The sequence below is a fragment of the Saccoglossus kowalevskii genome, chromosome 19 (assembly GCF_978046115.1).
Source record: "Saccoglossus kowalevskii chromosome 19, keSacKowa6.1, whole genome shotgun sequence".
NCBI lineage: Eukaryota > Metazoa > Hemichordata > Enteropneusta > Harrimaniidae > Saccoglossus > Saccoglossus kowalevskii.
This window is the reverse complement of record NC_140659.1, coordinates 28,916,743-28,988,831: the sequence shown is the minus strand read 5'-3', so window position 1 is coordinate 28,988,831 and position 72,089 is coordinate 28,916,743. Positions and strand designations below refer to the sequence as shown.

At 35.3% G+C, this 72,089-nt stretch overlaps 1 protein-coding gene across 1 annotated transcript; it reads right to left on the bottom strand.

Annotated features, from left to right (window-relative positions):
- Positions 1-26,978: 26,978 nt before the first annotated feature.
- Positions 26,979-49,509, bottom strand: LOC102803345 (prolactin-releasing peptide receptor-like). Its single transcript, XM_085493786.1, has 4 exons — positions 49,072-49,509; positions 32,315-32,719; positions 29,191-29,406; positions 26,979-27,170 (listed from the first exon to the last, which is right to left on the bottom strand). Exons 1-4 carry the CDS (start codon positions 49,507-49,509, stop codon positions 26,979-26,981), a joined length of 1,251 nt encoding a protein of 416 aa, XP_085349912.1.
- Between the last annotated feature and the right edge of the window lie 22,580 nt (positions 49,510-72,089).

Sequence of the window (72,089 nt, the reverse complement as noted above, 5' to 3'; positions counted from 1 at the left end):
GGCACAGTTACATTTTCGAGAGTATAGTTACACACTACAGGACACAGTTACACATCCAAAAGTCCAATTACACATTACAGGGCACAGTTACACATTCAAGAGTATAGTTACACATCCAGAGGCACAGTTACACATTCAAGGATATAGTTACGCATTATAGGGCATGGTTAGACAACATGGCACAGTTACACATTTAAGGGTATAGTTGCACATTACAGGGTATTGTTACACATTACAGGATACAGTTACACATTCAAGAGTTCAGTTACACATTACACGGCACAGTTACACATTCAAGAGTATAGTTACACATTACAGGGCATAATTACACATTCAAGGGTATAGTTACACATTGCAGGGCACAGTTACACATTAAAAAGTACAGCTACACATTACAGGGCACAGTTACACATTCAAGAGTATAGTTACACATTACAGGGCACAGTTCCATTTTCGAGCGTATAGTTACACACTACAGGACACAGTTACACATTCAAGAGTCCAGTTACACATTACTGGGCACAGTTACACATTCAAGAGTATAGTTACACATTACAAGACACAGTTACACATTCAAGAGTATAGTTACACATTCAGGGACACAGTTACACATTCAAGAGTCCAGTTACACATTACTGGGCACAGTTACACATTCAATAGTATAGTTACACATTACAGGGCACAGTTACACATTCAAGAGTATAGTTGCACATTACAGGACACAGTTACACATTCAAGAGTATATTTACACATTCAGGGGCACAGTTACACATTCAAGGGTATAGTTACACATTACAGGGCACAGTTACGCATTCAAGAGTATATAGTTACACATTCAGGGGCACAGTTACACATTATAGGGCATAGTTACACATTACATGGCACAGTTACACATTCAAAGATATAGTTACACATTACAGGGCACAGTTACACATTCAAAGATATAGTTACACATTACAGGGTATAGTTACATATTCAAGAGTATAGTTACACATTACAGGGCACAGTTACATTATCAAGAGTATATTTACACATTACATTGCACAGTTACACACTACAGGGTATAGTTACACATTACAGGGTATAGATACACATTGCAGGACATAGTTACACATTACAGGGTATAGTTACACATTCAATGGCACAGTTACATATTACAGGACATAGTTACACATTACAGGACATAGTTACACATTACAGGGTATAGTTACACATTACAGGGCATAATAGCACATTACAGGGCATAGTTACACATTACAGGGCATAATTGCACATTACAGGGCATAGTTACACATTACAGGGTATAGTTACACATTAAAGGGCACAGTTACACATTCAAGGGCACAGTTACACATTACAGGGTATAGTTACACATTACAGGGCATAGTTACACATTCAAGGGCACAGTTACACATTCAAGATTATAGTTACACATTAGAGGGCACAGTTACATTTTCAAGAGTATATTTACACATTCAATGGTATATTTACACATTACATGGCACAGTTACACATTACAGGGCATAGTTACACATTACAGGGTATAGTTACACATTGCAGGATATAGTTACACATTGCAGTGCACTGTTACACAGTTACACATTCAAGAGTATAGTTACACATTACAGGGCACAGTTACAAATTCAAGAGTATAGTTACACATTTAAGGGTATAGTTACACATTACAAGGTATAGTTGCACATTACAGGGTATTGTTACACATTACAGGGTACAGTTACACATTCATGAGTACAGTTACACATTACAGGGCACAGTTACACATTCAAGAGTATAGTTACACATTTAAGGGTATAGTTGCACATTACAGGGTATAGTTGCACATTACAGGGTATTGTTACACATTGCAGGGTACAGTTACACATTCAAGAGTACAGTTACACATTACAGGGCACAGTTACATTTTCGAGAGTATAGTTACACACTACAGGACACAGTTACACATTCAAGAGTCCAGTTACACATTACAGGACACAGTTACACATTAAAGAGTATAGTTACACATTCAGAGGCACAGTTAAACATTCAAGGATATAGTTACGCATTATAGGGCATGGTTAGACAACATGGCACAGTTACACATTTAAGGGTATAGTTACACATTGCAGGGTATAGTTGCACATTACAGGGTATTGTTACACATTACAGGGTACAGTTACACATTCAATAGTATAGTTACACATTACAAGACACAGTTACACATTCAAGAGTATAGTTACACATTACAGGGCACAGTTACACATTAAAGAGTATAGTTACACATTTAAGGGTATAGTTACACATTACAAGGTATAGTTGCACATTACAGGGTATTGTTACACATTACAGGGTACAGTTACACATTCATGAGTACAGTTACACATTACAGGGCACAGTTACACATTCAAGAGTATAGTTACACATTTAAGGGTATAGTTACACATTACAGGGTATAGTTGCACATTACAGGGTATTGTTACACATTGCAGGGTACAGTTACACATTCAAGAGTACAGTTACACATTACAGGGCACAGTTACATTTTCGAGAGTATAGTTACACACTACAGGACACAGTTACACATTCAAGAGTCCAGTTACACATTACAGGACACAGTTGCACATTCAAGAGTATAGTTACACATTCAGAGGCACAGTTAAACATTCAAGGATATAGTTACGCATTATAGGGCATGGTTAGACAACATGGCACAGTTACACATTTAAGGGTATAGTTACACATTACAGGGTATAGTTGCACATTACAGGGTATTGTTACACATTACATGGTACAGTTACACATTCAATAGTATAGTTACACATTACAGGGCACAGTTACACATTCAAGAGTATAGTTACACATTTAAGGGTATAGTTACACATTACAAGGTATAGTTGCACATTACAGGGTATTGTTACACATTACAGGGTACAGTTACACATTCATGAGTACAGTTACACATTACAGGGCACAGTTACACATTCAAGAGTATAGTTACACATTTAAGGGTATAGTTACACATTACAGGGTATAGTTGCACATTACAGGGTATTGTTACACATTGCAGGGTACAGTTACACATTCAAGAGTACAGTTACACATTACAGGGCACAGTTACATTTTCGAGAGTATAGTTACACACTACAGGACACAGTTACACATTCAAGAGTCCAGTTACACATTACAGGACACAGTTACACATTCAAGAGTATAGTTACACATTCAGAGGCACAGTTAAACATTCAAGGATATAGTTACGCATTATAGGGCATGGTTAGACAACATGGCACAGTTACACATTTAAGGGTATAGTTACACATTACAGGGTATAGTTGCACATTACAGGGTATTGTTACACATTACATGGTACAGTTACACATTCAATAGTATAGTTACACATTACAGGGCACAGTTACACATTCAAGAGTATAGTTACACATTACAGGGCACAATTACACATTCAAGAGTATAGTTACACATTTAAGGGTATTGTTACACATTACAAGGTATAGTTGCACATTACAATGTATTGTTACACATTACAGGGTACAGTTACACATTCAAGAGTACAATTACACATTACAGGGCACAGTTACACATTACAAAACACAGTTACACATTGCAAAGCACAGTTACACATTCCAGGGCATAGTTACACATTACAGGGCACAATTACATATTCCGGGGTATAGTTACATATTCAAGGGTATAGTTACATATTTCAAAACACAGTTACACATTGAAGAGCACAGTTACACATTCCAGGGCATAGTTACACATTACAGGGCACAATTACATATTCCGGGGTATAGTTACATATTCAAGGGCATAGTTACATATTTCAAAACACAGTTACACATTGAAGAACACAGTTACACATTACAGGGCATAGTTACACATTACAGGGTATAGTTACACATTACAGGGCATAGTTACACATTCAAGGGCACAGTTACACATTCAAGATTATAGTTACACATTAGAGGGCACAGTTACATTTTCAAGAGTATATTTACACATTCAATGGTATATTTACACATTACATGGCACAGTTACACATTACAGGGCATAGTAACACATTACAGGGTATAGTTACACATTACAGGGTATAGTTGCACATTACAGGGTATAGTTGCACATTACAGGGTATAGTTACACATTGCAGGGCACAGTTACACATTAAAAAGTACAGCTACACATTACAGGGCACAGTTACACATTCAAGAGTATAGTTACACATTACAGGGCACAGTTCCATTTTCGAGCGTATAGTTACACACTACAGGACACAGTTACACATTCAAGAGTCCAGTTACACATTACAGGGCACAGTTACACATTCAATAGTATAGTTACACATTACAGGGCACAGTTACACATTCAAGAGTATAGTTGCACATTACAGGACACAGTTACACATTCAAGAGTATATTTACACATTCAGGGGCACAGTTACACATTCAAGGGTATAGTTACACATTACAGGGCACAGTTACGCATTCAAAAGTATATAGTTACACATTCAGGGGCACAGTTACACATTATAGGGCATAGTTACACATTACATGGCACAGTTACACATTCAAAGATATAGTTACACATTACAGGGCACAGTTACACATTCAAAGATATAGTTACACATTACAGGGTATAGTTACATATTCAAGAGTATAGTTACACATTACAGGGCACAGTTACATTATCAAGAGTATATTTACACATTACATTGCACAGTTACACATTACAGGGTATAGTTACACATTACAGGGTATAGCTACACATTGCAGGACATAGTTACACATTACAGGGTATAGTTACACATTCAATGGCACAGTTACATATTACAGGACATAGTTACACATTACAGGACATAGTTACACATTACAGGGTATAGTTACACATTACAGGGCATAATAGCACATTACAGGGCATAGTTACATATTACAGGGCATAATTGCACATTACAGGGCATAGTTACACATTACAGGGTATAGTTACACATTAAAGGGCACAGTTACACATTCAAGGGCACAGTTACACATTACAGGGTATAGTTACACATTACAGGGCATAGTTACACATTCAAGGGCACAGTTACACATTCAAGATTATAGTTACACATTAGAGGGCACAGTTACATTTTCAAGAGTATATTTACACATTCAATGGTATATTTACACATTACATGGCACAGTTACACATTACAGGGCATAGTTACACATTACAGGGTATAGTTACACATTGCAGGATATAGTTACACATTGCAGTGCACAGTTACACAGTTACACATTGCAGAGTATAGTTACACATTACAGGGCACAGTTACAAATTCAAGAGTATAGTTACACATTTAAGGGTATAGTTACACATTACAAGGTATAGTTGCACATTACAGGGTATTGTTACACATTACAGGGTACAGTTACACATTCATGAGTACAGTTACACATTACAGGGCACAGTTACACATTCAAGAGTATAGTTACACATTTAAGGGTATAGTTACACATTACAGGGTATAGTTGCGCATTACAGGGTATTGTTACACATTGCAGGGTACAGTTACACATTCAAGAGTACAGTTACACATTACAGGGCACAGTTACATTTTCGAGAGTATAGTTACACACTACAGGACACAGTTACACATTCAAGAGTCCAGTTACACATTACAGGACACAGTTACACATTCAAGAGTATAGTTACACATTCAGAGGCACAGTTAAACATTCAAGGATATAGTTACGCATTATAGGGCATGGTTAGACAACATGGCACAGTTACACATTTAAGGGTATAGTTACACATTGCAGGGTATAGTTGCACATTACAGGGTATTGTTACACATTACAGGGTACAGTTACACATTCAATAGTATAGTTACACATTACAGGACACAGTTACACATTCAAGAGTATAGTTACACATTACAGGGCACAGTTACACATCAAAGAGTATAGTTACACATTTAAGGGTATAGTTACACATTACAAGGTATAGTTGCACATTACAGGGTATTGTTACACATTACAGGGTACAGTTACACATTCATGAGTACAGTTACACATTACAGGGCACAGTTACACATTCAAGAGTATAGTTACACATTTAAGGGTATAGTTACACATTACAGGGTATAGTTGCACATTACAGGGTATTGTTACACATTGCAGGGTACAGTTACACATTCAAGAGTACAGTTACACATTACAGGGCACAGTTACATTTTCGAGAGTATAGTTACACACTACAGGACACAGTTACACATTCAAGAGTCCAGTTACACATTACAGGACACAGTTACACATTCAAGAGTATAGTTACACATTCAGAGGCACAGTTAAACATTCAAGGATATAGTTACGCATTATAGGGCATGGTTAGACAACATGGCACAGTTACACATTTAAGGGTATAGTTACACATTACAGGGTATAGTTGCACATTACAGGGTATTGTTACACATTACATGGTACAGTTACACATTCAATAGTATAGTTACACATTACAGGGCACAGTTACACATTCAAGAGTATAGTTACACATTACAGGGCACAATTACACATTCAAGAGTATAGTTACACATTTAAGGGTATAGTTACACATTACAAGGTATAGTTGCACATTACAATGTATTGTTACACATTACAGGGTACAGTTACACATTCAAGAGTACAATTACACATTACAGGGCACAGTTACACATTACAAAACACAGTTACACATTGCAAAGCACAGTTACACATTCCAGGGCATAGTTACACATTACAGGGCACAATTACATATTCCGGGGTATAGTTACATATTCAAGGGTATAGTTACATATTTCAAAACACAGTTACACATTGAAGAGCACAGTTACACATTCCAGGGCATAGTTACACATTACAGGGCACAATTACATATTCCGGGGTCTAGTTACATATTCAAGGGTATAGTTACATATTTCAAAACACAGTTACACATTGAAGAACACAGTTACACATTACAGGGCATAGTTACACATTACAGGGCACAGTTACACATTACAGGACATAGTTACACATTACAGGGCATAGTTACACATTACAGGGTATAGTTACACATTACAGGGCATAGTTACACATTACAGGGCATAGTAACACATTACAGGGTATAGTTACACATTACAGGGTATAGTTACACATTACAGGGCATAGTAACACATTACAGGGTATAGTTACACATTACAGGGTATAGTTGCACATGACCAAGACAACAAGAAAGGCGCAGAGAATACATGGTATTGTCGATATATCAATGAATAGACTGATCACAACATAAATTACGATATGACGGGGTGTCACTTCCGCGTAGTAGTTTTCTAATATTCTCTAATATCGATCCCTCTCAGTTGCAGCAATTAAAATAACTGATTGATCCCATTATACCAGATGTATTAACGATTACATCACCTTCTAATTGCTTCACATGGGGTTTTGGTTGGCTGATTTTAAACAGCCAAAACTAAATGGATTAACAATTTCAACGGAGATATCATTTGTATACGTGTTCGCAGCTACCACGTCATATGCGCATGCGTATGAGGTTACATGCACTTAATGACGAATTGTGGCTATCATAGTATATATTCGAATATTATTCATCTGTTGATATCGAGCAACCCAGTAACTCGTGTTATCATCGATACGAGTTGGAAAACATCCGTTTGTTATGTATATGTTGCAAGCCATACGTCAACAGCATGGTATTAGCCAATTCGTAAAGTAACGGATCTAAGAACATCGTGACTACAACCACTTTTGTATTTAGTTAGTTTCATTTGTTCAGAAAAAAACAGCAATGTTTGAGACCGATTTAATGCAAGCATAGATAATCACGAACGTAAGTGGCAGGATTCTCTGTTCATAAACCTCACAGCGGGTGCTGATTTTACATCAAAACATATTAAGGTCGTAGTAATTAGATATTACGTGAATTTACTTAAATTGTGCTAATTAAATTTACTTATAAAGTTCCCAACTGATTCTAAAAACAACAACATTTTCTAATTAAAGAACAAAAAATCATATTAACCGTTATTACAAACACGATAGCAACTGTTATCGAAATTAGTATGAATAAACGTTTCAAAATGAACTTTATCTGTATAAGTACTGCAGGACACGCTAACGACCTATTTTCGTAATAATCCATGTACGAACCTGAACGTCACTCAAAATATCGCCATCACAGGGGCGGATACGGATATTATGGGGGGGGGGGGACTTTCAAGTCGCCAGACTAAGTTAATGATTTTTTTTCATATTATACAAAATCAAATTGAATACATTTTTCAACGGGGGGGGGGGGTCCGGATCCAAAGAACCCCCCCCCCCCCATCATATCATCATATCTCCTACAGCCAATTTGATTTATTTAATTCGGAAATGGTTCTGGATCCACATGAAAATAACGTTGTCTTCCAAAGTAAAGAATGTACAGCGTGGTCACTGAACTAATCCGTGCCATTCTCGATGTGAGTCGATAAACCGGTGTATTTGATGTTATTCTCCTTATTTTAGACTTTTACCATTAAGGTGTCGAGTAACTGAGCAAGAGTGGCCATTGAGTATCGTATCGAATGATAGGGTGATAGATGAATGGTTTGCGTGTAAGTATGTTGGCCATCAGTCGGTTAAATTCAAATCCTGTTTTCACGTTGAAGCGGGGGTGCCGTCACCTGCGCGTGCGTCAGATGTCATAGCGTGTCATTGTTTACAAAGAACCGTCCACCCAAGAGCCTCTGCGTTTTAGCTTGTGTTGTTATCGTACCTTGGGACTCAATTCACGCGCGTGCGCAGGTGACGACCCTCCCGCTTTATTGTTTAACGTTGTATATCTCGGACAATTTATCTAACAAATGCGAAAATTAGAACACCTATCATGATGCGATGGATTTCAGTCCAAACTTGGTAATTGATGTCTAGTAATTTACATGTTATATATATTAACAATATAATAACAATTTAAAAGTAATTTATTCAGTTTTCCTCCACCTTTTTACCTATTATTTTCGATTTTTATACCTGGAATAACAGCATATTGTCAGTAATGTGTACTATAAAACCACAGTTATATGACTATTTACTGATTTTGCATTTTTGCGTCAGTAACCCGCAGACTCACTGAACGTGTGTTATAACGCGTACACCGTGACTTCACCGGTTCACGAGTCAGACCAGCATTTACAATATAATATTCGATAGGTCTAAATACATTCCAGTTGCCGAACTCTGATCTTACTTTTAAATCTATGATGTCACTATGTTACCCTAATATGACTGCCATAATCTATTAATAATATATTAGTGGTATTCGCTCCAGAGGACGACCGTTCAACAGTTTGTGATGTTGTCAGACTTGTTTATATGTTATTTGTATTGCAAATTAAAGATATTGAGTCTAACTAAACTCCCATATGTTAACTCAAGTTATCAAGATGATTCTGCAATTATTATACATGTGACTACTATGTGACTGATACATGGTCAATGGTCAACTGATAACATAATTATCACCAGTGTGACATACGACAGGGAAGATCAAAAATCCAATATCACCACGGTATGACGTCACATAGTATAACACTGTTGTCACTGTACGCGCTACCCGACCAGTGCCCAAAGATTCAAGGTCAGATAACTACGGATTATGGTAACAATAATTCAGTTTGGAAAGCTAACGTGTGTATTTTCGGAATTATTATTCATTCCCACAAAAAATATGGTTGCCATTTTAAAATATTTGAAAGTATTTGAGCAAATATCACGAACAGAATCGCCACACAGCGTACACAAGGCGTGCAATTGTATATGTTTATTCAGTGTTATTTCAACAATAACTCCACTGTCAGAAATTCGCCATTTAACTACGTCGTACTGTGGAAATAGACATATGATAAGTATAAAATCCAATAATATTTTTTCTCAGGTTGACGTCAGCATACACTTGTGATATTCAATTATTGTATGTCAAGTAAACGTGTTACTGCAGAACAGTGGCGATTTGACCCATTTATTTGGAACAATAACATTACTCATTCAGTATATTTTTTATGAATAAATAATATTTTAGTTACAATATTTTAGTTCACACTTCGTTATCATCTTTGTCATATTTATTACCTCATCACGAATACTTTTTTCATGGGTTCATAAAATAATGTTCATACAATACTTTGGATAAAAGCTTTAATTGTAATTACAGGGCACAATAATATTCAGTGAGACAAACATTATTACATTGGAAACTCAATTATTAAAACAAATAGAATAAAGTACAATTCTACGAAAAAATCTGTCTGTGTTATGAATTGTTGTGTTGTGTCTTATAACACATTTTTAGTGATTATAATGTATTACTCTCATTCTCACTTGACTAGTTGTTTATTTGGTTAAATTGTTTATTGTGAATGACAAATCAGAGAAAACAGTGTGTCACAGTTGACCTTATTAGCTTTTGTTGTTCATCAGCCAATATGGTTATTACTGATATTCATATGAACTGCGGCGGTAACTAATCTGCATATAACAACAACCGAGACTGATTACAAAACTACATAGAGACAAACGATCAAATGTAGAGTTAAAGAAATACACATAGAAACAATTGTGGGCTACAAGACCCGGAGTGGAATAAAATCGAAAAATACATTCATTTCTATGAGATACGAGTATACTTGAATTGTTGGTTGTTGCTTAGGGGTATTTCAACCAAAATATTAACCATATGTTGCGCCACGTGTAGTTTTTAAAATAAAAAAATGAGAAATTTCCATTACTATCAACACTTTTTAAAAAAGCATTGTAAGCGTTAAAGTAAAAATTGGTGTTCAAAACATAAGCCAGTCTTAGTATTGACTTTGATGTGATATATTTGAATGTCATGAATGGATCTTGTAGACCTGTGAAGTGTACACGCGTTGCAGTACGGGATGAATCGTGCCCAATAAAGTAAATGTTTCTTGCAGTTAGTTCAGCTTTATTTGTAACGAACAGCAGTGTAGCTGCTAACTGACTTACTGACAAAATTGTCTGTCATTTGTCTTGGCGTAGTGAGATATGTTTTGGGTTAATTGTTGCCAGCCTTTGACATGATTAGGTGATTACCAAATCTCAAACTGCTTTGAAACAGCCTCGCGAAGTTGCACTACAAAATACAGGCAGTAGATTCACAAACACGAGACGTGTTTTGACACGTTCCAAATATACGAGCGCCTGTCATGTGAATTGACAAATGTGAGCTCCTGTCGCAATTAGTAAACCAATCCGAATACTGTAATCTTTTGGACATACATCTAAAGTGAAATCAGCAGCACTTTACTAATGGGTTATCCTGTTACAAGGATACAATTAAGCCATATTCTCAATCCACATAAACATAATTGCATATGCTCTATGTATAAGTTATACCTTACAGTCCATGTGGTGAAATTATATGAAATAGATAATGAAACGTCTTTTCAAAAGGACGTGTGTGGTTGATGTTATATTGGTCTTATTTCAACCCATATATATTTTTTTAGAAATAAAATAGAATGAAATCTCATGAAAATACATTTAATACCATATTTTGTAACTAATTTTCATTATAACTCTGCATAATTCCAATGACAAAATATGCCTTTTTGAGCTAAATGAATAAACACAGAGCGCGAATTCAGTCCGGTAAACGGACGTTATGATCATCGATTTAGCTTTAATGGTAGGCATTAACTATTATAATAGCACAAGTCATGTATCAAGATTATTCTGAGAGTTTTCTCTTTCCGTACTTGATCTTATATGCTGTACGGTATATCTACAGATCTATTGATATGATTTATAAAGCACAATATTGCGACTCGAAATGTTTCCCGTTGTACGACTCGTTGTAGCCGTTGTACCACTTATTGTACGATCCATATGCGACAAAATGGTCGCATCTCGGTCGGGAAAAAAACGTGCTGCTCCGATATTTTGAGCGACTGACGCGATGAAAAATAATTGCACGACAGGCAGTACGAGTGTTGTGCGACTTTGCTCGCACTCGTATGACCCCGAACGAGTGTTGCACGAGTATTTTCATGTCGTACGGTGATGCGTCCTGTCGTACGAGTCCGTTGTACCACCCTAAGACTATTGGAAGACCTGTCTTGCCCCCTTTGCAACGTTGTACGATTTTTTTCACCCCCAATATAAGCTCGAGAACTCCTGAGCTTTCATCCCAAATGTCTGGACCATCCATACTGTAAACATGGTTGCTGCTCGACCAATAGCTCCTGGGAGGCTCTTGCATTTGCTAAGTCTGAGAAGGCAAATCCAAAACGTTCAAGACAGACATGTCATATTGATGGCCTTACTCATCCGTTGTAATGAAGAAAGTCGCATCGCGTGTCGTATTTATAGGCCAACACCTCGCGCGACAGGTGGTGCGGTGTGTCGCACAATGGGTCGTAGCCTTGTACGATCGGTTGTAGTAGTCGTACAACGGGTCGCTAGGTCGCGCGACATATGGCGCTACAAAACGCATATATTGTGCGACTTGGTCGCATCATCGTTCAACCGTTGCAGCCGTTGTACGACTGTTGCACCCGGAAACATGAAAATAATCGCACGATTACGTCTCACGACTGTTGTATCCTGGTGCAGTGGTCGTTCACCTCTCGTACGATTTTATATATTGCTTGCGACCCAAAGATAACACTTCTACAACAGGACAGACAAATATTTTCGAAAAAAAATATCTAACGAGTGAGGCGCCAATCGTGAAAGGGGCTTTAGACACAGACAGACGCCTAGATCTCGATAGGAGAGCCGAAGGTTTGTTTTTTCCACTCAAATTCTCTTGAACTATCATGCCCATTACAATTACATTGGTTACATAAGTCTGAGGAACGGTGAATATAACACTATAGGAAGGGTCAAAAGGAAACCCGAGACCCTTTCGCTTTTATATTACGACATTGTACATGCGCACACGAGTGGAAAAACTCAACACGTGTCTCAATCTTACAATACAACCTTTAGTGTGAAAGAAAATATATTGGATTCTATGAAAGTTGTAGGTCCAATTACAAGTAACTGCGTCACTGATGTTAGAACTTCGACCCCTGCCGTAATTGTCGATTGCATTATCGACTTATTGAGACAGCTGTGGCTGAGGCAACCCTCATTCAATAAAGCATAACGAAAGACATGTAACATGCTTCGAGGATGCTTGTTCGTTATATCCTTTATATATATATATTATATCTTTTATATATATTTTTTTTTCAATCTCCGTTTTTGCTGGAATAGTTTGTATAAAAGAGGCGTTTGTTTAATTATCCTTGAAACGTATGATCAGATTTGCTTCACACAAATATCCTGTGGAACACCTTTCACGACGGCAATGTGTCTAATACTATTAAACGAGCGTGTCGTTTGGTTAATTTATTTCATCAAATATCGAAATTCAGTCAGATACTTCGAAAAATTCGTACATAGTTTTGATAACAATTAATTTGGAACTAAGAAATTGTTAAAACCACCCTCGTGTGAAACATTTCACATAATCATTATCCGATGGATTTTTTGTGATTGGATTTGATGATGATGTACACTAATAGTTAACTGACTGGATAATGTTGTGACACAAAAATGACGTGTATGGATGAAGGCATGATAGCACGGTCTTTCTAATCGACAACTGTGTTTGATGATGTGAGACAATAATAATTCCTGCACATTGACATTCAATGAATTAATTACACATTTGCACATCACTGTTTTACAAGAAAACACACACATATAATAACACGTATACGTTTATCGTAAGTTTAGTTACATCTTGCTTATATATATGGAGCAGCATACTCTCACTATTGCGCAATACCTCGTCTAATCACTATTCATCTGTTTCTGCTCTTGGACATGTTACTCGCAAACTACGACTTTATACTTCGATTGAAGTAATTAGTTCTCTTCTTCAAATGCGAATGAGTGTGAAACTTTTGTATTTCAGGGGGGGGGGTAATATTCTTAAGCATTGCATTCGTTATTGTTAAGACATTGTTACTGCGTTCTGTGAACAACAAGACAATTAATATGCAACACGATACATATAAAATAGGTAATTTACTTCAGACTGTCGGGTCAGACATGTATTTATCTCATGCTCAGTTGCAAAAATGTACCAGTTATGGAGTCGTTATGAATATCTATTACACATTCTGGAGCATGCCTTTGGTTTGATTTGTAGCAGACACGTGACTTGTGTCGTTTGCAATTCATAGAATTCCCAGAGTTCCCTGAAACACCTTTTACGTCAGCTATTTAGCTTTTTGTAAGTATAACTTCATGGGATGCAAAAATCTGCTAATATATTTCTATTTTTGATAAAATATATATAATCCATTGAAATTACACAATGTATTGTCCGTCCGATAGTTATTGTTAATCTACGCCATTAAATTATGCAATATTTGTTTTTCTTGCAAAGAATCGTATCGTCTTTATTATTTGGCTAGGTCTGGCAGTCATTGGCGAAAGGACAGCAGTGCTTATTACCTTATAACGCCGTTGCAGCTAGTATTATTGAAGCGGAACTACGGTGACCTTGGGGTTAATTGTCAGCTTGGCAAAGCTGCTGCAGATTGTTCATGTTGTTTATTAAAATAAGGTTCCTCAAAAACTGTTTTATCCATGCAAAATGTATGCAACTACAACTATATGCTGTTGATTTAATGTCATCTAACTAAAAATTAGTAAAATATTGTAGAACGTGTCAATCATATTTGTTGACGGAAAATTGCGCCATATTATATGGCACATATAGATATGTATTGTATTATTTTAAAAATCCCATAGCCGATGCAATCTACCCCAAATATTTCGTTTAGACACAATCCAAAAATATTTACAAAAAATTGAATATATAAATTACATTTTCAAATCAATTGTTGTTAGTTAATATTATAGACAGAAACATTAAGATTACGTAATTTAACATTCAAAACTACGTGAACAAAGGCAGATCAATTATAATAAAGTATTACGTATTTATTACACATATGTAATCATATGGCGTAATCCTAGATTACAAATTGTGTAATCATATGACGTCATACTTTATTGTACATTGAGTAATACGAATTTCTATTTGGAACACTATATAATGATATGACATCATCATATATTGCACAGTATGTAATAATGTTAAATGTTATATTGCACTATAAAACACATAAGAATATACGTGCCATTGTACATTGATATCATATACTATATCATGAATGTAGTTCTTGTTCTTTTCTACCGCTATGAGACGCACTTGCCAAAATGAGTTCAAGTGTTATCCTGTGCAAGGCAGGATTCTGTTTGTTTTTGGAAACCGGAGGACATCGTGAATCTGGCTGTCACTGCACTTCTCAACGAGCGACTGGTTCCATTCGAAGATATAGATAAACGGATCCGCCTTCTGTGGCTCTTCATTGCTTCACCATTTCTGATTCGTTTGGTCAATCGTTTTAGGTCTTCCTAAATCAAAAACAACAAATGAAATAAAGAACCATAAACTTGCATATTCCCCTTGTTAAATTGTTCAGAACGTTTAATGTAGAGCTAGCATGGTTTGGACAGTATATCGCTCCATCCACTATATCTGTTATCACGCACAGCCTTGCTGAACATTTTATTGCTCATTTTTATTGTAATGTGATATACTGGTATGATACCGGTAAGTAAAACTACACTAATCTAAACTTTGGTGCTTATCAATACACCATTAACAGATAGCGACTGAAAACATAGAACTATACTGAATCTCCTTTTATCTGGATATTTCTATATTTCCAGGCTATGCCTTCCAGCTATTTTAAACTAATAGACGTGTAGCACATATCGCTCATGACTTTTCGTCATTCTCAATATGCTGAACAACCTTTATTACTTTGATGCATGCTTAATGGAAATACCACTCCGGGGAAATCCCACGCATGACCTAGTTTGGTCTTTAGGCAAATAATAATGACTGAAAGACACGGAAGCATGACTGGCAAAAGTATAGTTTAGTTGCTCATTAGTTTCGCTGTGGTGTTACATCGTACTATGATATGTTTGTTTTAGACATTGCAGTAAATGCTTTGTAAAATACATACATAAACTGAAAAATACTTGAAACAAAAAGTAAAATTTGAAGTTAATGTTTAGACGATAAGCGTGAAGGTTTTTTTTAACAATTAGGAATAATTTTGTAAGCTCACTTAATCCTTTGGTTTGAAGCTGGCACGCGTTTCTACTGAAGCAATAACGCTAAACAGGGTGCGTTTAAGTTTAAGTGATCGTGAAAGCAAAACACACAAACTATTTCTGTGTGGATTACACATGCAAGACTGTATTTCAGAAAGTCCATAAATTATACACATAACTGATACTTAGTACACATGTGTTGACTCATAACATGACGGCAGGTTGAATCTTGATAGGGTGCGTACCTAACATAGCGATTATTAATACATTGTATTTGGATACTGTTTTTGTTTCAGCATACACGATTAATTTCTTGAGATCAGTGTATTACTCGATGATGATTATTGACATAAGGACACCACAGTTGTATTTGTTTTGTCAATAAAACGCGACAATATGCGATTATCGAGCTTCCATGGGACACCAGGAACATGCCAATGTACGCATCTGGGTCTTTGTAGCAAAGCGTTGTTTGTATGTAACTTATACTGTGATTCCATTTTGTGGGTGAGCGGTCTATTGATCTGCTATAAAATTGACGTTACATTTATAACACATATTATTCTTCAGCATAAATTAAACAATTTTATTTCAAAAAAAAATCGACATTATTATATGACAAATACATCACTCTAGGCCACTACGTTCTTTAATGACGACACCCACCAACGATTGTATGATTAATTACGTATTCTGTACTCATTATACCACTTTGTGTAGTCTCCGTGGTCCCATGAACGTATATCGCTTTGAATGTGCGTTATTAATTTTGTAGACGCACATTTATGTTTTCAAATAATTTTGTAATGTGATATTCTAGTCGAATTTACACCACGTCAGAGTTTTACTACATGATTCGAGCAATATTTCGATAATAATGATATCTTCCGGTTCTATTTCCTTGGCAACGTGTTCAAATTTAACTAGCAATTGTCGTTTTTTTAAGTTAAATTAAATTCCGTTCTGAACAGTCGACGCGATGACAGTAGTATGACAATAGGTCGGATCACGTCACCAATGTTGTTGTATTTTTACCCATCTAAAATAGTGCTAGCTGTGTTTTCAATGGCGTTGAAATATACAAAACCTCAAACAAAATGTTCCAAATACTGTGGCTACCTTGGTCAGAGGAACAATGTACGAGATAACAGGGAAGAATGGGTCACTGTTTGAAGTATCTTGGTTTTCCCGCTCTCAACGAGATCTCGTGGCCATTTGGTTTATTGAAATAATATCGAAGATATCACGGAGAAAAGAAAGCTTACCCTGAACGCGTCATTCAAAAATGAATATATTATGGGATTCATAAAACTGTTTGCCATTGCCATCCAATGACATGTTAGGTAGACGCTGATGATCATCTTGTAGTATTTAGACCGTTTCAGATATCGTTGGTCGATAGTTATGATGATGTTAAATATATTCAACGGTAGCCAGCAGACAGCGAATGCAAAGACAAGTATGACGAGCATCTTTAATATCTGTAGTCATAGAAACATAGAAGTGTTAGAATTTACTCTGATATCAAACAGATATTGTTCTTTTGTTGAGACGTCGATAATTCTTCAAATTGTTATTTAAGAGTGAATTTTTTTAGGAAATAGCCTGTAATAGAGCAAAGCCTTGAAATTGTTTATGTCTTGTTCAAGAGAATGACCAGAACATTCATCTTCTATGCCTTACGTACAAGAATCACTCGTTTTACACTGTGTGTAACAAAACTTGATAAAATGATTAGAAATGGTACTGCTATTTATTTCTTGTTGGTAAATTATATTGAATAATAAGCAGACCGATTATTGGCAAAATAAATCCTGTGTACAAACACCTTTTCAGAAAAATATAAGGAATGTTAGCACGCAATCAATTCATCAATCCTACTAATCAAATGAATGATAGCGTTCTACCTTATGTCGGAGATGAACATATAACAGTGGAATTTCCTCAAAAATAATTTAAATTGAAATGTTGTGGGCTAACAACCACCCCGTGTCGACGTACTCGATGTCAAACATATTTTTTTTTGTATTTGTCTGGGAGATGTACATCTGCATTTCAAAACCAATTAACTTCTCAACAATTCGGAAACAGTTACTCAAACTAACGATGCCTCTGACGAACGAGCACAGAATCGTTATGAATACCCATAAGAAGGCAGCCTGTTTTATGTTGGTATTCGATGCGAAGATAGAACGTAGGCAATAACGTCATAGGTTTTTCATATACAAATATTAGTTTACAAATATTGTAGGAAGGTGTACAACATAAATGTACGTGTATTATAAGATGGCTCCTAGGTTACTGAACAAGAAATACACCAGTGCAAATTTCCGCGAGGATAAAATGACAATTACTAAAATATATTACTAAATATCAATAATAAATAATAATAATAAATAATGATATTAATAAGTATCAGTATTTTAAAATTTAAAGCAGGAATATGACATTTTGTAAATTTAGCTTCATCTTTATAATACAATCTCATACGGAATGGACATTTCCCTATTCATCACATTTTTATGTCACAGAATAAAGAGAGATACGAAGAAATGTAATCTTTAATAATTTTTGTTATGTATTAATACTATGAAGTTTGAGGTCGTATATTGTAAATAATGAATAAGGCATATTTTATTATCGTAAATTATCTCAATATATCTGGCATAATACAAACAGATATGTAATCAATTCAAGATATTTTAACGCACGACAACGACAAAGCGCCTTGTCCCTCTAAGTAGACGAAATAGCGTGTGGTGAACGTGAACTTACAGTAAAAGAGTAATTAGAATATTATCATGTCATGTGCATAATAATAATGTGTAATATTAACGAAGCGTAACATCAATCGTCATTTACCCTGTGTTTTTAAATTAAACTTTTTGTGCGTTTTTATACAACATTAGAAATATCATTTCATTGAATATTTTTAAAAAAAGTATGGCAAACGAAAATGTCCTAAGCAGGTACTTTATTTCCTAAATCAAATTCGTACAACTAAAGACATGACTAGAAGGTCGTGGAACTGCAAAGAGAGAAATATTAAACATAAATTTTGGAACCACTTGTTTCATTACGTGAGCAATGACGCGTTTTTTGCCATGTTGTGTGTTTTACCTTAGGCTAGTCATGAGATAAGTGAGACGTTCTGTCATGTTATGATTTAACTCAGTTGACATATTTCGCGTTGTTATTGCTTTTTTGTCTATATATATATATATATATATATATATATATATATATATATAAACAGTACTGTAGAGTGAACTTTACTCATGTAGTCGTGTCTTAATTTCTCTGACCACGTATGTAAATCTGCTCTACAAACTCATCGTTTAGTATCGAGCACTCTCACCTGGAATAATCGACTACCTTCCTAAGTACGCTCCTTGTATATACTCGTCGAGCACTCTACGATTATCCGACATGGAGGAAATAAATCTTGGCTACTCCACGAAGAACATACCAATACCTACCCAGAAAGATTATCTACACCGCCTTATAGAGAAAACGGCACACTTCATACGAAGAATGCGATGGAAAGCTTACTTCTTCCTACACCCGAACGAGGCCTCAACCACCAAGCAGAACTACGGCTTCAATTCAACAAAAAACCCTCCACCCATAGACGAACTAAAAGAATTCGAGGATGGCATGATTAACATTATCGGATCCACCAAGTTTAAACCAGTGAGTAGTAATTTTCTCAATGATCTCAACAGCGACGTCAAACGCATGAAAAACAGCAGCACATTGACTGTACCGGCCGACAAAACAACAAACTTCTACAAGATGGACCCAACAACGTACAGCAAACTACTGGAGAAAAACATAACTAAGTCTTACAAAAAAACCACAGAAGATACGGCTAGAAAAATTAGACAAGAAGACAAGAATATTGCAGTGAAATTAGACATCGATGACCGCGTCGACGTCACCGCAAATAGAGAGGCCTTCATCACCCTGAAAGACCACAAACCAAACTTTGCAAATAATCCTGCGTGCAGATTGATCAACCCTACCAAACCAGAAATTGGCAAAGTAAGTAAACAAATTTTAGACAGGATTAATAAGAAAATTATTACAGAAACAAGAGCAAACCAATGGAAAAACACCGCATCTGTAATAGAATGGTTCAACAAAATCGAACACAAAGAAACACATCGTTTTATTTGCTTTGATATAGTAGAATTCTACCCATCCATTAACCAAGATCTTCTTCTCAAAGCGTTACACTTCGCCTCTTCATACGACCATATTTCGGAAGAAGAAATAAATATTATTCTACATTCAAAAAAGTCTCTGTTATCACATAATGGCCACTACTGGCAGAAGAAGAGCACCAGCTCATTCGACGTAACTATGGGCAGTTTCGACGGCGCAGAGACGTGTGAATTAGTTGGATGCTTTTTATTGTCACAGCTACATGATATTTGCGGAAAAATGATCGGCCTGTACAGAGATGATGGCTTAGCCGCTGTAGACAACACACCCAAAGAAACTGAAAGAATGAAAAAAACATCTGTCGTATTTTCAAACTACACGGTCTGAAAGTCGCAATCGAAGCTAATAAAAATATTGTCAACTTCCTGGACGTCACATTCAACCTCACTGACAGCTCTTACAATCCATATATTAAACCCAACAGCCACCCACTATACGTACATAGAAAGAGCAACCACCCACCCTCCATCACAAAGAATATACCGGCAGGAATCAACAAACGATTGTCATATCTTTCATCAGACGAAAAACACTTTGATCTAGCCGCGCCACCTTACCAGACAGCTCTAAATCAAAGTGGATATGATTATCACCTCAAATTCGAACCCCCCACGGAAAGAAGAAGAACAAACAGACCTCGTAACAACATCCTCTGGTTTAACCCTCCCTTCAGTAAAAATGTCACTAACAGCGTCGGGAGAAGATTCCTCACCCTGGTTGATAAGTGTTTCCAACAGGGAAACAAACTCAGGAAAATGTTCAGCCGTAACACCATCAAATTGAGCTACAGTTGTACGAATAACGTGAAGCAAATAATCTGCAATCAAAACAAACGACAGCTTACAGCGGCCAACACCAATACACCCAGTACCGAGATCAACAGATTATGTAACTGCCGTAAGAAATCTGAATGCCCCTTAGACGGAAATTGTTTACAATCGGCCCTGGTTTACCAAGCTAATATCAGACGGCAAGACAACAACAAGTGTGAAACATATGTGGACTAACAGGAAATGAACTTAAAACCCGGTACAGAAACCACACAGCATCGCTACGCAACCAATCATTGAGAAACGCAACAGAGCTCAGTAAATACGCTTGGTCATTAAAAGACAATAACATCGATTACGACATCAAATGGAGAGTGTTATCGCGTGCTGCACCATACAATACTTCAAGCAAACGTTGCAACTTATGTATTAGAGAGAAATATATTATAATTTTCCAACCACATTACTGTAGTTTAAATAAAAGAAATGAGCTTTTTTCTTCCTGTAGACACAGAGCCAAATCGTTGCTATGCAACAACTAGTTTTAATATCGTAAACACACTCCATTGTTATGCAAATCTGTAGCGCTTATAACGTAGTCTGTTTCGGTGGTTTATTTAATAAAGTCTTAACTCCTGATGAGTGAGGTACTCCATGTACCTTACGAAACAGTACTGTAGAGTGAACTTTACTCATGTAGTCGTGTCTTAATTTCTCTGTCCACGTATGTAAATCTGCTCTACAAACTCATCGTTTAGTATCGAGCACTCTCACCTGGAATAATCGACTACCTTCATATATATATATATACATTCAACAACGGCTGTCGGATCCACTTATGTTATATTATGTTATGTTATATCAAAGTGTTGTCCATACGTATAAATATGGGTGTGGAACCCCAGCAGAGTGGCTGTTAACTCAAGTTATCAAGATTATTTTGCAATTATTAGATATGTGAATACTATGTGACTAATACATGGTCAATGGTCAACTGATAACATAATTGTCACCAGTGTGACATAAGACAGGGAAGATCGAAAACCAATATCGCCACAGTATGACGTCACATAATGTCAAACTGTTAGCGCTACCTGAATTTTGTTCAAAGCTTCAAGGTCAGATAACTACGGATTCAATTTGGAAAGCTAACGTGTGTATTTTCAGAATTATTATTCATTCCCACAAAAAATGTGGTTGACATTTTAAAATATCTGAAAGTATTTGAGCAAATTTCACGAACAGAATCGTCACACAGCGTACACAAAGCGTGCAATGGTATATGTTTATTCAGTGTTATTTCAGCAATAACTCCACTGTCAGAAATCCGCCATTTTACTATATGTCGTACTGTAGAAATAGACATATGATAAATATATAATCCCATAATATTTTCACTTAGGTTGACGTCCGCATTACAACGTGATATTCAATTATTGTATGCCAAGTAAACATGTTACTGCAGAATAGTGGCGATTTGACCCGTTTATTTGGAACAATAACATTACTCATTCAGTATAATTTTTATGCATAAATGAAGTATCTTAAGAAAATAAATGAATAAACAATTTAAAAATAAATTTAGAATGTATTCGCGAGAGTGATGTGGTCATTTCCTATCAACTTTACAATATTTTAGTTCACACTTCGTTATCATCTTTGTCATATTTATTACCTCATCACGAATACTTTTTTCATGGATTCATAAAATAATGTTCATACAATACTTCGGATAAAAGCTTTAATTGTAATTACAGGTCACAATATTATTCAGTGAGACAAACATTATTACATTGGAAACTCAATTATTAAAACAAATAGAATAAAGTACAATTCAACAAAAAAATCTGTCTGTGTTATGAATTGTTGTGTTGTGTCTTATAACACATTTTTACTCCCCTTCTCACTTGACTAGTTGTTTATTTGGTTAAATTGTTTATTGTGAATGACAAATCAGAGAAAACAGTGTGTCACAGTTGACCTTATTAGCTTTTGTTGTTCATCAGCCAATATGGTTATTACTGATATTCATATGAACTGCGGCGGTAACTAATCTGCATATAACAACAACCGAGACTGATTACAAAACTACATAGAGACAAACGATCAAATGTAAAGTTAAAGAAATACACATAGAAACAATTGTGGGCTACAAGACCCGGAGTGGAATAAAATCGAAAAATACATTCATTTGTATGAGATATGAGTATACTTGAATTGTTGGATGTTGCTTAGGGGTATTTCAACCAAAATATTAACCATATGTTGCGCCACATGTAGCTTTTGAAATAAAAAATGAGAAATTTCCATTACTATCAACACTGTTTAAAACAGCATTGTAAGGGTTAAAGTAAAAATTGTTGGTCCAAAACATAAGTCTTAGTATTGACTTTGATGTTATATATATGAATGTCATGAATGGATCTTGTAGACCTGTGAACTGTACACTCGTTGCAGGTTAGAGGTACGAGATGAATCGTGCCCAATACAGTAAAAGTTTCTTGCAGTTTGTTCAGCTTTATTTGTAACGAACATCAGTGTAGCTGCTAACTGTCTTACTGACAAAATTGTCTGTCATTTGTCTTGGCGTAGTGAGATATGTTTTGGGTAAATAGTTGCCAGCCTTTGACATGATTACGTGATTACCAAATCTCAAACTGCTTTGAAACAGCCTCGCGAAGTTGCACTACAAAATACAGGCAGTAGATTCATAAACACGAGACGTGTTTTGACACGTCCCAAATATACGAGCGCCTGTCATGTGAATTGACAAATGTGAGCTCCTGTCGCAATTAGTAAACCAATCCGAATACTGTGATCTGTTGGACATACATCTAAAACGAAATCAGCAGTTATTCTGTTACAAGGATACAATTAAGACATATTCTCAATCCACATAAACATAATTGCATATGCTCTATGTATAAGTTATACCCTACAGTCCATGTGGTGAAATTATATGAAATACATAATGAAACGTCTTTAGCAAAGGACGTGTGTGGTGATGTTATATTGGTCTTATTTCAACCCCAAATATTTTTTATGTAAATAAAATGAAATGAAATCTCATGAAAATACATTTAATATCATATTTTGTAACTAATTTTCATTATAACTCTGCATAATTCCAATTACGAAATATGCCTTCTTGAGATAAATGAATAAACACAGAGCGCGAATTCAGACCGGTAAACGGACGTTATGATCATCGATTTAGCTTTAATGGTAGGCATTAACTATTATAATAGCACAAGTCATGTATCAAGATTATTCTGAGAGTTTCCTCTTTCTGTACTTGATCTTATATGCTGTACGGTATATCTACAGATCTATTGATATGGTATATAAAGCACAATATTGTATACATTATATGCGGAGTAGCCTTATAGTACTTTATCCCATGTGTCGATTTCCATGTTACAGTTTATATTACGACATTGTACATGCGCACACGAGTGGAAAAACTCAACACGTGTCTCAATCATACAATACAATCGTTAGTGCAAAAGAAAATATATTGGATTCTATGAAAGTTGTAGGTCCAGTTACAAGTAACTGCGTCACTGATGTTAGAACTTCGACCCCTGTCGTAATTATCGATTGCATTATCGACTTATTGAGACAGCTGTGACTGGGGCAACCCTCATTTAATAAAGCACAACGAAAGACATATCCTTTATATATTTTGTTCAATCTTCGTTTTTGCTGGAATAGTTTGTATAAAAGAGGCGTTTGTTAAATTATCCTTGAAACGTATGATCAGATTTGCTTCACACAGATATCCTGTGGACCACCTTTCATGACGGCAATGTGTCTAATACTAATAAACGAGCGTGTCGAGTATTGGAGTATTCCCGTTTGGTTAATTTATCTCATCAAATATCAAAATTCAGTCAGATGCTTCGAAAAATTCATACATAGTTTTGATAACAATTAATTTGGAACTAAGAAATTGTTAAAACCACCCTCGTGTGAAACATTTCACATAATCATTACCCGATGGATTCTTTGTGATTGGATTTGATGATGATGTACACTAATAGTTAACTGACTGGATAATGGTGTGACACAAAAATGACGTGAATGAATGAAGGCATGATAGCACGCTCGTTCTAATCGACAACTGTGTTTGATGATACGAGACAATAGTAAATCTTTCACATTGACATTCAATGAATTAATTACACATTTGCACATCACTGTTTTACATGAAAACACACACATATATCAACACGTATACGTTTATCGTAAGTTTAGTTACATCTTGCTTATATATATGGAGCAGCATACACTCAATATTGCGCAATACCTCGTCTAATCACTATTCATCTGTTTCTGCTCTTGGACATGTTACTCGCAAACTACGACTTTAGACTTCGATTTAAGTAATTAGTTCTCTTCTTCAAATGCGAATGAGTGTGAAACTTTTGTACTTCAGGGGGGGGGATAATATTCTGAAGCATTGCATTCGTTATTGTTAAGACATTGTTACTGCGTTCTGTGAACAACAAGACAATTAATATGCAACACGATACATATAAAATAAATAATTTACTTCAGACCGTCGGGTCAGACACGTATTTATCTCATGCTCAGTTGCAAAAATGTACCAGTTATGGAGTCGTTATGAATATCTATTACACATTCTGGAGCATGTCTTTGGTTTGATTTGTAGCAGACACGTGACTTGTGTCGTTTGCAATTCATAGAATTCCCAGAGTTCCCTGAAACACCTTTTACGTCAGCTATTTAGCTTTTTGTAAGTATAACTTCATGGGATGCAAAAATCTGCTAATATATTTCTATTTTTGATAAAATATATATAATCCATTGAAATTACACAATGTATTGTCCGTCCGATAGTTATTGTTAATCTACGCCATTAAATTATGCAATATTTGTTTTTCTTGCAAAGAATCGTATCGTCTTTATTATTTGGCTAGGTCTGGCAGTCATTGGCGAAAGGACAGCAGTGCTTATTACCTTATAACGCCGTTGCAGCTAGTATTATTGAAGCGGAACTACGGTGACGTTGGGGTTAATTGTCAGCTTGGCAAAGCTGCTGCAGATTGTTCATGTTGTTTATTAAAATAAGGTTCCTCAAAAACTGTTTTATCCATGCAAAACGTATGTAACTACAACTATATGCTGTTGATTTAAAGTCATCTAACTAAAAATTAGTACAATATTGTAGAACGTGTCAATCATATTTGTTGACGGAAAATTGTGCCATATTATATGGCACTTGTAGATATGTATTGTATTATTTTAAAATCCCATAGCCGATGCAATCTACCCCAAATATTTCGTTTGGACACAATCCCAAAATATTTACAAAAAAATGAATATATAAATTACATTTTCAAATCAATTGTTGTTAATATTATAGACAGAAACATTAAGATTACGTAATTTAACATTAAAAACTACGTTAACAAAGGCAGATCAATTATAATAAAGTATTACGTATTTATTACACATATGTAATCATATGGCGTAATCCTAGATTACAAATTGTGTAATAATATGACGTCATACTTTATTGTACATTGAGTAATACGAATTTCTATTTGGAACACTATATAATGATATGACATCATCATATATTGCACAGTATGTAATAATGTTAAATGTTATATTGCACATTAAAACACATACGAATATACATTCCATTGTACATTGATATCATATACTATATCATGAATGTAGTTCTTGTTCTTTTCTACTGCTACAAGACGCACTTGCCAAAATGAGTTCAAGTGTTATCCTGTGCAAGGCAGGATTCCGTTTGTTTTTGGAAACCGGAGGACATCGTGAATCTGGCTGTCACTGCACTTCTCAACGAGCGACTGGTTCCATTCGAAGATATAGATAAACGGATCCGCCTTCTGTGGCTCTTCATTGCTTCACCATTTCTGATTCGTTTGGTCAATCGTTTTAGGTCTTCCTAAATCAAAAACAACAAATGAAATAAATAACCATAAACTTGCATATTCCCCTTGTTAAATTGTTCAGAACGTTTAATGTAGAGCTAGCATGGTTTGGACAGTATATTGCTCCATCCACTATATCTGTTATCACGCACAGCCTTGCTGAAAATTGTATTGCTCATTTTTATTGTAATGTGATATACTGGTATGATACCGGTAAGTAAAACTACACTAATCTAAACTTTGGTGCTTATCAATACACCATTAACAGATAGCGACTGAAAACATAGAACTATACTGAATTCTCCTTTTATCTGGATATTTCTATATTTCCAGGCTATGCCTTCCAGCTATTTTAAACTAATAGACGTGTAGCACATATCGCTCATGACTTTTCGTCATTCTCAATATGCTGAACAACCTTTATTACTTTGATGCATGCTTAATGGAAATACCACTCCGGGGAAATCCCACGCATGACCTAGTTTGGTCTTTAGGCAAATAATAATGACTGAAAGACACGGCAGCATGACTGGCAAAAGTAGACGTGTAGTTGCTTATTAGTTTCGCTGTGGTGTTACATCGTACTATGATATGTTTGTTTTAAACATTACAGTACATTCTTTGTAAAATCACACATACATAAACAGAAAAATACTTGAAACAAAAATTAAAATTTGAAGTTTAGACGATAAGCGTGAAGGTTTTTTTAACAATTAGGAATAATTTTGTAAGCTCACTTAATCCTTTGGTTTGAAGCTGGCACGCGTTTCTACTGAAGCAATAACGCTAAACAGGGTGCGTTTAAGTTTAAGTGATCGTGAAATCAAAACACAAAAACTATTTCTGTGTGGATTACACATGCAAGACTGTATTTCAGAAACTTAGTACACATGTGTTGACTCATAACATGACGGAAGGTTGAATCTTGATAGGGTGCGTACCTAACATAGCGACTTCGAATACATAATTGTAATTGGATACTGTTTTTGTTTCAGTATTAACACGTATCAGCATACACGATTAATTTCTTGAGATCAGTGTATTACTCGATGATGATAGTTGACATAAGGACACCACAGTTTTAATTGTTTGTCAATAAAACGCGACAATATGCAATTATCGAGCTTCCATGGGACACCAGGAACATGCCAAGGTACGCATCCGGGTCTTTGTAGCAAGGCGTTGTTTGTATGTAACTTATACTCTGATTCCATTTTGTGGGTGAGCGGTCTATTGATCTGCTATAAAATTGACGTCACATTTATAACACATATTATTCTTCAGCATAAATTAAACAATTTTATTTAAAAAAAATCGACATTATTATATGACAAATACATCACTCTAGGCCACTACGTTCTTTAATGACGACACCCACCAACGATTGTATGATTAATTACGTATTCTGTACTCATTATACCACTTTGTGTAATCTAGGTGGTCCCATGAGCGTATATCGCTTTGAATATGCGTTATTAATTTTGTAGACGCCCATTTATGTTTTCAAATAATTTTGTGATGTGATATTCTAGTCGAATTTACACCGCGTCAGAATTGTACTACATGATTCGAGCAATAATTCGATAATAATGATTCCGGTTCTATTTCCTTGGCAACGTGTTCAAATTTAACTAGGAATTGTCATTTTTTTAAGTTAAATTAAATTTGTTCTGAACAATCGACACGATGACAGTAGTATGACAATAAGTCGGATCACGTCACCAATGTTGTTGTATTTTTACCCATCTAAAATAGTGCTAGTTGTGTTTTCAATGGCGTTGAAATATACATAACATCAAACAAAATACCTCAATTGCAAATGACCGCCGAAATCTCGTTGAGTTGAGAGCACCACGCGACTTATATTTGTTCCAAATACTGTGGTTACCTTGGTCAGAGGAACAATGTCCGAGATAACAGGAAAGAATGAGTCACTGTTTGAAGTATTTTGGTTTTCCCGCTCTCAACGAGATCTCGTGGCCATTTGGTTTTTTGAAATAATATCGAAGATATCACGGAGAAAAGAAAGCTTACCCTGAACGCGTCATTCAAAAATGAATATATTATGGGATTCATAAAACTGTTTGCCATTGCCATCCAATGACATGTTAGGTAGACGCTGATGATCATCTTGTAGTATTTAGACTCTTTCAGATATCGTTGGTCGATAGTTATGATGATGTTAAATATATTCAACGGTAGCCAGCAGACAGCGAATGCAAAGACAAGTATGACGAGCATCTTTAATATCTGTAGTCATATAAACATAGAAGTATTAGAATTTACTCTGATATCAAACAGATATTGTTCTTTTGTTGAGACGTCGATAATTCTTCAAATTGGTATTTAAGAGTGAATTTTTTTAGAAAATAGCCTGTAATAGAGCAAAGCCTTGAAATTGTTCATGTCTTGTTCAAGCGAATGACCAGCACATTCATCTTCTATGCCTTACGTACAGGAATCACTCGTTTTACACTGTGTGTAACAAAACTTGATAAAATGATTAGAAATGGTACTGCTATTTATTTCTTGTTGGTAAATTGTATTGAACAATAAGCAGACCGATTTTTGGCAAAATAAATCCTGTGTACAAACACCTTTTCAGAAAAATATAAGGAATGTTAGCACGCAATCAATTCATCAATCCTACTAATCAAATGAATGATAGCGTTCTAACTTATGTCGGAGATGAACATATAACAGTGGAATTTCATCAAAAATAATTTAAATTGAAATGTTGTGGGCTAACAACCACCCCGTGTCGACGTACTCGATGTCAAACATAAATTCTTTGTTGTATTTGTCTGGGAGATGTACATCTGCATTTCAAAACCAATTAACTTCTCAACAATTCGGAAACAGTTACTCAAACTAACGATGTCTCTGATGAACGAGCACAGAATCGTTATGAATACCCATAAGAAGGCAGCATGTTTTATGTTGGTATTCGATGCGAAGATAGAACGTAGGCAATAACGTCATAGGTTTTTCATATACAAATATTAATTTACAAATCTTGTAGGAAGGTGTACAACATAAATGTACGTGTATTATAAGATGGCTCCTAGGTTACTGAACAAGAAATACAACAGTGCAAATTTCCATGAGGATAAAATGACAATTAATAAAATATATTACTAAATATCAATAATAATAATAATAATAAATAATGATATTAATAATTATCAGTATCTTAAAATTTAAAGCAGGGATATGAAATTTTGTAAAATTAGCTTCATCTATATAATAAATCTCATACGGAATGGACATTTCCCTATTCATCACATTTTTATGTCACAGAATAAAGAGAGATACGAAGAAATGTAATCTTGTAATAATTCTAGTTCTGTATTAATACTATGAAGTTTGGGCTCGTATATTGTAAATAATGAATAAGGCATATTTTATTATCGTAAATTATCTCAATATATCTGGCATAATACAAACAGATATGTAATCAATTCAAGATATTTTAACGCACGACAACGACAAAGCGCCTTGTCCCTCTATGTAGACAAAATAGCGTGTGGTGAACGTGAACTTACAGTAAAAGAGTAATTAGAATATTATCATGTCATGTGCATAATAATAATGTGTAATATTAACGAAGCATAACATCAATCGTCATTTACCCTGTGTTTTTAAATTAAACTTTTTGTGCGTTTTTATACAACATTAGAAATATCATTTCATTGACGATTGAATATTTTTAAAACAAGTATGGCAAACGAGAATGTCCTAAGCAGGTACTTTATTTCCTAAATCAAATTCGTACAACTAAAGACATGACTAGAAGGTCGTGGAACTTCAAAGAGAGAAATATTAAACATAAATTTTGGAACTACATGTTCTATTACGTGAGCAATGACGCGTTTTTTTTGCAATGTTGTGTGTTTTACCTTAGGCTAGTCATGAGATAAGTGAGACGTTCTGTCATGTCATGATTTAACTCAGCTGACATATTTCGCGTTGTTATTCTTTTGTTATCTATACATATATATCTATATATATATATATATATATATTCAACAACGGCTGTCGGATCCACTTATGTTATATTATGTTATATCAAAGTGTTGTCCAGACGTATATATCTGCGTGTGGAACCCCATCAGAGTGGCTGTTATGGTTCGCCAACAACATATATCCGAGATCTAGCACCTTTCTCTTAGTTTTAGTTTTGTTTATTTCTCAATGTCAGTTAGACCCTTTCCTTTTTATACCGATTTTTTTTTATTTTTTCAGAAACACTATTGCAGTTAGCATTTTTAAAGATGTGTCAAGTTATAATTTTCTTTTCATGAATTCTCACAGTTTGATAAACTCTTCATTCTACGGAGCTGTACAATCATTTCCATACGGAACAACCTTTCTAATCTATTATGTTCATATAGGCAGACAAACCATACAGGTATACAATATTATTGAATATATATTGTCGTATGAGCCTTTATACGAAAGATGATAATATCTTTCATATTATTTGACTCCTTTTTTATAGCTTTGCGCATTTATTTGTCATTTCTTCCACGTGGCATTATATGAATGTTTTTTAGTGTAATTTGTATCCGTCTGCATAGAACCATTATGGTGACTCTTGGGAGCCTGCTAACAATATCATCAGCGTTTATTATGAGTTAGAAATGCAGATATCGTCGACTAATTACACAGAAAGAATATTAATGTAGACAAGAGGGCAAATGCGAACAATATAGATAATAACGGTATATGCAACTGATTTTCTCAATATATGGGCTTATTGACTTGATGTTGTTCAAAACTTCGAATGGTACGACGAAAATGTATATTTTTCTAGTCTCAAACACATGACCCATTTGTACTTCCCAGAGATGTGAAGATAACATTATATATATAAAATTACAATTGTCGGTACAAATTACGAAGTAAAATGTCATTACATGTCAATTCCAACAAAATACAAAAAAATATAAACCTAATATAACGGTTGCCAAGGCTGCAAATATGGGTAAACAATCTGCAAATTAAGGATAAGTATTGATAAAGAAATGTATAGAGGCCAATATTTGATCAAACTTTAGAGAGTGAGAGTACCTAATATTTCTCAGCCTACGGGAGTTTGAATACTTATTATATGTTTTCCCATCGCGATTACATTTATACAGTGTGACAAGGTTACCTTTTTCTTCGCGGCAAGATGAGCAGCATCCCTGTCATTATGGGCGTTGCCTGGCAACGACCTTCTCCAGATACGTATCGCCGTTGTACTGTACGCCCAACAAAGTATTCCAAGTGGTACAACGAATACGAATATAAACATGAGTATTTCGTAAACGATGGCGGTGCTCTGATGTGACCAATGTTCATCGCATTGGTAGTACCAGTCACCGCTACGGGATTCCTTCAGCACAGCCCTCGCGTTGATCAGTGGTTCTATTGATATGATAAGTGATAATAACCAGATGCCGAGTATGATAAACTTGGTTCTTGACGTTGACACTTTCGCTTTGATTGGGTTAGTGACTGCCTGATAACGGTCGACTCCAATAGCTGTCAGTGTGAATATACTCACTCCAACAGAGATCTGCAAATGCAAAAGAAGTAATGTAATGACTGAAAATAATGTTGTATCGTTTTGCTAAAGGACAAGTACAATAATAAATTTTGAATTTATGTGATTTTCTTATTTCAGTTGTTCAAGAAATTTATACAGAATATTTACCTGGAATAACTGACTGATTGATTGATTGTGGATGTGTGTGTTGTTGGTTAGTTATTTGTAATTAATTGTTTCCATTTGCGTATTCCTATTTGCTTGATTAGTTGGCTGATTGTTAGGTTGGTTGTTTAGTTGGTTGGGTTAGTGTCCTTTTATTTAATTATTAATTTTAAATAATGGGTTAATTGAAAGTGGCAAGAGAAATGTACATTCTGCTGTTATATGCCTTAGGATTATTTTATTGGACTATGTTGGATTTCTTCATATATTTCACATAGAGTAATGTACGTTTCACTTCACTGTCTTGGGTATGGTGACATTTTCTACTTATAATAGATTTTATAGTACATGTTGTGTTACAGCTTCATACACATCTAACTTCTTAATTTCCCTATAGAGGTAGCAAATATACTCGCCAAAATAGGCTTCCGTATCAGTACAAATGTCTTACTATCTGTTGTATCTCAAACACTGGATATGCCCGAGTGCTTTTTGTAAATTGAGATTTGCATTGATGTTATACAGTCAATGCATACTGACAGAAAACCAAACACTGTTCCTTTCTTACTGCACAGAGCTTCTCCAGATACCTTTATTCAGCGAATTTGCACACGCAATTTCCTTATACTGAACACTGATTTTTACATTATTTCCAACAGTGGGTTTAACTAGAAATCACAAACGTCTGCATGAAGTATGGTTTTATACGCTATAGGGGCAACGACCAAAATGTGTCCGCACACATAAATATCAATATGTTTGGTTCTACATGCTGACATGCTACCAAACAAGGGATGAATGTCGTATTACATGATTAATTTATGAAGAAAGTTATTGAGTGACAAAAAAAGAAGAACAAAACACTGTGTTAAATATTATTCTGTATTTGAGTGTGTTGTTGGTTAAGTTGGCTTAGTACAGGATTATGAGAGAGATGCGCGACGAATTATATTACCTCAAATAATTGACTGGACTGACTGGAGGTATTCATGACGCAGAATCGAAACTTTTAATTGAAAATCAACAAACTTACAGATAACTTTTAATAGGCCTAGGCGAAGATATATTTACCTTTTGAAATTCAAATCTTAGCTTTCAAAACAGTGTATTAGGGTGTATTGTCTGGAGTGTACACAGTGTGTGAGCGAAAATGGTAGGCGTTAACCCCCCCCCCCCCCGGGTGGTCATGTAGGTGTGTTCGGAATACACTGAAAAAACATGGTGCCCACACGAGTGTAAGGGCAATGCAGTTCAAATATTTTTGGAAGCAACGCCACCTCAACGAGCATATAGTAAAAATTTTGAGTTTGATTAAAGGTTACGTATATTAATTTTAACAAATATCAGCACAATTTATCAACAAAAACAAGCAACATGTATGTCCTTCTGTCACATATTTTTCTATGATGCGATTAAAAGAATTTATTTTGTTATGGTAACGTACCGTGCTATTTTGAGTGTTCATTTAGCAACAACGCCCATTTATCCCTTTGATCGTCAGCGCAAATTTTTGTTACTATTAACTTAATTAAAACGTATATATTTTTGCAAACTTTTTAATATTTTTCAACCAATGGGAAATTATACCCAATTGGTTCAAATGCGTCAAAAAATACATGAAATATAACAATATCCACCGACATTTTGACGGGAATTATGAATGCGCTAAAGAGTAGATAAGCTACTTATAGAATCGGTTTAGCGACATGCTTCTCCCGATGTTGTTAAAACCTATAATTCTTAGCGGGCTCGAGAAATATATCAATTATGAAATATCTATGTATCGAAAATACCTATTAGTAAATGTTAACGCATAAGCTGAGATGGGTACTACGTTTTAATATATCATATTACTGTAGATGTTAGTTAAGTCTTATCAAAGATACGTCGGTGGGAATTTGAATAGTCATTGATTATTTCAATTAAGTTTCGTTAAGAGCGAGAGCAGAACGAGACTTGTTTTCCACCTAAAATAGTGTAAGTTCTAATCTCTGTCGCCATCGCGTCTATTTCCCTGATCTACGCAACTATGGTATACGTAAGAATGGACTCGATAACAGAAGAGAATTCTATTGGTGTTGATCAAGTTTTTCAGCACGCGTGAACGCGTTGACCTCAAATCCACCAAGACTGAGTGCGGTGTCATATTAATGTTTACAGTGTACAGCTCACACCCAGGCTACCAAAATATGACAAATTATTAACCGTTGAAATGAACAACAAAGCCTTAAAATCTTCCTAAACAGATTAAATGTCAACTTCTATATTTACCACTTTAGTTCGAAGATCTGCGTATGACATGACATAGTTCCAACCATATTATTTCAGTTCTCTCTCTCTGAACTATTTATTGCATTCAGAGCTACGTAATTGCTTGAATGGTTTAGTTAGGAATTGTGGGAAGATTTATCAATTATTGTTGTGTTATAATGTCAGGTTTCTCAAAATTAAGTATGTCAATAAATAATCATTATTTTTCATCTTTTTCATTTGCAGTGCTCAGTCTGTAACCCGCATTCTTCCATACCCCATCGAAGTACAAGGAATAAATCGATCGTATCCGTGTGCAATAAAGGCCATTCGTCCAAAACCTCTGAAAAATTATGATACAAACTCTACCATTTTATGTTTGTGTAAACAAACTGACAGTAGCGTTTAATAATTGTATGCCATTGTGGAACATTACAATAAATATCCATTATCTACTTAATGTTGGCTAATTGGGAAGCATAAAATAGTTGTCGAATATTGTTTTCATCATTACATATTGCAGATTATGAACTATATCAATTATACGTTGTCACGTGATGTGATCATTTTGTGTGTTATGCCAATGTTGTTATGCTATATTGTTGGTTCTTGTTCGTGCTCAATTATAATGTCTAATGAAATCGAAAACGGCGAATACTCATTTTGGAGTACGTTAACTACACAATCATTAAACATTGTGCCTAAAGCAAATCACAATATAAATAAAACGCAGACGACAAGCGTGATCCAGCCTTTCATGCGATTGAGGTGAAGTATGACGTGAAGTATACTGTCGAAACCATAACTTGAGTCGTGCATCAATAGAGAACCGCCAAAGTCTGTATTTTACAAACACTCGATTCCCTGATATGATCATCGTCACGTGGTAGTTATTATGCTGTTGTCCCCGTGGGTAAAGCTTTCAACATATAGTGTGTTTTTTTCTTGTAAGTCATATTATTATGAGTGTATTATTAAAGACCTCGGGCTTACTGGATTCAATAATTGTACTTACAAACAAATAACCTTTATCAAACAATAATTCTTACTAAAAACAGGTCATTTATGAAAAAGTCAAACAATTCTATCAAAAAGTGAAAATAGATAAATTGTTTTTGTTAGTAGATACACACTGTTGGTGACGATCTTAGTTCAACATTATATCGGTATTGATGTCAAAGGAGTTATTAAATTGTTCATATGCAGTTCAGGAAAATGCCATTCTATCGTTACCCTGCATTATCTGTGTTGTAAAATTATATAACAGTATCATATATCAGTGCTGCTACGAGACGAATTGAAGTGTGTTTAAATTCCCGTGTTTTTTACCCGACAAGTTCGGAACCCATACATCTACGAAAGTATATGCCAACACTATTACTATTTCTAAGTGTAAGTATGCTGACTTGGTTAACAAACATCACAAACTATCTGTTGACAGATCGTTCAGTCATAATTACATGTTAGTTAGTCCGTCAGAACATGGCTAATTTGATTGTTTACTTTATTAACAAAGAGCAGATCGATATATGTCTGATCACCGAGACATGGTTGAAATCTGATGAAGATGCTAGCACGGGGATATCACACCTGCAGTGTTTAATTTGAATACCTAATTTGAATATCTCTTTATTGAGCAAAATTGGGGTGTACCTTAATTTTAACTTAGGAACGTAGTCATATGAATTTATGGAGGCGGTTGTACCACGTGGTTTTAGTTCTCAAAGCATGCAGTTCACCTCGTGCATGTTTTGCTAAAATCTGGTCACGTATTCATTGTCGGTGATATGAATGTTCATGTAGATTATCATAGTGATAGAAATAATAAACTATTTGTAGATCTACCCAACAGTTTAAAGCAACACATTCAGGACCCCACACACTATCTTAGCCATACACTTGATTCCCATTATTGGAAAGTTATTTCATTCAGACTATGCGTATGTAGTGCGTTGTAGGAAATTGAAACAAATAAATGTTGAAGTATTTAAAGAAGGATACCAAAAGTAATAAATGACAATAAAGGTTATCAGAAAGTTGTATTCGATGTTATTTATATATTATTTTATTGACATTATATTAGCCTGTTATGAGTATTTAGCATTGAGGAAAGCTTACATAGCTGCACTTTTATTAATACGAACGAGCTAAAATTTAACAGCTAGGTTATTGTTCTGGGTGGATCACATTAGAGCATTCGTCGCCAAGTATATTTTTATTAAAAGTGGTTCTAGTCTCTACAAATCCATAGTGGTCGGACACGATTCAACTTACATTCTTGAGAAATAAGAATTGCGCGAAACGTCTACAATGAAGGTTTTCAGTATACTGAGATTTGGTAATGACAACATGTTGAGATTGGAGGACATATTTTTCAACAAAGTATCGACCTTCCTATGGAAATATATTGTGATTCCATATGACTATGAATGCATAGAGAAGTTAGTTAAAAACATGCGATACAAAAAAAAATGCCAAGTAGTTTAATTTTACATTCAGATATATTGACGATGTACTATTAATAGACAATACTAAATTGAGCGTTTATATTCCAATTTATTCTGAAATTGAGGAAAATGCAAACTCTGTTTATACTGTGTTTTACTTAGATTTGTGTCTTGGATTTGACTCTAAGCACCAGCTTTCTTTAACAAGAGAGGTGATTTTTTTATTTTAACTAACGTCAATTTTCCACATCTTTGCAGCAATACTAGTATTCGACTCTCTTCTACCTAAAGGGTATCTATTTCCCAGCTCATCTGGTATGTCCGGCCTGTAGTATATATTCAGACTTTTTCAATATCAGTTTTCTGATGTAGATCACAGGTGATGATGATCTCAGATGGCATCAATATCAGTTTTCTGATGTAGATCACAGGTGATGATGATCTCAGATGGCATCAATATCAGTTTTCTGATGTAGATCACAGGTGATGATGATCTCAGATGTAGATCACAGGTTTCAAACAGAAACCATATGTCGAGCATGATGTGCTTACATCTGACATCACTTCACGTATACCATCAAGTCCATATATCTGTCTCTTACTGATTTGACTACGTTGTCCAACGTACAAAAACAGTTAGTCTGTTTAAATAAATAACAATGCGGCCTTGCATGTAAATATAATTTGTATAAAAATGGGCGTATGCCTTATCGTATACAGGTTCCCTGCCACAATTAAACTAATATGTACAACCATGTAAGCTTCAAAGCAGAGCTATTAAAGTACCACATATTTAAAAAAAATAATGCATGTTTTTTGCAGTCTCGGGATTGTGTAATATTTGTTTCACTATTTACCACCGAGCAAAATTATACATTTCTCCATAAAGCATGACAGATTAGTGTAATAAACAACTATAATATTGTTTAGTGGATCAATATATTAATTTACACCATATCTGATAAACTGTTTGACAATTGTTATGATGATATTAACATATTATTTCTATTGTCGGTAATATGTGCTTGTATTTTAAGGCCGAATGTATGTAAGGCACTATTTCTAATTCTCCCAAAGGCAAATTGTCGGCGAATAAAAAAGTGTTCATTTGGGTACAGGAAACATTACACTTGAAATGTGTAAAAGTTACGTATAAAATGCATTCCCAAATTAGTAATCATATTGCCAATGCATCCGACTGTCCGTAAGTACATTGACAGCCCAAAAATATTCTCTAAATATTCGTACTATAGGAAACAAAATACAGAAAAAAAACCATAACACCATTTTGTGAATCAATATTCCATACAATTGTTATTATGCCATGTATTATTATTAATATTTTTTCTTATTCTGTAAAATCAAATTTAGCTTTCAGTTTGTGTTTTCCATACCAATAACTGTGGCGTTTTCAACTTTGCGTTTTAATATCGGATAGTCCGACCCTCTGTGCTAACATCAACATTTTGTCATTAAAAGACGAAATATAACAAGTCGAAAGTGAGAGATTAAATGTCGAAATATCGAGATTCATTTTTCGTCGTGTTTCTTTTTTTTAAATGTCATAATTCCGAAGTTTTTGAATATATCACACATTGACTACATAAAGATGGAACATAAAGATAATATAATTGCATTCAGGTTCTGCATGTTTATAGTGAAATCAACAACTCAATCAAACTCAAATTACGTTAGCTTTACGAGGTTATCATAAAACAGGATATAACATTGTTTGTTATAGTGGATGTTATACTATGCAGTGTCTCATTGAGTTCCTTTTTAAGTGCGAATTGCTTACGAACTTTACATAATATGAGTCGTAGTAGTTGTTTCTCCGAACTGCGTTTCCTGCCAAAATACCTGACTGGTTTAGTTTCACTTTTCGTCGTTTTGTAGAGTTGTGAAATTATAAACTCAACATTCGTATCATACGTAACTCTATAATCGATGTATCGACACTATAGATGATAACTTTGTTGTGTCCAATAAAATAGATGATACGACGTTACTTGCGTTGTAGTAATGAGAAGCGTGATAATCATTTTTATAGTTTAAACAAACGATACCTAAAAATTGAATCACGTCTGCAGCTCGCTCATGAACCCGGAGTTTTGTCGATTCTCAAAACTCAATTGGACATACAGCGCTGAACAACGTCTGTTTTTCTATTGTGTCGATTGAGAGGAATTTTAAAAATATCGACGTTGCCACTAAGAAGAAACTACACGAATAAAACCATATAACGCCGAAATACGGTTGCAAATTTGCGTTGCCATTCGATGTACTTTTAATAATCGATGAATGCTAGTTCCAGAGCCCTTCTTATTTAACCGCGGTTGCGAATGGAACGTCTCAGATGCTTTTTCACATTAGATCATTGTTTTGGGTGCTAAATTCCTTATTCGATACTTTGAATGAAGAGCTTTTGAATTGAAAACTACAAAAACGCAACCGTTCATGTAAATCTGATACGGCGAAATACCAGGCAGTAGTCTATCCTACTCAATGTTTTACTAATGTTATTTAAGTAGTTTATATTTCAAAGTTCGGTTTCGGGTGACCTATGAAATTCACCGGGGGCAACATGTGAATACATTCCACATACGCAGAATTACGCAAAACATCTAAAGAGCACTTACAGGTTTAATGGATTTCAATGTTGATAAGAATCTTAAGTAAATGTAGAAATCAAATTAACGTTACATGTCATACGCTACTTATGCAATGACATAAGGGTGGAGAAATGAACACCCGGTTATTCCATGTCACGAACTATTATGCACTTTCAAATACGCCGAGTTGTTTGTAACTGTATTAAGCTCGTTCAGCAATAATTATCATATAATGATGTCAAAGAACGATTTTTATGTAATCGGTGCAGTTAAACTCAAATAATGATGTTCATTTACACATAATCTCATTCATACATAATTACAGATAACACATTCACACATGGCGAGATGTTATTTCATGTGCGTAACCTACCAAGAGGTCCGATTCAAAACTAAAATCCTTTTGTTGTGGTCCCATCTAATATTTCAACATTTAAGGCGCGACGATTTGAATTCAAATTACCTGAATTTGGATATATGTTGTTTCAAAGAGAATAATCTGCTTATTACTATTTTGATATAAGTATACAACATATTTTGGCGCATAAATATGATTGTACAAAAATAAGATAATATATATCCGAGTAAAATAGTAATATTTCATAAACCAAACATGGTATTTGCATACTAAGATATTCATTTAATTACAAAAATCTACAATTGTCAAGTTACGAGAAAATGTATAATGACTAATATTAATAATTGACATTTTTCCACGGCATATGTTTGATTATGTTTGGATAACCATTTTTTCATACGTACGTGAACTGACCGACAGTGTGTATCATGTATGGCCATATTCACACTACGCAATGCGTGTCTAATCAAGCTGAGAACGCCGTAAGCAAATATAATGTTTTTCTTCTATTAAATAATGAATCGAACGTTCACGCTGACTGACTGATTAGTATTTGTTATAAGACCGCCCACAGGCCACATGATCCCCTAACAAGATGAATACAGACCAATTATTATTGCCTGAATGGTTTTATTGGTAATTCTCCTCATGTTTGTTTGCGTATTATATGATAATACAGCCAAAAGAAAGTCAGCTTGGACGTTCAGTTGCGAGACATGACAAAATAAACGTAGCGAGTGCCACATTTCGAAAATAAAAATACAAAGTAAACGCAATCAAATGCGCCGACCACGCGCGTTGGAAATAAATAGAACGCGTTGTGACGCGGTCTCACCAGCCACTCACCTAATATAATAACGCTATTTTCAAACGCACTGTGCCTGTGGGAAAGCGATGCGTGAACTCGAGAAAAATTATGCTAGTGTGAGAACACGCTTTATACCCCGCGGAGTACTCGCTAAGGCATCGAGAAAATTTGCCATTTCAAAGGGCACCCCTTACAAACAATTGTCTGCGATTTTGTGAACATGACGTGCAAACAAGAATATAGCAAATTATCTTTTTTTCTGTAATATTCGTGTGTAATCAGTAATTATGAAAATAATTTATGGGTGCATATGGAATATATTTCGTTATGAATTATTCTTAATATAAATTTCTGAATTATCTTGTCAAAATCATTTTTTTCAGTTTTTTTTTTTCTCCCCCCAAAACGAAATAATTTCATAACCGGGGCCGTTGTCTTCGTTGAAAATTCGCCAATTCACCAAATCGTGGTTGTGAACTGTTTAGCTAATTTTTCGAAAGATCATATGGATACTAAGTATTCAATTCGTATTACGCCAACCATAGAACTTAAAATACATATTCTAAGGTCTATGTCCCAACTAGTACTCGAATATTCTTTCGGAAATATGAGACATTGTTCAAAAAATCCTGTACAGGGATATGTCTGATGAAAACTAATAATACGCAATTATCCATTGCAGTACTAGACATTATTGCTGATACTAATCACGTTTTTATCGGGAAATTACTTGAACGTGTAGTAGACGAGCATAATAATACTGTCTCCCGTCTTAGCCACATAACCGCCGCAGTTCGCTTCATGTATGTAACATCGAATATTTAGCTTGATGATTGATAAACATATATTCACCGTTGCTTTCTTGTTACGTTAATACAAATTTGATTTAAACTTGTCCTTTGCGGTGTTTTTTTCTTTGCCAAAATATACAAAAATAGCACGTGTGTGTGCGTTTCCATGAGTAAAAGAGGCAGGCGAGACTCCTTGCCACAACGTGTTCTATTCATTTCCAGCGCGCGTAGTCGGCGTCTTTGATTGCGTTTATTTTGTTGTTTTATTCTCAAAATCTATCACTGGCTGCGTTTATTTTGTCATGTCTCACAACTGAACGTCCAAGCTGACTTTGTTTTGGCTGTATATTCTGTATACACAAACAGATGTAGACGTTAGGTTCAGACGCAATAACATAATTGTGCCCTATGAGTAATTTGCATGATGTTATAAATGTCATGGCTTTTTAGATAGTGTGCTCTCTTGAGTTGTAAATTGTCAAGATTTCATCTCTCTCGAGGTCGTCGTCATCATTGCTGTTGTTGTTGTTGTTGTTCTTGTAGTTTATACTTGGAAAGTATTCGAAGTGCTTCATACATTCTTACATTTCAAAAATACACCTGTAATTTGTACATGGACAATAGAAGAGACGACTTTACCCCTAACGTATGAAACTACCGCGTGGTAAATACTTATTTATTAAAGCGACAATAACCGTGACTTTTTCCCACTTTTAATTTTAATAAAACATTTACTGTGCGATAAGTGCCAATTTGTAATGGTTATAGCAGAAATGTGAACTCTGAAAGCATAGCATATATGCTATATACCGACGTTGTACATGAAATCACTTACATGAACAAAGATGGCCGCGGGGTTGAGTCCTGGTCTCTAGATGGCACCTTCTATAGGCATCCAGTTTTTTTTAAAGCGAACATCAGGGATTACGGTACAAGATTAAAATTTACCTTGCGCCCTGGGCCAAATGTCGGTCTCTCATTAGGGATTGTATGAGCAAATTCCTATAATTGTGTGCGTCGTATACTTTTTTACAATCAGATGTACCACTCACGTGACCGATCTCAACGAAAATGGCGACTAACTATCCGACTTTCAGTTTCCACATCGCAATTCATGTGACATTAGCCTTGTGTAGGGTACCTTTGTCCATTGAAACAGTATTTCGGTAAGATTGGGACATGTAGTTATATTTTGAACTATTTTTAAGCTATTGCCGCTTCACACAAGACGACCGGTACAGCCGTGCCGCAACTAAATCTTGATTCTTCGTTCTTCGGGTGAAAAATATGAGTGAGCATTTTATCATATGTGGTGATTCCCATACAGCCTAATAAGGCTTGGGGAATACACAAGAAATGACGCGACCTTTAACATCTAAAATCTTTGATTCGAAACTAATCAAGTATAAGAACGCGTGTAATCTCGTTTCCTGCCATCGGGTAACATTTTTTATATTTCTACAAATAGTTCAGACGTGAGTAAAACATAAACTAGAGTAAGCTCTTTAAAACATGGAGAATGTTTTCTTGAGATTACTGTTTGATTGCATATCCGAATGATATCCAATGGGTAACCATAGTAACGGATTTATTATACGGATGTAGTAATTTCTAAGCGTTTGTCGAGAAATATATTAAAATTGAGACACAATATTCTGTAATATTTTGACATGCAAACGGCGAAAACTGCGAATGCAACTTTGAAACAAACACGCACTTTAGTGAATGTCTGAAACAATCGATAGTAAAGAGAAAACACTCAGATTGATCATATTTCAAACAATTATTACGAAACTTCAAGAAGGGCATTGGTCTGGTTGTAACATGGAAGCCTCTCTTCCTCTTGTAAAGAAACTCTGGCTGATCTACACCAGATTGTATCATCATTACAATTGGCAATGTTGCATGACCTAGCTAAACTTTGTAAATGACTTCCACAATTCATATGGGGGAATAAAGCTTTAGTATTGACAGATATGTGTGCTTCAGTACTTGGATGTCATCTTGATTTAGTCTGGTTTTGATTAACGGAAAACAGACACGATCACGCACGTGCATTCTGAACTTATCGGTTAATTGAACACTTCATATGATGTTGCTGCAAACAACTTTCTTCGATTTTTTAACGCAAAGATGAAGCTATTATCGACCATTTGAGATACTTACTTCTAAAAGCTTGGGAGCTATCAAGTTCTTAGTTTCACTATATTTATGATGTAATTGAAATGTCACGTGACAACAAAATTATGAGTTTTCGTTTTTTGGAACTTGGCGACGCATATATCTAGGCATCAGTTCATTTGAGAAATAATCACCTAAAGCTTTAATTATTTTTGGATAGATTCATGATCTATGTCAAAATAGCATGAAAAAACACTTAGGGATATCTACTTATGTCGCAACTCATTCCGGGTACGCGATGTGTACACAGTACATTGTGCAAGCAATGATAAAATTCACTGTATTAGCGGAGAAGCCACAAGTACTAACTGAAAGACTCGGTCACTGATAACCTCAACGGTTACTAATATCAAACATTTTACTGGCAATTTACTAGACGGAATGTTTTCACAATATAGTTTCAGATATTTGTTAAAAACGTTCTGTTTTAAAGCCGGACTGCGTCAGTGACGCACAATATGATTCGCTTCCCTAATGAACCGCTTGCCAATTTGTCGTAGGATGTCCGGAGACCTTAACCGCTGAGTACACGTACCTCAAGTTGAATTAAAAGGTTGCCAACGTGTCGTTATAGCAAGGGATATATTGACCACTCCAAAAATTAATTATTTTATACTGTACAATTGTGTTCAGGGTTCAAAACTTATGTGTGAAGCCGTGCTACAACTTAGAAGCTGTCGACGCTCACACACAAATTGTAATGTTAGTTTCTGTTGACGATATATAATATCATGTCGTATGAAAATGACTAGAAAAAATCCACTATTATGGGTCACTCATTATATCATTAGAAATTGTCTGGAATAACATTCTTTCAATGAAAGATTATCACCCAAAAGTCATGGAGGATCCGAACTTTGTTAATATCACCAAACTATCGATATCAACGGATACACCCGAGGCGGTATGTCCCAATAGTTTTGTAACCATATTTTATTTTGTCTATTTTTGTCACTTCGACCCTCATTATTTTGCACCTAAACCCTCACTTTAAAACATGTATAATTCTAGTTTTAAATTATCCAAACTCTATAGCCTTTCAAAACAGACTGAACTAAAAAAATAGCATCTACCGCACCCAATTTAGTACATTTCCAAGTATACACCCATCAATCAGAAAACAGTTTATTGATTTCATTGTGGTAGGTTTATTATAAGGCCTACATTTGTGTTACATTGATTCTTGGATTCGAATCAACTGTCACCGTGGAGCAACTTAATCTGCATGCGTTACTAGTGATCCTTAGTCTCTTATCTAAAGATGTACATGTATACCCGCATTCGTGACGATAAACAACATGGTTTGAGGTCACCGAGCTTTTTTATTCTGACAAAAATGGATTATACGACTTACATATGCTAGTATGGTCATACCCATCCAAACTAGATTCATTAGTCAGTGCAGAGAAGGGGATAGTGGAGAAGATTAAAACCATTATTCCAGGGATAACGTTCTATTAGCTAGTAGTTGAAACGTTTTTTTTTCAGATATGTAGACAATGTGGAGGTGATGTCGCAATCTTTTAAACATATAATATCCATGCGCTATATTCTGTTTCCTAAAAATCCTTGCTGTGACACAACAACAAACAACACGTGTCAGACACATATACTTTCACAATTAAAGTACCTTAGTTGTTACCACAGCTGAACCGCATATGCAAATATTGACGAGAAAATCTGAGAATAATATCAACTAAAAACAATCCACTGAGCATGGTTGAAAAATGTGAAAAATACAACATATGAATAAAATTCAATACATCGTGTATTGTAAGATATGCTGTCCGTTGTTACACCATTTTCACTTTATTATTTTTATAAAAAAAAAACGGTTACCGTGAAGCTAGCGCATAACAATCTTCCAACGTGCCCATAATTTTATAACCAAGTACGATGGAACTAACGGCTCGGTAGATGATTTGTGTGAAATAAACGCATATCGGTGTATTTTGACATATGTTAGAAGTACACATTCGTCTTGTGACGTACGAATGTCGTGCAAACCACCAACAATTTATTTTGCACGCACTATATATGGCATGCCACATACACAGTCAGCTGGGGAACAAATTATAAAAAATAAATAGGATTAATTTACTAACATTTACTATATGGGACAGTCATCTTAAAGCGGGAGGGTCGTCACCTGCACACGCGCGGGAGTTGAGTCCCAAGCGACGATAACAACACACGCTAAAAACGCAAAGGCTCGTGGGTAGACATTTGTTTGTAAACAATGACACGCTATGGCCATCTGACGCATGCGCAGGAGACGACTCTCCCGCTTTAAATAAGGAGACAAGTTGAGAAATGAGTTTTTCAGATTCCTACAAATCCATAAAAAATATTTAACTTTCACAGACAAACGATCCGAGTCCTTTCAGGCAACATTAAGCTAACCACTAACAAAATTCGACCGATTTCGTCGGGTTTTTTGAACACTTATTACACTAAGAAAATTGTACACTTTTTCGGGGTTTTAAAACCGAATTCGTCATAAAAATCAAAAGCCAATCAGCGACTGCCTTACAGTTAGATGACAAGGTTTCGGTTTCAAAAGCCCGTGAAAGTGAATTCGGCCGTATTTTGTTAATATTGCCCAAACGGACCAGCTGTGAAAGTTTGATATTTTTCATGATTTGTAAGAATTTGAAAAACTTGTTCCACAAATTGTTCATTTATTTAGTACCAAGCAGTAATCCATATACTAGTAGTGAATATCGGTAAATTAATCTAATTTATTTTATCATCATTTGTACGCCAGCTGACCTTCAATGAACACGACGCGTCATATCTGCATTATAGTATAATACATATCTAATCTTACTCCAGCTATCCAGAACAGCAACTAGAAACATTGATAACCCTTAGTTGCGTTGAACATAATGTTTATTGTAAGAAAACGTACGACGTACATCAGCCTCTGCTACTTGAGCATATTAGAAAATACCGTTTAGCAAAACACTCGCTGTCAAAGTTAAACAGAATTCGAGGCGTAGTTTTATTTCATACCGAAATGCAATATTTGTCACTGAAATGCCACAATTAGCTTCGTTCAACAGTTCATTGCCGCCAATCCATTGACGTATGGACGACCTAAATAGTCTCAGTCAAGGGTGGCTATTACTTTTAATCAATTCTGCCTTTTCTGTTACTGGCATAAATTACCTGCTTTGTCTATAACGATATAGCATGTAAACCACGGTCACGTGATCTCACTAGCATGTGACCAACAGTAGTCGAAAAGGCAGTTGCTTGTCTGCAGTGCAGTTAAACTTTATTTGTGTATCAACAATTTGATTTTTTACGACTCTTATGATATATACAATGGTGAATAATATTACCCCACCCTAGTTGAACAAATTATTAAGTTGCACCAATGACACCCATGACCTGCTCACTCGCCTGGCTAATAAAACATTTATATCATCGAGTTTATATTTAACATCGGTCAGAGAACCTCTTTATATGGTTCTTCCCTGGGCATCTAGAACGACAACTTCATCAGTATTCGGAATTGTACCACACTCCTGAGTTCCAAGCATGCATATCGTGAATGTTTATATGTAAATAAATAATTATTAATGTAACTATGACAACTAATGCGATCGGGTGTGAACGTATAGATATTTCGCTCATTTACTCTGTAAATGTTGCCCTGACACTAGTTACACAATAATAGTTGTAACTTAAACTATCATCGTTAAATAAAGTATAAATAAAATAAAGTATAAAAGCGGGTGACAAGACTATTGTACTTTGAAGCGCCTAAGATGTGAAATAAACAGGTACTATCATAACTAATTCGACCAACCTCTTCGCTGGGGACGAAATGCAATATGAACTTTATTCCATGATATGGGGCTAACATTGTAATTAATTTTTATTTATGAGAATATAGGCTCGTAAATTTTATAAAATATATCGAGGTCACCTACGGATTGGGGCAAAGTGGCCAACTTGAACTTGAACAACGAGCGGTCCGAAATGTGACTGAAATCGTTTTAGGTGTGCATTTCATAAAACAGTCCGGTATCGAATTATTCGCCCTCTCCACTCACCCTGCCAAGTCGCCGAGTACCTGCAAGATAGAGGAGATTCAGCGACACGTCCTATATGTCTATAAATATATGACATAATTCCTAGTTGAAATAGTTGTGCAGCCTGCACCGAGATCACATCGCCGATGTTATTTGTCAATAGCAAATCACTAGATTTGCCCGTAGTGAGTACGAGAACAAAAAATAAATGTGACATGCTCTAGCCGTGTACATAACATGTAAGAAGTATATACATGTGAAGACAAAAAATAGTTCATGAACGTGTATACACGTGATGCGGGGAGCCTGAGAACGCCCATTAACGCGTAAACGAATACTTCGTTCATTGTGAGAATTAATTGTTAGTTGATCGTCAGCGATTAACCACAGTGCCAACGTAATTTGCGATTTGCCTTCAATTTCCCTAGGCCTTTATCCGGGAATATTCGACACGACATTCAGTGTTGATTTGCATGGACGTTGTGATATTTCCTGAACAGTGTATGTGGTCCCGCGTGTAATAACAATTAAGGTAAAATTGCCATCCTCAACTGAATAGCTGGCCTATCCCCAATGCATTCACTGTTTTGGGGGCGATTTTTGAGATTTCAAAAATAAATTTAATTTTCACTTTGAGCATGTGCTCCGTTATTTCATTGGCAAATAAAACGGGAGCATGCAAAAAAAATTCAGTAAAGCAATACATTAAACTCAAAGTAATGCTAACCTGTTGCAAGAAGAGAACCAATGGACACATAACTTCGCCAAAGACCCATCTTCGTAGTAATCCATGTACGAACGTGAATGGCATACAAAATATTGCCATCATCATATCTCCTACAGCCAAATTGATGATGAATTTATTCAATTCGGAAATGCTTCTGGATCCACATGACAGTACCACAATGACTGTAGTGTTACCAATGATCGTTACCATCACGGTTAATGCGTAGACAATGATCAATGTTATCCTTCTAGCAAAGGGTATCTCATCGCTATCGTTGTTGCCGCAAATGCTGTCATCAAACACGTAATCCGAGTCAAAAAATGAACTCTCTTCTGAGCTATCGTAGCTATCATTGAAAGTGAAGTTACACAGCCACGGCTCGCATATACACGTATAGTAGATGTAAGCGCTTGTGTACATATAGTCGTCCCCTTTCATGGTCACTACGACAGCGAACTGTCAGAAATTACGTAGCGATAATCACGGTGCCTATGTATTTATGTCATCATATGGAATTGCTTTGCTACCAGCAGTGTGCGTGTAACAAAAGCTACTCCGCCTGTTGTCATATGGTACTACTGCACAGAACGTACTCACCCTCACTGTTTAAAACATAAACTAAATTTAAAATACCTTATTGTATATACACATATGCGCACGCGCGGTGGTGTGGTGTGGCAGACGCGGGTTGCGCACGTGGTACTTCCCTAGTGAAATATTTATTTTAAATGTATACGTAATGTTAGAATACATTAAATGCTAGCTGGTTCCCGTTGGTTTAATTTCTTCTGTCCATTTGGTCTAATTAGAGGAATATCAGGTTCATAATTGTAAACCGAATTTTACATCGCGGAAACCGGCTACAATATTGTAATATTAAATTGCCCATCACCGAGACAATATAAACTAAAGGATTTGACACTGAGACAGTTGGATTAGACTAAATGGGCGTGCATGTACGATGTTCTACCTCTATTTTTTAGATACCCCATTTAAATACATTCGACTGTGTATCAGGTATTTCGTTTAGCTTGCTATGTTTAATTAATCATTACAAAAATTTGAGTTTGTTATACATGTTATTACTATTATATACGGTAAATAAATAAATAAATAAATAAATAAATAAATAAATAAATAAATAAATAAATAAATAAATAAATAAATAAATAAATAAATAAATAAATAAATAAATAAATGCGGGTATACATGTACATCTTTAGATATGTTTTTTTTTCTATTTGATTGAGGTCACGTGGTATGTTGATAAATAGGTTTGCATCGCAACGACATAACACTGTACATAATGCGTCAACGCTGCGCCTCGATAATATTCTTGCCTTATTCAGCCCGCCTTCTTTTGAACGTTTGCCGGATGGTAGCAACTTTGATAAAATTAAAAAAAACACCATGAGCTGCCAGTGAAATTCTGATAATGACATCCTTTCATATTTTCGACCCTCGAGTAGTATAATTTCGACTTTGGAGTATAAATCGCTGGAACTAAACTCGTCTCCCAGCTCATCATAGCTTTCTTCTTAGGTGATATTGCATTGTCTAATATTGTGGCTTTACTCCAGGGTGTCTTAGAAGGACTATAATGGCAGTACATTGCGCAATTGTTCGATTTACAAACATCGGGTTACGAATATCTAGTTTTGGAAACCATCGAGTTACAAAAATGATTATGCGCATATTTTGGAAAACACCTATGCGAAAGTACCCCCAAATTATAACTCGATGTTCAATTTAGCGTTCACTGAAGCTAACTCTATAGTAAGGGCATCATTCATCGATTTTGTTGTTTGACGTCAACATTTAGTAATTAACAGTTAACCGTACGGTCAACGTAGCTTTCTCTCTTTAAAGTCAATAGACCCAAGCTCACTTAACTGTTAATTGAATTTTGAGGTACTAAATGTGGCCGTTAAACGACAAAAATAATCTACTGTCCCAAAAATGAACATCTCGAAATAGTGTGTAGTAACCGCGCCACACAGTGACTAGTTAAACATTTATATTACGCGACGGTTGTATGTACAAGTCTCGTGGGACTTACATCGCAAACAACGCGATGCTTTCACGTACCGCTTCAGCAATCATCTATTAAAGTAATGTGTTTTCAAAATAATGCGAAGCGAAACAAGGCGAAAACAGAATTACGTTCTAATATTTCATCCGATACCATTTCTACGTGGAATATTGATGGATCTCGGGTTTGGTACAGAAATCCGATTTACCTGATTGCTGCTTTCCCATAATAGCCACAGCTTAACTCCAGTTCTTTCACAAGTTGGAGATCTATCCGGGCAGTTTGTCCGTATCAGTTTACCGTGAACATATTTATGACAACAAATATAATTGCTGGTCCCCAATATTATGAGTGAAGTTAGCTTCGACCATAATATATAACAGTCTTATACTATAGTAGCATGTGTGATAATAGAATACTCAGAGCTTATTTTTCAATTTTGAAGACGTTTCTCGTGTTTGCATGATGTTGTTTATTTAACAGAAAAACCGAAACTCTAGCGTTTAAAATTAGTAATAATAACATCACAATAAAAAGTAATCTACGTTTCACTGATAATATCAACTGAATGAATGTTAGACGTTAGCTAATTAACGTTAGAGAATTAGCTACCCGTTTATACATGGAATACCCTATATAACAACTACCTATTTACGCATTTAATTTCGTTCTTCTTTGAGAGAAATAAAAACGCTAACATTACTGTGTGAGTGCATTGGCAGCAAGCACAAGTTTATTTTATTTGCGTGATTAGAAGACGCGTGCAATACTGGACCATTCTATTATTATCTTTATTATTGCCAGCAATTCGAGGAATAAACTGCGTTCAAGCTATACATCTTTTACAAATTATTCCTTCGACCCCGCTGGTACACACCTTCGTCCTTTATTTTTTGCAACCCAGTTTTTCCTCCTTATTCGCGTGGCATATTTCTGTTACTCATAACGGATGCAATGAATTACAATATTGGTTTCATTTTGTCAATGCTTCGGTTGTTATTTATAAGTAAATATTCACTGTCATAATCTCTGTGGTGCTTCACGAACGCGATGTACAATAGAATAAAATATGCAAAAGTGGTAGCAGTCGCCAGATTACTAAATTCATTGTTACTTTTATCACATAACTGATGAAAAAATGCGCAATACGCAAGTCCACTGATTATTTTTATACGTAAAATAACTCAACAGCACATGCATATAAGATAATTTTATTTATTTCTTCGAATCAACACTTTAGACGTGCAACACGTGCTCAACATCATCAACAACAACGTATGAGCCTTAAAGCGACACATTGCCAAAGAACATGTTGCTTTCTGCTATTTTATTGGTAGTATTAGCTGTAAAATACAAATACATTTTATTCGCTGTACGTTTTATATCGCGAAAGTACTAGTGATTTTTTTTTTTTCATTTCCAAGATTATAATTTTACTACATACTGGTGTTTAATAATTTAAATGCATAATTCTTACTGAAGCGTGTTTTTTGTTGCAAGATAATTTGAATTATTTCATTAACCAAAATCGATTGCCAATCACGTGTATAGTTATTTATCAGTTGACTTTAATTACATGACGTCACATATCATGTACAAATACTAGTTTCAATACGCGGTCACACTGGGTTAATGAATTTTATGTAAAACAAATGAACAACTGTCGTGACTTTAATTTCCATACTAATCGAGTAGATGACGAACTGAATCGTTACAGCACCTAGTCACGCGTGCGTAAGCGAGGGATACGTCACCTGCGCATGCGTCAGATGGCCATAGCGTGTCATTGTTTATAAGCAAGCATCTACCCATGAGCCTTTGCGTTTTTAGCGTGTGTTCCCGCGCGTGCGCAGGTGACGCCCCTCCTGCTTTAAGCTTGAGTGGTTATAGGCCGAAACCATCGGAAGATCATAGATTAGTAACGTGGTTGTCGCGATTGAGGCGGGGTACTGTTCGGCGAATCACGGGCATTTAAATAAAATAAACTGGCGCTCGACAAGTCGCTGGAGTCAGACTAAGTTAGAGTGCTAGCTATTGAGATACTGAATGTTAAAACTGAAATTGGTGCCCATTTTGACGATTTGTGAATTTAGTCATGATTGATATTACCACTTGTTCACAGTAAGTGTAAATTTCTAACTCATACCCGGTGCGCTATCCAAACAGAATTGTGAGCAGTCGCTGTGGCACAGGATTTCGAAAAGAGCGTAACGAGCGATACATATGGGTGTATCAGCTACAAAATTAACCTTACAGATCGACTGTTACAGATGACGATTCCGGGCTTGAACGGGAAAATTAATACCGTACGCCTGGAAAGAAACGGGCAATCAATTACTATTCAATTCCGTTGTTGATTTGAAATTCATCGCACATAATTCAATTTGTATTCAGATATGTCAGCTGTTATTTGGTTATGTCAGTTGTCAGTCGGATATGTCCATTGAACATGTCAGTTGTCAGTGGGATATGTTCATTTTTATTCAGATATGCCACTTTTGATTTGAAAATATGTCACCTGTCATTCATATATGTAACTTGTCAATTGAATATATCAGTTGTCTTTCGTATATGTCAGTTGTCATTTAGATATGTCATTTGTCATTCAGGTATGTCACTTAGATATGTCATTTGCCATTCAGATATGTGATTTATATATTTTAGTTGTCATTTGGATATTTAGTTGTCATTTGGATATCTCAGTTTCACATTTGGATTTTTATTTGTTGTCATTTGGATATTCTACTTGTCATTTGGATATTTTAGTTGTCGTTTGGATATTTTAGTTGTCATTTGAATATTTAGTTGTCATTTGGATATTTAGTTGTCATTTGGATATTTAGTTGTCATTTGGATATTTAGTTGTCATTTGAATATTTAGTTGTCATTTGAATATTTAGTTGTCATTTGGATATTTAGTTGTCATTTGGATATTTAGTTGTCATTTGGATATCTCAGTTTCACATTTGGACGTATCACAATAAATCATCCCCACTTGCCTCTTTAATCTAGACCAAAGGATTGAGTCAGGACTGAAATTACACTCTAGAATAGGGAAACTATTGGCCAGCGAATAATAGTTCGATTCATTTCATCACCTGCAGTCACCAAGGCAACATGAAGTTTCTCCTGTAATGCATTGTGGGTATCGGTACACGGTTGACCATACGAACGACATAGCTGAAAAACTGGAATATGATAAAAATAACATTTCAAGAAAAAACGTACGTCTCATAACGTGCGTATTTGAAACACAGTTTTAATCAGTTTTGTTTTGAAATTTGTCTCACGAGAAAGATAAATAGTACTATTATGTAGAAAAAGTCACTGCCATCTGAAAACAACATTAGCCATGGTTCGGTGAGGGCTCCGTCTTGATTGGTTGAGCAGTGAAAACAATACCTAATGCATGCGCGAAACTGAATAAAATGAAATGGAAAAAGGTTCACCTCTCCTGTAAGAGGTAACACTTGACTTACGGACGCCATTCATTTTATTTTACATTTTAGTTTTGTTTTTGTTTTTACCATGGAACTGTTTGATTTAAACAACACACTTTTGGTTGCTATCCAAATTTGCATTTATTTATAAAATCCTACTATGTTACCCGCATAAATAAATACACACGTGCAGAGGACAAGTAATCATTATCTTCTTAAGCTGTGTGCTACAGTATATTTTGACCAATCTGTCATTGGATTATAGCAGTAACGTTGGAAGTGTAGTTTATTCTGAGATGAAAATGTTACTATTACTGGTCATGAAACTTTTCAAATCTGCTACAGGATTATGCGGGGTACCTAGTTATGCAAATATTCTAACGCTTCTTCGGTATAATGTTAAGCATATGCACCCTAACATGTTGGTCTGAGTGATGCTTTCGCCGTTCGAACGGCGTCATACCTCTGTGTGTTGGTTTTGGTGCACCGCGAATGGTGCAACTCACGCGACCTTGTCAGGCTAAAACTTACCATATGTTGTTGTTTCTTGTGTGTGTTTTTAAAAATAACGAGAAATTACGAGCTCAAAAAGGTACATTTTATGTTGTAAAATCTTCTAATGACGTCAAGAAGAGAGCAACTATTTAGAGTATGAATGAAACAAATATGCGACTGAAAAATTAAATTCGTATTCATAACCACAATACGAATACAAGTGTGGAGTTTATAACCACAATACGAATACAAGTGTGGAGTTTATAACCACAATATGAATACAAGTATGGAGTTTATAACCACAATACGAATACAAGTGTGGAGTTTATAACCACAATATGAATACAAGTGTGGAGTTTATAACCACAATACGAATACAAGTGTGGAGTTTATAACCACAATACGAATACAAGTGTGGAGTTTATAACCACAATATGAATACAAGTATGGAGTTTATAACCACAATACGAATACAAGTGTGGAGTTTATAACCACAATACGAATACAAGTGTGGTGTTTATAACCACAATACGAATACAAGTGTGGAGTTTATAACCACAATACGAATACAAGTGTGGTGTTTATAACCACAATACGAATACAAGTGTAGAGTTCATAACCACAATACGAATACAAGTGTGGAGTTCATAACCACAATACGAATACAAGTGTGGAGTTTATAACCACAATATGAATACAAGTGTGGAGTTTATAACCACAATACAAATACAAGTTTGGAGTTCATAACCACAATACGAATACAAGTGTGGAGTTTATAACCACAATACGAATACAAATATGGAGTTCATAACCACAATACGAATACAAGTGTGGAGTTCATAACCACAATACGAATACAAGTGTGGAGTTTATAACCACAATATGAATACAAGTGTGGTGTTTATAACCACAATACGAATACAAGTGTGGAGTTTATAACCACAATACGACTACAAGTGTGGAGTTTATAATCACAATACGAATACAAGTGTGGAGTTTATAACCACAATACGAATACAATTGTGGAGTTTATAACCACAATACTAATACAAGTGTGGAGTTTATAACCACAATACAAATACAAGTTTGGAGTTCATAACCACAATACGAATACAAGTGTGGAGTTTATAACCACAATACGAATACAAGTGTGGAGTTTATAACCACAATACGAATACAAGTGTGGTGTTTATAACCACAATACGAATACAAGTATGGAGTTTATAACCACAATACGAATACAAGTATGGAGTTCATAACCACAATACGAATACAAGTGTGGAGTTTATAACCACAATATGAATACAAGTGTGGAGTTTATAACCACAATATAAATACAAGTTTGGAGTTCATAACCACAATACGAATACAAGTGTGGAGTTTATAACCACAATACGAATACAAGTATGGAGTTTATGGAGTTTATAACCACAATACGAATACAAATATGGAATTCATAACCACTATACGAATACAAGTGTGGAGTTCATAACCACAATACGAATACAAGTGTGGAGTTTATAACCACAATATCAATACAAGTGTGGTGTTTATAACCACAATACGACTACAAGTGTGGAGTTTATAACCACAATACGACTACAAGTGTGGAGTTTATAACCACAATACGAATACAAGTGTGGAGTTTATAACCACAATACGAATACAATTGTGGAGTTTATAACCACAATACTAATACAAGTGTGGAGTTTATAACCACAATACAAATACAAGTTTGGAGTTCATAACCACAATACGAATACAAGTGTGGAGTTTATAACCACAATACGAATACAAGTATGGAGTTTATAACCACAATACGAATACAAATATGGAGTTTATAACCACAATACGAATACAAGTATGGAGTTTATAACCACAATACGAATACAAGTATGGAGTTTATAACCACAATACTAATACAAATATGGAGTTTATAACCACAATACGAATACAAGTATGGAGTTTATAACCACAATACGAATACAAGTGTGGAGTTTATAACCACAATACTAATACAAGTGTGGAGTTTATAACCACAATACGAATACAAGTGTAGAGTTTATAACCACAATACGAATACAAGTGTGGTGTTTATAACCACAATACGAATACAAGTGTGGAGTTTATAACCACAATACGAATACAAGTGTGGTGTTTATAACCACAATACGAATACAAGTGTAGAGTTCATAACCACAATACGAATACAAGTGTGGAGTTCATAACCACAATACGAATACAAGTGTGGAGTTTATAACCACAATATGAATACAAGTGTGGAGTTTATAACCACAATACAAATACAAGTTTGGAGTTCATAACCACAATACGAATACAAGTGTGGAGTTTATAACCACAATACGAATACAAATATGGAGTTCATAACCACAATACGAATACAAGTGTGGAGTTCATAACCACAATACGAATACAAGTGTGGAGTTTATAACCACAATATGAATACAAGTGTGGTGTTTATAACCACAATACGAATACAAGTGTGGAGTTTATAACCACAATACGACTACAAGTGTGGAGTTTATAATCACAATACGAATACAAGTGTGGAGTTTATAACCACAATACGAATACAATTGTGGAGTTTATAACCACAATACTAATACAAGTGTGGAGTTTATAACCACAATACAAATACAAGTTTGGAGTTCATAACCACAATACGAATACAAGTGTGGAGTTTATAACCACAATACGAATACAAGTGTGGAGTTTATAACCACAATACGAATACAAGTGTGGTGTTTATAACCACAATACGAATACAAGTATGGAGTTTATAACCACAATACGAATACAAGTATGGAGTTCATAACCACAATACGAATACAAGTGTGGAGTTTATAACCACAATATGAATACAAGTGTGGAGTTTATAACCACAATATAAATACAAGTTTGGAGTTCATAACCACAATACGAATACAAGTGTGGAGTTTATAACCACAATACGAATACAAGTATGGAGTTTATGGAGTTTATAACCACAATACGAATACAAATATGGAATTCATAACCACTATACGAATACAAGTGTGGAGTTCATAACCACAATACGAATACAAGTGTGGAGTTTATAACCACAATATCAATACAAGTGTGGTGTTTATAACCACAATACGACTACAAGTGTGGAGTTTATAACCACAATACGACTACAAGTGTGGAGTTTATAACCACAATACGAATACAAGTGTGGAGTTTATAACCACAATACGAATACAATTGTGGAGTTTATAACCACAATACTAATACAAGTGTGGAGTTTATAACCACAATACAAATACAAGTTTGGAGTTCATAACCACAATACGAATACAAGTGTGGAGTTTATAACCACAATACGAATACAAGTATGGAGTTTATAACCACAATACGAATACAAATATGGAGTTTATAACCACAATACGAATACAAGTATGGAGTTTATAACCACAATACGAATACAAGTATGGAGTTTATAACCACAATACTAATACAAATATGGAGTTTATAACCACAATACGAATACAAGTATGGAGTTTATAACCACAATACGAATACAAGTGTGGAGTTTATAACCACAATACTAATACAAGTGTGGAGTTTATAACCACAATACGAATACAAGTGTAGAGTTTATAACCACAATACGAATACAAGTGTGGAGTTTATAATCACAATACTAATACAAATATGGAGTTTATAACCACAATATCTTATACAAGTGTGGAGTTTATAACCACAATACTAATACAAGTGTGGAGTTTATAACCACAATACAAATACAAGTTTGGTGTTCATAACCACAATACGAATACAAGTGTGGAGTTTATAACCACAATACGAATACAAGTATGGAGTTTATAACCACAATACTAATACAAATATGGAGTTTATAACCACAATACCTTATACAAGTGTGGAGTTTATAACCACAATACGAATACAAGTGTGGAGTTTATAATCACAATACGAATACAATTGTGGAGTTTATAACCACAATACGAATACAAGTGTGGAGTTTATAATCACAATACGAATACAAGTGTGGAGTTTATAATCACAATACGAATACAAGTGTGGAGTTCATAACCACAATACGAATACAAGTGTGGAGTTTATAACCACAATACGAATACAAGTGTGGAGTTTATAACCACAATACGAATACAAGTGTGGAGTTTATAATCACAATACGAATACAAGTGTGGACTTTATAACCACAATACGAATACAAGTGTGGAGTTTATAACCACAATACGAATACAAGTATGGAGTTTATAACCACAATACGAATACAAATATGGAGTTTATAACCACAATACGAATACAAGTATGGAGTTTATAACCACAATACGAATACAAGTATGGAGTTTATAACCACAATACTAATACAAATATGGAGTTTATAACCACAATACGAATACAAGTATGGAGTTTATAACCACAATACGAATACAAGTGTGGAGTTTATAACCACAATACTAATACAAGTGTGGAGTTTATAACCACAATACGAATACAAGTGTGGAGTTTATAACCACAATACGAATACAAGTGTGGAGTTTATAATCACAATACTAATACAAATATGGAGTTTATAACCACAATATCTTATACAAGTGTGGAGTTTATAACCACAATACAAATACAAGTTTGGTGTTCATAACCACAATACGAATACAAGTGTGGAGTTTATAACCACAATACGAATACAAGTATGGAGTTTATAACCACAATACTAATACAAATATGGAGTTTATAACCACAATACCTTATACAAGTGTGGAGTTTATAACCACAATACGAATACAAGTGTGGAGTTTATAATCACAATACGAATACAATTGTGGAGTTTATAACCACAATACGAATACAAGTGTGGAGTTTATAATCACAATACGAATACAAGTGTGGAGTTTATAATCACAATACGAATACAAGTGTGGAGGTCATAACCACAATACGAATACAAGTGTGGAGTTTATAACCACAATACGAATACAAGTGTGGAGTTTATAACCACAATACGAATACAAGTGTGGAGTTTATAATCACAATACGAATACAAGTGTGGAGTTTATAACCACAATACGAATACAAGTGTGGAGTTTATAACCACAATACGAATACAAGTATGGAGTTTATAACCACAATACGAATACAAGTGTGGAGTTTATAACCACAATACGAATACAAGTGTGGAGTTTATAACCACAATACGAATACAATTGTGGAGTTTATAACCACAATACTAATACAAGTGTGGAGTTTATAACCACAATACAAATACAAGTTTGGAGTTCATAACCACAATACGAATACAAGTGTGGAGTTTATAACCACAATACGAATACAAGTTTGGAGTTCATAACCACAATACGAATACAAGTGTGGAGTTTATAACCACAATACGAATACAAGTATGGAGTTTATAACCACAATACTAATACAAGTATGGAGTATATAACCACAATACTAATACAAATATGGAGTTTATAACCACAATACTAATACACGTGTGGAGTTTATAACCACAATACTAATACAAATATGGAGTTTATAACCACAATACCTTATACAAGTGTGGAGTTTATAACCACAATACTAATACAAGTGTGGAGTTTATAACCACAATACAAATACAAGTTTGGAGTTCATAACCACAATACGAATACAAGTGTGGAGTTTATAACCACAATACGAATACAAGTGTGGAGTTTATAACCACAATACGAATACAAATATGGAGTTTATAACCACAATACCTTATACAAGTGTGGAGTTTATAACCACAATACGAATACAAGTGTGGAGTTTATAACCACAATACGAATACAAGTGTGGAGTTTATAACCACAATACGAATACAAGTGTGGTGTTTATAACCACAATACGAATAGAAGTGTGGAGTTTATAACCACAATACTAATACAAGTGTGGAGTTTATAACCACAATACTAATACAAGTGTGGAGTTTATAATCACAATACGAATACAAGTGTGGAGTTTATAACCACAATACGAATACAAGTGTGGAGTTTATAATCACAATACGAATACAAGTGTGGAGTTTATAACCACAATACGAATACAACTTTTGTGTTTATAACCACAATACGAATACAAGTGTAGAGTTTATAACCACAATACGAATACAAGTGTGGAGTTTATAACCACAATACGAATACAAGTGTGGAGTTTGTAACCACAATACGAATACAAATATGGAGTTTATAACCACAATACGAATTCAAATGTGGAGTTCATAACCACAATACGAATTCAAATGTGGAGTTCATTGTAAGATCGTGAGGCAGAAATTAATACAATAGTGGGAACACAAACTTGAGCTTAATTTATTCACTGCATGAACATGGCAGCCATATTGTAAACACTGTTTTACATATTGCCCGTGAGGGCGCACTTCACAAATAACAATTACATGAATATAAATGTGTACTACTGTACTGGACATTACATCCATCTCCTCTTTAGATATTCAGTCTGTGAATGTTAATGAATAAATCATATTGCAGAGTTTGTATACTTCTGGTATAATCTATATGGTAGCCTTTAACTTGCCTTGTAGAGGTTATAATATAAGTTCATAAACATAGGTATCTCACAAATATTCATTGCAGTAGTAACGATGAAGCATAAATTCAACGATGTTAAACATTAACGAAATAACCAACTAACTACTAGAAAATTCCATACTTGAACTTGAACTTGAAACCCTGAGAATGTACCATTAAACATTAACAATATAACTAACTACATTTTTGTAACTACATGTACTAGAAAATTCCATACTTAAACTCAAAACTCTGAGAGAAGAAAGGTGTCAATCAGGTCAATGATCTCATTGTTATTGTTTATGTTATGAAGTCTTTGAGGTATTCCGGTTCACGTCTTAATCTGGTTGATTTGCGTATTGATTGTGGTTGTATGTCCGGTGGAGTAGATGGTACATTTTCAACATCTGAAGAATTAAATTCTTTTTCTTCTATCTCTTCTAACACCTCTTCACCTGGAATAACTCCCTCGCTGAATTTCAGTTTCTTGAAATAAGAGCTATTGCGTGTGACTTTATTATTTCCGCGACGAGCAGTTATCATTGTTCCCTTCTGTTGCTCAACTTGATATGGCTCTGGCTTAAATGGCGTAGACATCTTATTATGTTTTCTTTGTTTGATTAGTACACGATCTCCTATTTGAATGTCTGACGGTTTTGCATGATTTCTTTGATCAGCATACTCTTTCATAATCTGTTTCTTCATTGCATCTCTGGATTGTAGATCTTTGTTTTTGTAATGCTGGTGCTGTATTTCTGGAAGTGTGGTTCTTAGTTTTCTTCCATTCAGCAATTCTGCTGGAGATTTGTCAGTTGTGGAGTGTGGTGTAGCACGGTATTGACGTAGAAATTTGAATATTTCTTTATGCCAATTCTTGCCTTCAATTACGGCGGTACGCACTGCCTTTTCAACAGTTCTCATTGCTCTCTCTGCTTCACCATTTGCTCTTGGCCACAGTGGTGTCACTTTCTGGTGATGAAATCCCAAGTGATTAGCAAATTTGCTGAAATCATGTCCATTAAATGGTGGACCGTTATCAGACTTCACCACTTCAGGTATACCTTGACGTGCAAATATTTCATCTACACGTGGAATTACAGCTTGTGCTGATGTTGATCGAAGGAATGCAATTTCTGGAAATCTACTGTAGTCGTCAATTAATACTAGAATATATTCACCGCTAGGAAATGGACCACAGAAATCCATTGAAACATTCTTCCATGGACCACTAGGTAGTGTAGTCATTTTCAATGGCTCATTATTTGGCTTTGAACTATGATTTGCTGCCTGACATGGAATGCATTTAGCTATCAGTTCATCTACCATACGGTCTATCCCAGGAAACCATAATGTTTCTCTGAGTAATCTCTTGGTCTTCACTACTCCTTGATGTCCATTATGTGCTAATTTTACTGTACGTTGCTGTAATGCGTGTGGAATTATGAGGCGGTATCCTCTCAGTAGTACCCCTTTTGCAATCGACAGTTCGTCCTTCACTTTTCTATACTGAGCAATTTCAGGATCAACATCATGCCACCGTTGTGTTAGTATTACATGTGACAACTTTTGTAATGTCTCATCTTCTGAAGTAGCTTTCTGGACTTCTTCAAGTGTCAATGCGTCTGGCATTGAATTCTCAACAATGAAGTTAACATAAGTGTCAATTCGTGAACTATGGTCAACAGAATTTGTCATATCCTTATCTGAGTGACGACTCATATAATCTGCCGGGTTTTCTTTACCTGGGCGATATATTACTTTGTATTTGTATGGTTGCATACGTAGACACAGACGTTCAATTCTGGCTGTAGACTTGCGCTGTGGTTTATTGAAGATTCCTTCTAATGGTTTGTGATCTGTGATTATTTTAAAGGATGATCCATAAATGTATAAGTGAAAATGTTCACTTGCCCATACCATCGCAAGTGCCTCTCTCTCTGTCTGGCTATATCTACTCTCAGCATCAGTTAGTGCGCGACTTGCATATGCGACTATGTTCTGATTTCCATCTGTAGTGATCTGCACTAGAATCGCACCCAATCCTGTTGGGCTGACATCAACGATAATCTCTGTATTATACTCTGGGTTGAAGTATTTCATCACTTTCTTACTAGCCATTTCAGTTTTTAGTGCACTGAATGACTTTTGTTGTCTTGGGCCCCATGACCATGGTACATCTTGATGAGTAAGCTCTCGTATGGGTGCTGATATAGATGCGAAGTCTGGTATGAATCTGGCTATGTATTGTGCCATGCCAAGAAAACTTCTGACTTCCATTACATCCTGTGGTTCACTGACCTTCAGTAGTGATGATACTTTCTTATTGTCGGCTGATACTCCCTTAGCAGAAAAGGTATGCCCATAGAATGTGAATTCTGACTTACTGAATTCACATTTCTCTCTGTTGGCAATAATATTATTGTCTCTTAGTCTCTGCAATACAGCTTTCAATTGGTCATCATGATCTGTCTGTTCCTTGCCGAATACTATTATGTCGTCTGATATATTTCTAGCACCTGGAATTCCTTGCAGTGCATCAGAGACAGCCTTCTGAAATATTTCTGCCGCTGAATTTATGCCAAAACTTAGTCTCTTGTAACGAAATAAACCTAAATGTGTGGCAAATGTGGTTATGTGTCTTGAATCAGGATCCAGTTCTATTTGATGATATCCCTTGTTCAAATCTATTTTGGTGAACACTGTAGCACCATTTAAATCTACTATCAGATCTTCTATTGTCGGTATCGGGTGACGTTCTCTTTCTATAGCTTTATTTGGAGCTCTCATGTCAACACAAATACGAATATTTTCTTTCTTTGGCACAACAACAATCAGGGAAACCCACGGTGTTGCACCTACGGCCTTTTCTATTATGTCTAACTCTTCCAATTTCTGTAACTCTTTCTCTACTTTATCTCGAACGTGGAATGGAACACGACGATGCTGTTGAGCGACTGGTTTAACTGATTTATCAATATGTAATTTTGCTTTAACATGTTTCATCTTTCCAACGCCCTCAAAACGATCCATGAAATCATTAACTATTTTCCCAACTGTGGGTACAATTATTGTAGAATGTACATTATTCACGATGCGTAGCAATCCAAAATTCACTGCTGTTTCACACCCTAACAAATTTCCTCCTGTGCCTTTAACTACACAGAAATTCTCAGTCAACTGTTGGTTAGTTACAAGTGATTGTACAGTCATCTCAGCTTCACCTATTACTGGAAGTGGTTTTACAGCATTATAAGCGTATATTTTCTTTGATGATTGACGTAATTGAACACCTTTAATTTGTTGCAGTGTTTGCTCATCTATGATGTTAATACCAGCTCCCGAGTCAATGAGACATTTTACCGGTTGTCCTGCTAACATGACTTGTGTATGTGGTTGAAATTTATCAATGACTGGGGATACTGATATGTGGTATACATATTCATCATCTGTAGAATTATCTTCGTGGACGTCAATTGCTTTTGCTCGCTGTATATTATTGCTCCTACATACTTTTGCAAAATGTCCAATTTTCTGACACTTTTTGCATGCTTTGCCGCGTGCTGGACATGGAGTATCTTTGTGTGGGTATATGCCACCACATCTGAAGCAAGACTTACTAATATCATTTCTAGTTGGACCTTTGACCTGACTTTGACCTGATTTTGAATTCAGCCATGGTTTTTTTCTATTCCTATTAAATTTCTTAGACACATGCTTAATTTCAGAAATATGATCTACCCTATCAGTGTCCTCTATGCCTTTTGCTTGACGTTCTGATATTTCAAAAGCACAACCTGCATCAAGAATGTCTTTTAATGACAAATTTTCTCTGAGTGCTCTCCTTCTCAGCCTTGCTGATGTTGTAGATAGTACTATTTGTGACTTGATCTCTTCATCTTCATTATGAAATGTGCATGTCTTTGCAAGTTGTCTCAAACGTGTGTTATAACTGTCTAATGTTTCACCAGGTTTCTGTGATGCATTTCGGAATACATAAACTTTGTATGCTTTATTTACTTTGGATACAAAGTATTTATTCAGTGCTTCCAAGGCTTGCTTGAATTCATCACCAGTATCTGGTAGGGTATCAAAAATATCTGCTACCTCATCCCCAGCTGAATATAATAGTAAGGCACGCTTTCTCTTATCATCAGTAATTCCCTGGGCAACCAAATATGTCTCAAAACGCTTCACCCATTTTGTCCATCTTGGCCCTATGGAGGTGCTTTCATCATGTACTGGGAATGACGGAAATGGTAGCAGTGCAGTAGCCATTGTTCAGAATTAATTCAATAATTTCACATCCAGCGAATCTGTATTACTCTGACGGTAGTCTGAATTCTAACGAATCTGTAAACTCTGACACTGGGAAATGTGTATGGCTGATTTACACACTACATGTATGTTCAGTCAATGTTCAACTCACGGTTTATGAATTAAAATATTTCTGCAGGCATCTCAGGTTTTCTTGAATGTTGCACTAGATCTTGTTCATCCTCGTCGCCATGTTGTAAGATCGTGAGGCAGAAATTAATACAATAGTGGGAACACAAACTTGAGCTTTATTTATTCACTGCATGAACATGGCAGCCATATTGTAAACACTGTTTTACATATTGCCTGTGAGGGCGCACTTCACAAATAACAATTACATGAATATAAATGTGTACTACTGTACTGGACATTACATTCATAACCACAATACGAATACAAGTGCGGAGTTTATAGCCACAATACGAATACAAATGTGGAGTTCATAACCACAATACGAATACAAGTGTGGAGTTTATAACCACATACGTAACTTGATATAGTCTCTGAACTACTAGTATGCTATCAGTGATTATTTGTTCAGTCCCCAGCCCAACGCAACTTTGTCACACCTATGGTGGGGATAAACAGATAAACGTACCCCCAAATTGTGGGGTAAGTACCGAGTAGTATATCGTCGGCGTAGTTATAAGGACATCGCGTGTATGCGTCCGGTCAAATGACCAGATGCACTTACTCTTCGCTTTCTCTACTAGATATTACTGTTCATTTAATTTGTATTGACCAAGTTTATTTTGAAAATTGCAGGGAAAAAAATTGGAAAAAGAGCGTTCTAATGACAAGCGAAACCTGCAAGTTTCTGAATAGCAGAAAGCGTATTTTTTCACTATGAAACACATTTCCTCTACAAAACAAAGTCGGACGAGCCGACAACAGACAAGTCGAGTGAAAACCTAAGTGACATCTGCTCCACCACATCGGAGACTGAAGACACCACCGTATATACCTCGAATGCTGACGATGTTGGCACCACTTTACTGTCACTGGAGGCTGAACGACGACATCGACAAACAGGATGAGCATGTCGAAACGAAAAATATCGCCAGCGAAGTCAGCAGTATCTGGCAATGCTTGGATATATTGATTACGAATCTGGCTGACCACTGTAAATGATCTCTCGTTATGGCTAGGGATCTCACTTTAGTATCCGGTGCACATGCGACCTTTCGAACATAACACATGTACGCGGATTGGCTAAGAATACGAAGTAGTGAAAAATAGACTAATCAGGTCCATTGTGTTATGCTGGACGGCAGACTGACTTTCAAATGAATTTGACTGACGCGCCAGTGGTTCGTAGGCAAAGCAGTTACACGTACATTCATAGCTCTTGGAAATGAAAACTGTTTTGTGCTGGTAATAATTGTATAACAATCGTACTGCAAGTCGACAAAATAAATTAAACGACACTCCGATTGTAACGAGCTATAGAGCAAAAACGACGACCTGTAATTCGCGACAGTGCTGTCGGCAAGCTTGACTGACTTGCTTCCAAAGGTTGTCTAAAAAACCCGAAACCGAAACCGGAACGTGAAATTAAAAATATTTGGAAATGCCTTTCTGACCAGGTTTCGAAAAGCATTTTGTATTCCTTACCCAATAGAGCTCCAAAAGAGCGAAACACATTTGGTGATAATGTTGTTGCTATATGCCAAATGAAAATCGTGATTCACAACATGCATGCGGAAATGCTTTGCCAGTGTTTTGAATGCAGTAGGGCGTTGTTCTCGCTGCGACCACTATATTAAATTAATACACATTTGGATCGTTAACAATGAATACGAAACTAACAACATAATTTATCGTATATGATTTAAAGACCGTGAAGGTTGTAACTTTGTTAGCAATATATTTATCCTTTAGGGTAGGTTAAAGTACTTTATTTGTTATATTTATTATATGGAGTGTTCCACTGATTTGTAGCAATTAAGCTAATATACCAATGAGACGAAATCCGATAAATTTAACATGTGTCAAATAGTATGTCCGACAATTAACATAATCTTTTACCGACAGCTCTTGTATTTAACATGCCACTTTCTATATAGAGTTGCTAAACTAATGGACTGACACAATACGAAGATTTTTTCCCTACTATGAAGTTATATGCAACAATACAAGGTAGACTAAATTCTATGATCTGGGCTTCATTTATATCGTGGACACTTTCGGCACGGGGAGGGGGGGGGGGGGGGTAAACATTGAGAATACATTTTAGTAATAGGTTTTAATATGCTAAAATTGGCAGACTCCACTTAGGGATTGGAAACAAACATGGAAAGGCATATACAAGTCGAGAAAACACCTTTTTTATTGACTCACAAAACCACATTTGTCGCAAACACACAAAAGCAAATCCGAAACCTCGTCTGAAGTTATTATTTTGTCATCCCCAAGAGTCAGCAATTATATAGCTTGTTATGAAACGAATATGTACATTGTAAGTATTACAGCATTATGAAATTAATACGTACCTCGTAACGATTACAATATGAAATAAATACGTATCTAGTTAGGATTAGACCATTATAATGCATACGAACGTTGTAATGATTGCACTATCATGTAATGAATACGTATATTTCATTATGAAATTAATACGTACCTTGTAACGATTACACTGTTATGAAATAAACAGTACTTTGAAACGATTGCACTATGAAATAAATACGTACTAATTATTACATACGAAATGGATATGCACATTGTAACGATTACATTATTATGAAATGAATGATATTTTTACCTACTTCACTACAAAATGAATATATATTTAGTATTGATTACATTATTAAATAAATAAATAATCACTTCACTTATGAATGAAGGGGGTTCAGTTTATTTTAGCTTTATTTTAGTCTTTTTTTTTATCTGTTCTTGCTTGTATAGTCAGTCAACTAGATTTTATTATATTTATTTGAGCACATAACTGTATTGCATTGTTTTATTCACGTTGTTTTGTATAAGATTTGTCCTTTGTTTACTATACACTTTATTACACTTGTTTCAGTTTTATTCTAGTTTTATCTATCTTATTTGTATTTATTATAGTCTTTTAGCTATTTTATTATCTTTTTTTAGCTTATTACTGTTGGTAATGCATTGTTTTACTTTTTGTATTCGTCTTTATTTACCATACTCAGGCTGAACCCAAGGATGGTTCGCTAACGTAATAAAGTTATTTTTTATTATTATGAAAACAAATACTGTGAAAGCCACAAACGTAGATCTTTGTTTTTGAATAAGTGTTTGTCCAATGGAAAAATAACAAAACGTACCGTATGGTAAGGTGTTATATAATGTAACATAATATGGAAATTTTGGAAATGTGTTCTACAGTCACACGATTCGACATACGGGTTGTTTAATATAAGTGATATTGCATTAATGGACTTAGTTTGTATATTATTAATATTATTTATTTTATTATTATCGCAATTTGTAGTTGTGTGGATGAAATATTAGGCAGAAAGCGCATATTTACGATGTTGCCAAATATTTTTAATTTCACGTTTCGGTCACGGTTTCGTTTTTTTTGGACAACCCTTCCAAGCGGATTCAGTCAGCAAATAGTAGGCCTTTTTACGATTTTTAATTAATATTCAACAACAAAAGTTTCATCGCCGGTATTTAGTAAAATAAAAAAAGCGTAGCTTAACCCAGTGCTCGCATCCCATTATGTAGTTCTGCACCGGTGTCATTTTCGCTTAGTTCAGGTGCCGTAGTTTACAAGAAAATTGCGAGAAAGGGAGCATAGATACGACAGTGCTCAAGTATCACGTTTTGTACATAAACAATTGTTTATTGTGATATGGTATAACACTCGAAACTAAGCTCGTCAAGCAAACAAACGTGATTACACCGTTTATTCAAGGGCGGCCATACATCGTTTTCACGTTGCTTTTTTCAAATTATCGATTTTTCAAAACTTTTACCGGCCATGTATCAAACAGGTTGTTTTGATTTTTATAAAACCAACACAATAGCTAAACATCAACAAATAACTGAATACGATGCGCTGAACAGAAAATAACCTCCCGACTATGCTGACGTGTCTAAACCACAAAAATCACCATTACGCGGACAGTTCTCGTTCGATTTCATTGATTTTTTCAGAGATTGAACTCAAGATCAATTGAAAACATTTTTTTTCCTGGTATCAGTGATATTTTATGGCTAATTGACCTGTGAAAACAGAGCACTCTAATTTATTACAGAATTCTTCTCCACCACTTTGTAAAAGAACCGAAAAATTCAGAAACTATCTATTTTACATTATGTTTGAGAACATTGTAGTCTTCCTTTTCTTATAAAAATGTGTTGGCTTACTGTTTTCGTTTTCTAGTAACAGTAAAAATAGCAGAACAATCGATGTTGTTTATTTAGCAGTCACGTGACGTAATTAACGTTGACATTAGTGTTATCATAATTTTTTTATAGAGTGTTGCAAGGGCTACAATAACATGTAAGATGTGTTAGTCATTAATCATTATTATTATTTTTATCAAGCTTTTTCTGTTTTGCCCAACGAAAGTCTACTACATCCTTGAATAGATAAGAGGTACATGGTAAGTTTCTATTCAGAATTCTTTCAGAAGCAAATATTGTTGGAATTTTTTTAAGCCCCCAAATGAATGCCAGACATTATTTCTCAACAACTAAGGCTCCTACTTGCATAATCGAAAACACAATTTCTTCATCGTACTGCAGTAAACAGCCCCCAATCCTTCATTAGAAGCATCCGTTCTAAGTAAGAACAAATATTTTGCGAAAATTCGGGAGATGTAAAATACGGTCAGAGTTCAATGCCTGTTTTAATTTAGTGAAGGCAGTTTGATGTACATTTTCCCATTTTAATTGTCTTGGTTGAGCCTTTTTTTGTAAGGTCATGTAAAGGGGTGGCAATGGCTGCGAAATTAGGCACAACATTCCTATAATAGGAGCAAAGGCCCAAAAAAGACCTCAGTTGGATGATCATTTTCGGTGGGTGCGTTTCCTTTACTGCTCTAATTTTGTCAGGAACTGTTTGTAATAAACCTCGCCCAACAATATGTCCTAGAAATTCTAATTGGTCATAGCTAATGTAACATTTGGAGGGCTTGGCAGTAAGACCGGCTTGGTTCAAACGTTTAAGGACAGTTTCAATCGTGCGAAGATGGGCTTGCAAAGTAGAATTGTACATAAAAATGTCGTCATTCAAATTAACTACGTTGTCCTGCAATTTATCGGGGTTAGGCATCGGTTCTGCATCGAAAACCGTAATTCGGTTAGGCTTGTGGGAATCGTTGCATAATCGAATAGTGCCATCATGGTTTTTTTACTAAAACCACTGGTGATGAGTAAGGGGAGTTGGATCTCTTGATAATGTCGAGTTCTAACATATCATCGACTTCCTACTTGAACATATCTTTGGAAGTGAGTATTGTTTGGTAAAAATGTATTCATTTTAGGTCAACTTGATATAGTACTCTGCAGCGTTTGTACGTCCCGGTACGTCAGAGTCAAAACTGTTTGATATTTGTTAAGTAATCTTTAAATATCTTGGTTTTGAGAGAGATCCAAGTTCTCGTACACATGCACATCTTTTATAGACTGGTTACCTATTTTGGGTAAAAATTTTATCAATTCGCCCGGCCTTCAATCCCATGATCCAAAGGGCAACATTGATTTTCGTGAATAGTCCGGGTGTCAGACTTATCTTTAGTCACGGATGGCGCTCTCTCTTCGTAACGCTTCAACATATTAGCGTGGAAAAGTTTAATTTTCCCACCTTTGATAATTGTATAGTCACATTCCCCCACCTGTTCCTTCACCTCAAAGGGGCCCTGCCACTGTAAGTGTAGCTTGTCATGGGGTACTGGCAATAAGAGAAAAACCTTATCACTAACTTGAACCTGTATATTTTTCTTAGTTTTATTAAAATGATGTCTATATATATCACTATATTTATGTAGCTCTTTTAACGCCATTTTGCAAGTTTGTTCTAATCTGTTTCTGATGTCCAGCACATAAGTATATGTAAGCTTAGTTTCAGATCATACATTCTCATTAGTCCAGAGCTCGCGCAAGATTGCCATAGTGCCTCGTACATTACGGCCATACAAAAGTTCAAATGGCGAAAACCTTGAGCTAGCTTGA

Excerpts from the sequence above, each read along its gene's own strand:
- LOC102803345 (XM_085493786.1), bottom strand. The coding sequence starts at position 49,509 with ATGAAAGGGGACGACTATATGTACACAAGCGCTTACATCTACTATACG. Across the intron at positions 29,407-32,314 it reads ATCTTGCCGCGAAGAAAAAG|ATATTAAAGATGCTCGTCAT; the intron begins GTAACCTTGTCA and ends ATATGACTACAG. Across the intron at positions 27,171-29,190 it reads TTTTGAATGACGCGTTCAGG|GAAGACCTAAAACGATTGAC; the intron begins GTAAGCTTTCTT and ends TTTTTGATTTAG.